At 35.8% G+C, this 67586-nt stretch overlaps 8 protein-coding genes and 2 non-coding genes across 14 annotated transcripts; 5 read left to right on the top strand and 5 right to left on the bottom strand.

Annotated features, from left to right (window-relative positions):
- The first annotated feature begins 1498 nt into the window (after window positions 1–1498).
- Window positions 1499–4639, top strand: LOC114753393 (heparan-alpha-glucosaminide N-acetyltransferase-like). The gene is made up of 13 exons (XM_028942081.1): window positions 1499–1832; window positions 1977–2114; window positions 2318–2399; window positions 2502–2578; window positions 2669–2784; window positions 2875–2983; window positions 3079–3195; window positions 3330–3421; window positions 3545–3611; window positions 3703–3784; window positions 3881–3972; window positions 4069–4212; window positions 4313–4639. The coding sequence occupies exons 1-13, from the start codon at window positions 1611–1613 to the stop codon at window positions 4457–4459; spliced, it is 1485 nt and encodes a 494-aa protein (XP_028797914.1). The 5' UTR covers window positions 1499–1610; the 3' UTR covers window positions 4460–4639.
- A 1727-nt stretch (window positions 4640–6366) lies between these two features.
- LOC114753392 (ACT domain-containing protein ACR10-like) lies at window positions 6367–9494 on the bottom strand. Its single transcript, XM_028942080.1, has 6 exons — window positions 9029–9494; window positions 8539–8757; window positions 8098–8203; window positions 7297–7633; window positions 6920–7204; window positions 6367–6836 (listed from the first exon to the last, which is right to left on the bottom strand). The coding sequence occupies exons 1-6, from the start codon at window positions 9180–9182 to the stop codon at window positions 6699–6701; spliced, it is 1239 nt and encodes a 412-aa protein (XP_028797913.1). The 5' UTR covers window positions 9183–9494; the 3' UTR covers window positions 6367–6698.
- Window positions 9495–17427: 7933 nt separating this feature from the next.
- LOC114753398 (uncharacterized) lies at window positions 17428–20401 on the bottom strand. The gene is made up of 4 exons (XM_028942087.1): window positions 20283–20401; window positions 20098–20175; window positions 19692–19787; window positions 17428–17827 (listed from the first exon to the last, which is right to left on the bottom strand). The coding sequence occupies exons 1-4, from the start codon at window positions 20283–20285 to the stop codon at window positions 17756–17758; spliced, it is 249 nt and encodes an 82-aa protein (XP_028797920.1). The 5' UTR covers window positions 20286–20401; the 3' UTR covers window positions 17428–17755.
- Window positions 20402–20418: 17 nt separating this feature from the next.
- TRNAI-AAU (transfer RNA isoleucine (anticodon AAU)) lies at window positions 20419–20492 on the bottom strand. Its single transcript has one exon. It is a non-coding gene; the product is annotated as a tRNA-Ile (tRNA).
- Window positions 20493–22981: 2489 nt separating this feature from the next.
- On the top strand, window positions 22982–27872 carry LOC114753394 (E3 ubiquitin-protein ligase RFWD3-like). Of its 2 annotated transcripts, none has more exons than XM_028942083.1 (14): window positions 22982–23432; window positions 23607–23682; window positions 23768–23857; window positions 23942–23986; window positions 24287–24367; window positions 24755–24833; window positions 25109–25167; window positions 25409–25519; window positions 25628–25767; window positions 25861–25900; window positions 26037–26099; window positions 26171–26361; window positions 26893–27384; window positions 27779–27872. In XM_028942083.1, the coding sequence occupies exons 1-13, from the start codon at window positions 23023–23025 to the stop codon at window positions 27377–27379; spliced, it is 1872 nt and encodes a 623-aa protein (XP_028797916.1). In that variant the 5' UTR covers window positions 22982–23022; the 3' UTR covers window positions 27380–27384; window positions 27779–27872. The 2 variants fall into 2 exon arrangements, with proteins under 2 accessions (XP_028797916.1, XP_028797915.1); XM_028942082.1 differs by having other exon boundaries at window positions 24734–24833.
- Window positions 27873–28504: 632 nt separating this feature from the next.
- Window positions 28505–28592, bottom strand: TRNAY-GUA (transfer RNA tyrosine (anticodon GUA)). Its single transcript is given in 2 exon segments — window positions 28505–28540; window positions 28556–28592. It is a non-coding gene; the product is annotated as a tRNA-Tyr (tRNA).
- Window positions 28593–30466: 1874 nt separating this feature from the next.
- LOC114753399 (probable xyloglucan endotransglucosylase/hydrolase protein 32) lies at window positions 30467–32734 on the bottom strand. The gene is made up of 4 exons (XM_028942088.1): window positions 32455–32734; window positions 32262–32362; window positions 31956–32173; window positions 30467–31387 (listed from the first exon to the last, which is right to left on the bottom strand). The coding sequence occupies exons 1-4, from the start codon at window positions 32648–32650 to the stop codon at window positions 31015–31017; spliced, it is 888 nt and encodes a 295-aa protein (XP_028797921.1). The 5' UTR covers window positions 32651–32734; the 3' UTR covers window positions 30467–31014.
- A 6354-nt stretch (window positions 32735–39088) lies between these two features.
- LOC114753400 (FAD synthase) lies at window positions 39089–44968 on the top strand. Of its 3 annotated transcripts, XM_028942091.1 has the most exons (17): window positions 39089–39164; window positions 39342–39447; window positions 40040–40085; window positions 40168–40325; window positions 40496–40613; window positions 40770–40852; window positions 41790–41849; window positions 42123–42365; window positions 42648–42744; window positions 42921–42971; window positions 43066–43146; window positions 43385–43456; window positions 43568–43630; window positions 43815–43967; window positions 44285–44342; window positions 44433–44485; window positions 44576–44968. In XM_028942091.1, the coding sequence occupies exons 2-17, from the start codon at window positions 39347–39349 to the stop codon at window positions 44651–44653; spliced, it is 1515 nt and encodes a 504-aa protein (XP_028797924.1). In that variant the 5' UTR covers window positions 39089–39164; window positions 39342–39346; the 3' UTR covers window positions 44654–44968. The 3 variants fall into 3 exon arrangements, with proteins under 3 accessions (XP_028797924.1, XP_028797922.1, XP_028797925.1); XM_028942089.1 differs by having other exon boundaries at window positions 44285–44485; XM_028942092.1 differs by lacking the exons at window positions 40040–40085; window positions 40168–40325 and having other exon boundaries at window positions 44285–44485.
- Window positions 44969–53203: 8235 nt separating this feature from the next.
- LOC114753396 (transcription factor RAX2-like) lies at window positions 53204–54801 on the top strand. 2 transcript variants are annotated; one of them, XM_028942086.1, is made up of 4 exons: window positions 53204–53380; window positions 53453–53588; window positions 53745–53874; window positions 54008–54801. In XM_028942086.1, the coding sequence occupies exons 2-4, from the start codon at window positions 53453–53455 to the stop codon at window positions 54747–54749; spliced, it is 1008 nt and encodes a 335-aa protein (XP_028797919.1). In that variant the 5' UTR covers window positions 53204–53380; the 3' UTR covers window positions 54750–54801. The 2 variants fall into 2 exon arrangements, with proteins under 2 accessions (XP_028797919.1, XP_028797918.1); XM_028942085.1 differs by having other exon boundaries at window positions 53204–53588.
- An 11487-nt stretch (window positions 54802–66288) lies between these two features.
- LOC114753395 (ABC transporter B family member 1-like) lies at window positions 66289–67204 on the top strand. The gene is made up of 3 exons (XM_028942084.1): window positions 66289–66929; window positions 67015–67069; window positions 67158–67204. Exons 1-3 carry the CDS (start codon window positions 66531–66533, stop codon window positions 67202–67204), a joined length of 501 nt encoding a protein of 166 aa, XP_028797917.1. The 5' UTR covers window positions 66289–66530.
- The last annotated feature ends 382 nt before the right edge of the window (window positions 67205–67586 follow it).

Raw genomic sequence — 67586 nt, 5'->3', positions numbered from 1 at the left:
TGCCACCTTCCCATCTCCATTAGTTATGTTCCCCCCAGTTTCTTTCACCAGCCACGCCAACGATGAGGAGATCTCAAGCATCCTGCTACTTGAGGAATTAACACGAAAAACAGAGACATACTGGATCAAGTGGCGCTTTTAAGAAAAACTTAAATTCACTGCCTATCATGCGAACTAAGATAAAATTGAGGACTAAAATATTAATTCCTGTTAAATCACGGTAGGAACATGAATTAAATGTTAGCACTCACGTGACCTTGACAACACGTCAAAGTTTAGACCCTGCTCTGATATTAGTAATATCATATAATGTAAATTGACATAATTAAGATTAAGATATGTGGTGGAATCGCCGGCCACAGCATGAACAAGGAAGAATGCAGGAATCGACGGATTCCGTTCTGTTCCCGTCTGGGTAAATAAAAAGGCATCAATTAATGTATATGTTATATACTGATGATTGATATGTACTTTCAAGCATTATTCTTTTTTTCCCCCTATACATAGGCAATCCTTTAAATGTGAGCACCTCTTTGCTGTGCGATCTAACTATATAATTTATTTTCCAACCCAAAATTAAAATAAATTATAGGTTACGAAATGAGACCCACACTTGGACTATTAATTATTAGAAAACAGAGTCTGCGAAACTAGCCAGCGACAAGAAGAAACAACCCACGGGCTGGATTAGGCCTAGGGTGTGTTTGGGTGACGTCCCAAACCATGGTTTGGGGAATAATCTACCCAAACACCCTCTTCAAAAACCAAAACTATGGTTTTGGAAAAAGCAAAATTTTTTTGCTTTTGGAGAAAAAAGCGAGTATGAGGGCCTATATGATATGTATCTTGTTATTTTTTTTATAAACATATTTTTTATAAATATATTTAATCTTATATTTTATAAATATATATACACATTAATTATTTATTAATTATATTATTTTATGTATTATTAATTATGTTGGTAAAAAACATATTATTAACAATTTTATTCCTTCAAATTAAAATATATCATAAAATCTATTTTTTCTGTAATTATCATATTAACTGTGTCTTTTTTTTAGTAATTTGTATATATAAAAATGCTTCTGATAACAACTATCCAAACACTCTCACTTCTCAAAATCACTTTTTACAAAATCTATTCTTCACAGAATCTATTTTCCGCGGAATCTATTCTCCAGAATCACTTTTCCAAATCACGTTTTGGTTTCATCCAAACACACCCTTGTACGAAAAGTAAAACCCCACCAGCCTCTTATCTGTTTGTTTCTTTGCTTCTTTAACTTCAGAGCCTGAACCATGCTACTGCTGATCTCACGGTTTCACTTTATTCAATTCGATCATGGAGACCATGTTCCGGCTTTTAGTGTTCACGAGAGAAGCCTTTAATCTGCCTCTTTTCAATACGTGAGCACCGAAGTTTCTTTATAATTTTATACACACACATATATATATGGCCCACCTCATCTTTGCGAGCGCAAGCTAACTCGGCCGGCGTTGTCCTCTGTCTCTCTCTGTAATTCTCCGCAATTATTTATTGCCCCTGCACTCTCGACACCTTTTCGTTCTACCGAGAGAAGGGCTTCGACGCTGATATTGAAGAAGCCATGGATGTTGAAGCTAGGAGAATGGAGGAAGGGCGCCGGAATTCAGATCGGAACCATGATTTGAAGGACTCCATTGAAGATGAGCTTGAGCATCAGAAAGAAACAAGAGCACCACTGGTGGAGAGTGACACCGTTCAGCAAATAGAGCAGGAGCAGCCGCTTGCGAAGCAGAAACCCAAGAGGATTGCAACCTTGGACGCATTTAGAGGCCTCACCGTAGTGGTTAGTCTACATCCTGTCTAAATACATACACGCAGTCACGCACAGAGAAAACTTCATGGTGTATATTACTCCACTGCTGGCTTTAAAGTAAAACATGTGGGTTTTGATAATCCTGTTTGAGTGTGTGTGAATGTTTCGGTGCAGTTGATGATACTGGTGGACGATGCTGGTGGAGCTTATCCTCGAATCGATCACTCCCCATGGAATGGGTGTACATTGGCTGATTTTGTCATGCCTTTCTTTCTTTTCATTGTTGGGGTTGCCATAGCCCTTGCTCTCAAGGTACGCTCTCGTTTTCATTCCAACTTTCACAACTGTGCTCTTTCTTCTTTAAACCGTGTCAGCCTAAAATTATTTGCTTGAATCATAACTTGGCAATATAAGCAAGGCTAGTTGCCACTGCTCGATCATACATATACTGAGAACGAATAAATTCGTCCAGACATATATCAGTGATAAACACTGTGCTCTCACAATGATTGCAGAGAGTTCCCAAGATGAGGGATGCCGTAAAGAAGATAATACTTAGGACCTTGAAGCTTCTATTTTGGGGTATTCTTCTGCAAGGTAGTCAAAAGTCCTCAAATGTGATAAGCGCTAGCTATGATAAAAGAATATGCTCCATATATATTAAATACTACACTGATGTGTGTGTCTAAAATACTACAGGTGGATACTCTCATGCTCCCGATGATCTCTCCTACGGAGTCGACATGAAATTCATCCGGTGGTGCGGCATTCTCCAGGTTTGGAGATTATAAATTAAAAAAGAACAATATAATTCAGAGCCGTTCTAGTTTATAGTTTGTTGTATGGCCACTTTAATATGAGTGCAGAGAATAGCTCTCGTATACTGTGTCGTGGCCCTGATAGAGACATTCACCACCAAGCTTAGGCCAACCACCTTGAGCCCGGGACACCTCTCCATTTTTACCGCCTATCGATGGCAATGGTAAGAATTAAGATAGCAACATCACGATTCCATATTCACACCTTGTAGCTCTGAAATATACCCCGAATTTGACGGAAATGCATGGCATAGGATTGGGGGCTTTGTGGCATTCACCATTTACATGGTTACAACCTTCGCTCTCTATGTTCCAGATTGGAGTTTCGTCGATCATAGTCAAGACGAACCCAAGAAATATACGGTACACTTCCTCTCTCAGCAACACTCAATGCATGTATTTGCTTTGTTTTGTTTTGGCTATTGTTTTATTCTGTGATTATTTTCACAATTTATTAGGTGATTTGCGGGATGAGAGGACACTTGGGGCCTGCATGCAACGCCGTGGGATACGTGGATCGACAAGTTTGGGGGGTTAACCATCTCTATTCTCAGCCTGTTTGGACTCGGTTGAAGGTTAGATATGCCCAGAACCAACCCTGCCTTTTCCTATTCATCGACACTTGCATACCTAAACACACCTTTGTTTAATAAGCTCAGACTAGTGCTCTTTCAAGTCCTCTCCTAATTCTCTATTTTTATGTATCTAGGCGTGCACATTGAGCTCTCCTGCTCAAGGTCCTCTTCGTAAAGATGCTCCGGCTTGGTGTCATGCTCCCTTTGAACCCGAAGGATTGTTGAGGTTCTTTTATTTCTTTTGCCTTTCATTCCACAATCCAGAATGAGCTCTTATACGAAATTAGTCACGTTAGATGTTGTTAACCAATTAAACATGGATTGAATAATTGTTTTCCTTGTTATCTAGTTCTATATCAGCTATCCTCTCTGGTGCCATCGGGATCCATTATGGGCACGTCTTGATCCACTTTAAGGTTACAGACTTCTCCCCACTCACAGATAAATTATATCTTTTATTTACATGCAAGTTATTGAAGATACAAACGTGAACATTTATTTGGGCAGCGTCATTCGGAGAGGCTCAAGCAATGGGTCTCCTTGGCAATCGTGTTACTGGTGGTTGCCATAATACTTCATTTCACAGATGGTGAGTTTCTGAGACAATGACGTCTTAAAATAAACTACTGTATATGCCATTTCCCTCAAGATGAACCTTACAAACTTTGCCATGCATTGAATGCAGCTATCCCACTGAACAAGCAACTCTACAGCTTCAGCTACGTTTGCTTCACAGCTGGGGCAGCTGGAATTGTCTTCTCTGGCTTTTACCTGCTGGTAACTACCAAAAGCATCAGTTTTAATTTCTTTCTTCAAAAATTAACAAAACTTTGGACCTTATTATCACTCTGCTTCACTTTCCCTGATATACAGATCGATGTGTGGGGATTTCGGACACCATTCTTGTTCTTGGAATGGATAGGAATGAACGCAATGCTAGTATATGTGATGGCAGCTCAGGGAATCTTCGCCGCATTTGTGAATGGGTGGTATTATACAGATCCAAAACACTCGCTGGTAAGAGGCACAATCAGTATCCCTTGATTCATCGTAAAAGTTTCAATAACTTCCTAGTTGGAATGGAAGCTAATTAACCAGATTTGACGTGATGAAATAGGTACACTGGATTCAAAAGCACGTATTCGTGGATGTGTGGCGCTCAGAGAGGGTGGGAACCCTCTTGTATGTCATATTTGCAGAGATCACTTTCTGGGCTGTGGTCGCTGGAATCTGCCACAGATTAGGAATCTATTGGAAGCTGTAAGTCTAACACAGGATAGAATGCCTAGAACGTCTTCGATTTGTCCCAGGGAAATTTGTCCTTGCTTGTTATTGTACCATATTTCCATGTTATTCTAGCTTGGAGTTTCTGTCTCCATATCATGTAAATGTTTCCTTATGTTATAATATGAAAGAAAGCGAATCTAGATGGATCCCTGAAGTAGTCTTTCGGTGAAGAAGCTCCATACGCGGTGTGTTTTTGTGAAACATGTGAGGTGTTGGCATTATTTTTACAAATCAAGAAAAATAAATAAAAGAAATGTTCATTTGATACGCTTAAGAAAACTCCTCCAGGTATGAGCTTTAGGGATCCTCATTCAAAAGAATCACCCAATTCCTCAACACGTTTGCTTTCTTTTTTTTTGATAACAAACACGTTTGCTTTCTCAATGCATCAATAATATCTGTGTCAAATTGGTATAAAAATAATCAAAGAGTTGACTATTATTTCGACCTTTTAATTTATCCATTGTATTTTAATTAAGGTCGATGAATTTTTTTATTTTTGTTATATTACTCTTTAGTTTTATTTAACATTCTAAAATAGTTTCTTAAACCCTTTTCAACATTTCAAAGCTATTCTTTAACTTTTTTTTTCATATTCAAAAAATATATTGGACGAATATGATGAGAATAACAAAGACGAAACAAATTAAAAACGAAGAACCTAATTAGAAAAAAAAAAGATAAAATATAAGTTTTCTCATAAAATATATAATTCACAAGTCATATATAACGCTTCTTTTAGATTTCGTGTCTTGCTTATGGGATCACCAAGTTGAATTAAAAATCTAAAATAAATAAGGCAAGATTAAAAATGACAGATATTTCCCGTTTGGTTAAGTGTGAACCGAACCTACGAGGATTCAAAGCGAAGCTCATTTTTAAGTTTACATTTGTCACAAAAGGAAACAGCGCGGCAGAAAAATCCCAATTTGCTAACTGTAGATGGCTAACAGGAAAATGATTATTTATTCACTTGTAGTTTTCTAGTGACAGGTGGCAGGGTCCGCTTAAATCCAGACGTAAAAAATTACTCGACAATGTTTAAAATAAAATTGATTCCGGGTATAAAAAGACGAGGGAGGGAGAGAGAGAAAGAGCAAAAACGTTGTATCAACGGCACTATGTAAAATAAAACAACACTGTTTTTCGTCAAAAACACCCAGGAATCTTGTCCATGTCAAGCTTCATTGTTGATGCTGACAAACGGCCAGGAAAGACAGGCAAAATCTTTAAAAACGAGATCCTGACGGCAACGGCAGGAATTTTTGAGGTCACACCACCTAATGAGAGGCTTTTCCTTATTCTCAACAAATTCAACCCAAAACAAAAGAAACCTACAACGTGTAAATAGGAATTGCGCCCGGGAAAAGATCAGACAGCGAGTAAGACATCTATGTTTGGCGTTTTCCGAGCAGTTGATAACTCAACACGGGACGACTAGAAACTCACAATATCTGCAATCACAATCCATGACCAGTGAAGCGCGTCTCAAAAAAATATCTAAAGGCAAACACCTGGGGAGGATTATCGCAAGCAGGACATGTCACAACTATTCACAGAATTTAATTATAAGCCCAATCTCCTATTAAAATCTGATAATGAAAGCTTTGGAATCTTCTTGATTTTATATCCTCAACCCTAGTTTATGACACTGTTTCAATGAAACCAAGGACCACACGACAGCGGAGCTACCGAATCGTGGACAAATCTCTGAGTCAGTGGACAATGGATCTCTCTTCTCAATCACATGCAGGGGACGTCAGGAACAGCCGCAAATAAAGACCCAGTCCACGCAATGTAAATGCCATTAATGAAGATGCTGTAATAAGTGCCACTGGTTGCTCACAAATTAAGGCCCAGCTACCTAGTGCTTAGCAATTCCCATTCAACGAACGTGTCAATATGTAAGTAAATCATATTATAGACTAGAGGGAGAAAGAGATGAATACACATGTTATACCACATTACAATATTTCACTTCTCATTCATAATAAGCTTCTCGTACTCTGCCCTTTTTAACTGCTTCTGCCTACTCATCTCTGTACATTAGGTTAGAACTACAGCAGCTCTGAAAAAACTATCGAATACTAAAAATCATTTTCACCACATATACATGCCCAATTACATCTAACAATAGCTATGATAACAGTAACAGACCAAATTGCACTGTACATATAGAGGTCCCTCCGAAAGGGACAGTGTCGGCAACCATGGGTTCATTCCCAACCCATCAACATTTTCCAGACTCCTTCTTCAATCTTGTTCCTTGCAACACTCAATCCTTCACCTTCATCAAGCAAAACCTTATACACTTCCCACTCGCGGTCCCTAATCTCGTGTCTTCCAATTTCAGCCTGTTCAACATTAATCAATGTCATTCATTCTATGGAACCAATATGAACAATACAAAAAGGAGGCGCAATTTTTGAGTAAGTACCGAAAAGATGCAGATGCCCAGCTTCTTGAGAGCATGAGTAATGTCATAAAAAACAAGAGGTCTTCCTTTGCCGGACAACTCCACAGGGTTTGCCACCATCAGCTCCACATCAGGACCCCTACTTATTACTGCTACTCTGAGTGGACGAATCAGTTCCATCCTCAGGCGAGAGGATAACCACCTCTGCTTGTTAGGATCCACTATCTTTTTGCCATCTGCTTGCATTATGAACAAGTCTATGTCACATTTCCCTCTTGATTTTATTGAGAACCTCCCATAAGAAATCTGCCCCGCAATCACACCATTAGGTTTATTAATACATGCAAATGCAGAGAAGGCTAACATCATGTCTTCAGACTTGAGTTTAGTATGTTTACCTGAATGTTGTAGTCCTTGAGAGTTCTCATGATATCATAAAGAAGGCCTTTGTGATCTTGGCAAATGATTTGAACAAGCGTGTGAGAAGGGCTCAGCAGGTTGTCCATCGTGATAGAAACACTCTCGGATGTGAGAGTTGCACTTCGAACTGAATCAGACAATTCCTTGTCAAAATCATATTCTGTGATTTCAGTTGGAAGGAATGAAGATGTTTGAGAGCAAGTAGTGACTTCTGGGCCGACCAATTCAATGTCAATACTCACTACAACATCCTCCATAATAGCTTTCAACTGTTGAATTGTGTCTTCCCTCCTCGTTTTTGTATGCAAGAGCTCTCTGATATAGTAATAAGGCCACGTATACAACGTTAAAAAGCTATAGGAGATGGAGTTTTCAACCAATAAACATTTTGTACAGCAGCTAACTAGCTTCAAATTCTCCTAAATCGTATTCTATATCTTTCGAGGAAAACCATCAAATATTTAAAAGATGCCAGAAAAGTCTTAGTGCATTTCCTTGAACTGACACACAATTTTTCTACAGGCGTTAGAATGGGATCACTATGAGGACGACACAAGTCTGAAAAAAATCTGCACAAGATTGTTTCCATTTGAGTGTCTAAACTCAGCTAACACATCGGTCGTACTCAAGCTTCACTTTTTAATGCTATTTTCAAAACACTTCAATCCAGTATCAGTAAATCCACAATACAGAATCAGGCCGCCGAATCTAAACGACACTTTAATTATAATGAAGAAGCAACTGAAGGATAGCAAATGACAACATAAGGAGCTTCCAACCTGGTGTCAGTGATGTAAAACAGATCCATCACTTTTCCATCGGGTGTAGTAGATACCTTCACTTTCTTTATGGTAAGCTCTAGCTCGCATAGAACTTCTGTCACATCTGTCACAGTAATAAGGAAATTCAATCATTTGAGTGTAACAACCGTGTGACCAGACAATAATGATATGATGGAAATCGAATAATTCATCATCAACATATCTTGGACAGTTCTGCAGATTTAGGCTACACACACACACACACACATCCCTATCCCCTGAACAATACACAGTGAGGAGATAGGAAAACGTTCAGATTTGTCAAGAAGTAGGAAGAAAAGGAATGTTGTAATATCAAGACTGCTAAGAAGTAAGTCGTCTTGGACAGGTCAATAATAGTCACAATCAGCAGTATTGATAGTTAAGACTCGGATTCACAGAGAAAGTTTCTAAATTTACCATGTAAAAGCCCTTTACGATCAAAGCAGCAGAACTTTAATAGGAAGACGTCTGGAGGCTTGGGAGGTTGCAATTCAGAGCGGTAGTAAGAAATTCCAGAAGCAGAAGAACAGGATGGGCACGCAGCAATTAACCTGTTTAATAACAAATTCCACCTCGTTTCCGGCTTACCAGCCACCCAGAATACTATGTAGCACCATCTCCCATCGGTTGATACGTCTTCATTGCATCAAAATAAACAAAAGAGAATTAGTGAAGCTTCACAGAGTCAAAGCTCAAAAGAAACTGATTCTCTAATATACGTCAGTTTCATCAAGCAGGCCATAACCGTATGTCTCAAGTCTCAGATCCAGAGCAACAACCAAACAAAGAAGAAAAACTAGGGTACTTTTCAATTGTATTTTGAATGGAAGCGAAATCCATTATTTGCAGTAACTTGGTCGAGGAAAACAAAGTGTAAGGATCGATGAGAATATGAAAATTGGGTTACCTCCCCTGACAATGTTTAGTCCGAAGAAGAGTATGATGCGACACAAATCACAGCCCAAGCCAGTCTTGTCAGGACAATTCACAGTGATAACGGTCGGGTCACCTTCTTTCTCAGGTTCCGTGATAATCACTACGTCGTCATGCAATATGCCCATGGTATTGTTGGCCTGCAGCCACTTCTTCTTCTTCTTCTTCTGGGTAGGGTTGTAATGATATGGGAGGCGTATAAAATCTGGGAGGAATATCAGGTATTGGGCAAACGCGTGTTTTTTTTTTTCCTTCACTGTGTGACCACAGATAGAGGATGAGGGTAGAGACAGGGGAGAGGCAGAAGTTTATGTCTCGGTCGCTTAAGTTTGAGTGGTTGGTGACGGCGCCTTTGAATCCCCTGTCGATACTTTCGTCCTTCGCCCACTTGGATTTCCCATTTTATCAATCTCGTGTGCTTTTGACTGTTTCGGCACTTGATAGCTGCCCAGACGCGACCGCCTAATTCTGTACAATATAATATGATTTCCGCCCTTCCGAGCCGGTGCGTTTATATCATTATTTTATTGATGATGACAGTTTTTATTGTTCACAAATTATTATAATGACCATGATAATTACTTTTATACTCCTTTGTTTTGAGAAAGAAATCATTAAAACTCACAACAGTCGTTCACATGTAAGGAATGTATGTACGACCGTTGGTTGAAAGGGCGAGAAAAAGAGAATTTGCGACCCCGATTATTCAAGAGTTTTTTTTCCTTATCAGGCGATCACAGGTTTCACATAAAAGCTTGTTAATCTGATGGATTGCCACATCAGATTGGTGATTAAATAACGGGGAAATTATTAGATTTTAAGGAAGAGATTTAATAACCCAAAATTCGTTAAGAAACTGAAAATTTTGTGATGACAACATATTTAAAATGCTTATTTATTATTAAATTTTTTTAATAATTAAATCCTTCTTGTAAGACCTTATAATAATTCTCCCTTTAATAAACCAACAAAACATAGATTAGAGTGTTGATGTTGATTATGAAGAAAATGGAGAATCAGCAGAAATAATGATGGGGACGAGTAGGGTCTGGGCGGGGCATGAGTGGATGTCCCGTCGTTGTGCATCGCGTGCCTTGCTTCCTGCTAGTGCGATGACATTGACATCCCATCTCTGTTTTTTCCAATGTGAATTATTTTCCTTTTTTCCGAGAAAAAAAAGAGAAAATTATGGATAAATTCTTCGTTAAAAATTTAACTGACAAATAAGACCTAAAAATTTTATGCAACTTCACTTCTTTTGTGAGCAACTTATCTTTCCTTGTGTATAATGTATCTTCACTTATATGCAATGATCTTTCTTTATGTGATGTGCAATTTAATTTTTCTTTGTGCAAATAAAATTCTCTTATGTACAAGTCATCTTTCGTATATGCAAATTAATTTCTTATATTCAAATGATATTTTGTGTAAACTATCTTCCCTTTGTGTAACTTATCATCTTTTGTGCGTAACTAATCTTTTCTTATACAATCAATCATTATTGATTTCATTTACCAATTAAATTTTTAATAAGGGATTTATCCCTAATTTTCTCAATACAAAAAACTACTACTATTAACGATAATCAATATCAATAATGTTGTTATATTATGTCGGTGGTGCTGCCTGGAAGTTTCATTAACTCGTGTACGGATACCTAGGAACAACCCAACCAGTGTCTCGCATCTCACGTCTCCTGATAACCCGCCCGCTTCATTCAACTCGTGGCGATATATCCCAAAAACATCCCCATCTTTCGCGCTGTCGTCCACGGCATTCCTCTCCGCATCAACTTATAATGGTTCTTCCATATATGCAGAGCAAATAAACATTTTCTTTCGTGGAAGTCAATTGCTAAATGCGTTATTTCAATTATTGTAATTGAAGAATTATGGGAGTTTCCTGCTGTGGGACAAATCATATGTAGATTCGTTGTATTTTAATAGCAGAATTAATTTAGTTGTAGAAATACTACTACTCGCAATTTTATTCCCCGGAAAAAATGGATCCAATAATTATCCGTAGAGGTAGAATATGAGATTTTAGAAATTAAGTGCGGGAACAGTATCAGGATGGCGTCCTTACCAAGAGTTAGATTCTTTGGATAGTAAAAGAATCCGATGATGGTATATACCAATTCACAAATGTTAGGCCAGATGCACCGCCGAGGGCTTCCATGACGTTTTTTTTTTAAAATTAAAAAAATGATCAGGTGTTTTTAATCACAGTTCTTAAACTTACGAGTTGACTCTTCAAGTTTAATGTTTTTACGTTTTCAGCTGACAAAATCGTGTTGATTCACTCGTAACCTCGTGATAATTGTAAACTCGGTTAAACTTACGAATGTATTTACCAAGTTTATCATTTTATCTTTTTAACTTATAAAATTGTGTTAACTCATTCTTAAACTCGTGCTAAATTTTTTGATTTGATTATATTTAGTGACTTTACATATGAGTTATATAAAAATTCCTTTATTGAATATGATAAATTATGAACATTGATTAATATAATTTTAATTATTTAAATTTAAAATATATTTAAATAAAATTGTTCTCATTTTTTTATATTAATTATTTGATTATATACTTTTAATACCATTCTATTAATAAAAGTAAACTCTTACGAGTTTGTGATTCGAGTTTATATTATTATCACGAGTTTATTTAAACTCGTCAGTTTGACAACTTTATTTTTAATAATGGTTTTTTTTGTGTAAATTAAAAGTCTTTTATAAATCAATTTAGATTTAAGACTAATTTTTGTCAGATTAAAGTGTTATCAATAAATATATTTCCCAAATTTGAACTTCTAATACTAGTTTCAGTTCTCAATATAATATTTTGTTTGATTTTTATTTTAATTCTAAATATAAGATCTTAATTTATTTTGTATTTCATATTTATTTATTTATTTCATGATAATCTTTCTAATAATGATAATCTTTATCAATAGATTTAATTAGTAAAAATATTTTAAAAAGATAACTTATATTTATTATAAATAACTAATTTAATTTATTTATTTAAATTAATTAACTAATTTTTATATTTAAGATAAGAGGTAGTATCTTTCTTACGAACTGATGATGGTTTTAATTGTGCTTGGAATAATAAGTAGCTACGGACTGGAGGAACAGGGCAGGAAAGTGAGGGCGGGCGGGCGGCATTTACACGTGTGTCTCTCCCCAAAGTGGAAAACGCCAACTCCACCCCCGGGTTTCTGCCTCCTTTTCCGTCATGCTCACATCATTCAATGACGTCATATTTCCCCATCCTTTTTTTAAAAATTCTCATTCGAATTAAAATTAAAACACTCAAGATTTAACGAATCTAATACCTCTGATCCTTAATATAAGATCCCGTTTAACTTTTTATTTGGTCTTAATTATAAAATCCCAATCCATTTTGTCTCTTATATTTATGCATTTTTTTCAAGATAGTCCTTCTAATAATAATAGTTCTTGTCGATATACTTAGTTAGCAAGGATATTTTAGGAATGACAACACTTATTTATTACAGATAACTAACATAACTTACTTCTTTAATCTCTTTAAATAAGTCAACTGGGTTTTATAATTAGGATAGAAGGTAGTATTATAACTCAATCGCAACTCAAAATGACAACATCCCACATAAATATGAGCGCTACTCTCAAGATTCACATCTCTGAACATATTTATTTATGGGGAAATCACAAATAAAGACCCTCGAATTAGCAAAATCACTCTATAGTCACCTGAATAGGCTAAATTACCATGAGGGATCCGGTCTCAAATTGTAATTATGAAATCATGGCCAAATTACCAAAATACCCCTCTTTAATTTTTTTTAAAAAGGAAGCCACTGCCTCACCGGAATCCGGCCACCGGCGCCGGAGCTCCGGCGGCCGGACGCCGGGGTCCGGCCACCGGCGGCCTTCCTTTGTTTTTTATTTTTTGCAACTTTTTTTTTTTCAATAGTGGGGGAAGTGAGGTTGGGGGGATTTGATCCCCCAACCTAATGCTTCCCAAAATAAGGAATGATCATTGAGCCAACAAATTTTTGTTAACATTATAATGCAAAAAAAAATATAAGTTAACTCATTTACTCTTGTTCTAGGTGATAACAACAATACATTTGGAAATAACAAGTTCTGATTGTAAAATAACACGTCTAGAATAAAAATTTAACAATATGTTTTTTTTATAACAATAAATTTTGTTGCAGGCAATAACAACAATACATTTAAATATAACAAGTTCTGATTATAAAATAACAAGTTTGGGATTAAAATTTAACAACACGTTTTTTTTTATAACAACACACTTTGTTTCAAGTGATAACAACAATACATTTAAAAATAACAAGTTCTGATTATAAGATAATAAGTCTGGGATTAAAATTTAACAACACGTTTTTTATAACAATTAATTATTTTATACTTTTAAAAAATAAATTATTTATAACTATAAAAAATATTTTTAATATATTTATTTCTCTAAAAAATACTTTTTAATCTGTATATCTATACAACTTATTATAAATCAAACTACTTCTTATAAATTATAAAGTATTTATAATAAGGCATTTTTAATCTATTAATCATAGTATAAATTTTATATTATTTCATTCTTTAAATATTAAAAATAGTTTTTATATTTAAAGAATAAAATAGTATTTTTAATTATAAATTAGAGATAAATTTCATTTATAAATTTAAGCAGTCAAAAAGTATTTTTAATCCACAATAAATTGTACTATTTATAATTTATAAGAAGTAGTTTGATTTATAATAAGTTGTATAGATATATAGATTAAAAAAAATTTAAAAAAAATTTAAAAAGTGTGTTGCCATTTTCCCTAAATTTTATTTATAAATTTGAACAATAAAAAAGTATTTTTAATCTATAAAAAATTATACTTCAAGTTCTGATTATAAATTGGAGATAAAAATTATTTTTTTAGCAAATTAAATAGATTACAAGTACTTTTTATAAGTTATAAATAATTTATTTTCCAAAAGTATAAAATAATTAATTGTTATAAAAAAAAAGGTGCTGTTGAATTTTAATTCTAGACTTGTTATTTTATAATCAGAACTTGTTATTTCCAAATGTATTGTTGTTATCACCTGAAACAAAGTGTGTTGCTATAAAAAAACGTGTTGTTAAATTTTAATCTCAGACTTATTATTTTATAATCAGAACTTGTTATTTTTAAATGTATTGTTGTTATCACTTGAAACAAAGTGTGTTGTTATAAAAAAAAAACGTGTTGTTAAATTTTAATCCCAAACTTGTTATTTTATAATCAGAACTTGTTATTTTTAAATGTATTGTTGTTATTGCCTGCAACAAAATTTATTGTTATAAAAAAAACATATCGTTAAATTTTTATTTTAGACGTGTTATTTTACAATCAGAACTTGTTATTTCCAAATGTATTGTTGTTATCACCTGGAACAAAAGTAAATGAGTTAACTTTTTTTTTTTTTTGCATTATAATGTTAACAAAAATTTGTTGGCTCAATGGTCATTCCTTATTTTGGGAAGCATTAGGTTGGGGGATCAAATCCCCCCAACCTCACTTCCCCCACTATTTAAAAAAAAAAGTTGCAAAAAAAAAAAACAAAGGAAGGCCGCCGGAAGCGGCCGCCGGTGCCGGAGTTCCGGTGGCTGGACCCCGGCGTCCGGTCGCCGACAGTGGCCTGAAGCGGCTGCCGGAGGTGGCCGGATTCCGGTGAGGCAGTGGCTTCCTTTTTTAAAAAAAATTAAAGAGGAGTATTTTGGTAATTTGGCCATGATTTCATAATTACAATTTGAGACCGGATCCCTCATGGTAATTTGACATATTCAGATGACCATAGAGTGATTTTACTAATTTGAGGGTCTTTATTTGTGATTTCCCCTTTATTTTTTTAATTATTTATTGATTAGCCTGACATTTTCCATAACCCAGAGCACTGCTTTTTGAAAAAGCAGGATATATCCTTTTCACGTTTCATCTCCTGGGATGCTTTATTGTGCTATGGAGCTTCCACATTTTACACGTGCAGCGTGCACAGGATGTGAGTTGACAAAAATGAAGATTCTGACGGACGTGTCCTTTTTCACCCAGGATTACATGCTTCCTAATAATAACCCCCACAATTAAAAAAGTTTATTCTTTCTTTGAAATTTTGAAAATTGGTCACCGGCTGAAAGAAAGTTGTCACTATAGTTACAACACCATAATTCATATCAATTTCGCAACTTTTTTTATATATAGTTGTTGTTGAATTTAAAATAATTATAAATTGCTTGCCTTGTTGTGGTTGATTTTGGATCCACAGATGTGATGGATTTATGGTTGAATGGAGTAATAAAAAAGAAAGGCACACTGCTATAGCGGAGGATGGCAAACAAAACTGGGAGAAAAAAGCCACTGACTTTTCTGTTCAATTTCCATGTTCCTGAGTGTGATTGCTTCGTGTCTATCCATTAAAATAGTTGACATCCAACACTCTTTTTCATCTGCCAATCCGAGCAACGATCTGATCCTATGTGGCCTCTCAATTTAAAATCAAGTGGACACGATAAATTAATACTTTAGATTGAACACACACACACATGCGTACACAAAAGCATATATATATAATGTGTGTGTATATAGACACGCATTTCATATACATTTCCATAGTGCTAAATCTGGGAAGTGGGTGGCCCTACACGGCTCCATCTCACTTTCCACAGGGACGCAAAATCCTGTGAAAAATCATACAGGGATAACAGTTTAGTTCTTCTTTCTTTCTTTTTTTCCCGACCTTTAAATATCAAATCCATGTTTCGCACGTGTCAGATAATTTTCATGCGACTGGTCTTATTCCCTGGGGTTAGTGGTGCCTAAGCGCCATTTTCCTTTTCCCACCTGAGCCTTCTTCTTACAAGTGAAGTCACTGCTAATTTTAGTCAAGGCCGGGTTTGATTGGCCTTCACTCTTACAGTCTCACGGACCAAGACATATAAATATGACCATTCTTTCTAGGATTATTCAATTTTTTTAATCCTCTCAAGTATTGTCAAATTTAAATATATGTTTAAGTTCCTTTCGCTTGTCTCAACTAATTAACGATAACTCTGAACATGAATTTTTCGTATTATTCTATTGTTGCTACTCACTTCTACGTACAAGTCACCTGCTGGCTGCCGCGACATGGGAACATGGGGATGAAATATCAGCGGGGTTTTGAGAAACATGTCTGAAACGTGTCAACTACATATTGGGCAGTAATAGGTATATGATATATGTAACGCTAAGTCAATACGTGCAAATCGAATGGGTCATAATTATGTCATAAAATCACTTGCAGGCCAAGTATAGTAGTATTAAATTTAGAGAGAGACGCATGAAATTACATCAAAATACTCCTGATATAGTATGATGAGTTGGGTGCCTGCATTCCTACATCCTAATTGGACCCCAAAACAACCGTCTCGTCAGCTCTTCCTTGTGAGTAGGTCCCAATATACCAAAAATAAATGCTAAAATGGGAAGAGGATGACGAGACGTGAAGAAGAATCACAAGTAAAGCAGAATAGGGCCCCAAGGGATCGGGACCATGGATTCGTCGGTTCTCTGAAAGGGAACCAAATGGCTTTGTTTACTCTGTAAAGTTGAAAACAACTCCACCATATGGGAGACTCCGCCGCCTGCAAGTCCACGTCCCCCATCCCCACTTATAATCGTACTTCTGCTTTATTCTATTTCTTTTTTCTTTTTTTTTATGACCCAATAATTAATTCCATACCATCCGTCCGTTAACTTTTCGTCCACCCCCATCTAATCTTGTATGGCGGCGTACCAAACACCAGCTGTTCATAGCAGCCGTGTTTTGTCTCTGTTTTGTTCTCTTTTTGGGTTGAAAGTAGGAAGGCCCAAGCCTCAACAGTATCATGTGACTTTTTAAGGCAAAAGAAATTACGCAAACGACTTCATCTCTTACAAATGCCATTATCGCTTGCGTGATCGTTGAATTGTTTTCTTTTCTTTTTTTTCTTTTGGGTGAACTGATTGTTGAATTGTTTTGACAAATGAAGTGAACAACATTAGTTGGAGCAAGCAGAGAAATACTATTTTCGCGCACGCACGGAAGCTATTAACGCTTATATTAACCTCCGTGCCGTTGCTCCACAGTCAACATACGGTTTTTATCCACAATTTTCTGAACTTTAACCTTCCTTACCCGATATCTCATTTAATCTTGCAAGAAAACAACCTCTCCGCTTTTCTTATGCTCTTCTTCCTTATCTTCACTGTTAGCTTAACTTCAAAAATAACACACTATAAAAAATTTAAATTATTAAAATTGAACGTAACGATGAGGACAAAGAAGTGGAGGAAGTGCGAAAAAAGAAGTACAAAGGCTCTTTTCCTCAGCCTTACACGTTTGATTCTCTTCTCTCCCCAACGAACGAAGCAACAAAATAAACGAATAATATTCGATCACTTAAATATCGAGCTGAAGAATTATAACTAACCGGTCTGAAAAGATGGGAACAATCTTTACACACTCACCATTATACCAAGTTATATCATTAACGACCTTAGCTCCCATCTAAATTCATTTGTCTTTTTTTTCCCCCCCAATAACATAAGAGCTACGAACACAGTCCCAAACCATGTAAATGGGGTCATAACTGTTTACGTCCGATCAACCTGGCGGCCGAGAAACTACCCCGGTTTAATCCTGCTTCTTATCTATTCGTCCGGGTTCAACAGGCTCTACCGGAGCCGGTCCAGCATCAGCATCAACCTGCAAAAGCAATGAAGGTGTAATTTAGTTTACGAGCAAGGTAGCCGTGAAATCAAACATATCCTCTTTCCTCACAAGCGGTCTTTAAAATATTCTGAATCTACATAGTTTAAACTCAGAGATGTATGCCATAAGCATGGCAAACATCCAAAACAGAATCCATTATGAAGTTCAGGCGACGGTCCCATAATATACATGACTTTCGTAAATAAAAGGCAACAAAGAAAAAAAATATTACCGTAAGCCAAATATCTACACAGATCAAGAGATATAAAAAGCTGAATAGTACATTTTCTTTCTCTCTAGGGAGAAGATTTGCATGAGCTCCAGTAAAACATGGCGCAGAAGGGGTAAAACCAATTTCCAGCTATCCCTTCGTAACACACTTTCCTCTTAAAATTGTGAGCTGGGATCAAAGACAAGGACACAAACCGGACAACAAATGGAAATGCAACTTGCAGCACAAAATTCATTATCAACAAAGTCAAATGAAGGTACATAAAGGGCAAACACTCATGGTCAGAAAATTTCAAATTATTTTTTATACATTAAACCCAAAGTCCTAATTTAGATAACCACAAACCCATAAACTCAATCCTTGTCCTTAACGAAAAAAGCTCAAGCAAAAATATCTGAAGTTCCTAAACACACAGGCTTGGCTACAAAATCTCTGCCTAACAATGTAGGGATGTTCACATCAATATACTACCTCCGGTCCTTAATAAGAGCTACATAACTAATTTAAGGATATTAAAAAAATTAGTTAAGTTGGTTATTTGTCAAAAATGTATGTTGATCCCTCTAAACTATCCTCTTTAATCATGTACATTAGAATACCTTTGATAGGAATCTCATACAATCAATAGGAATATTTTGAGAAAAATGAGAGACAGAACAGACTGAAGTCTTATATTTAGGACCAAATCCAATCTTCCAACTAGCTCTTACATTAAAAACCGGAGGTAATGTTACTTATGAGGTTTCTCACTTCCCCTAAGAACCTTGATCTGCATTGCGAGGCCTCAAATTAGTAGCTCATTCGCAATCCAATAGCAGCCCCAAATCATTCATATCTTGGTCACCACTAGTCATGTAAAAGAGATAAAGGAGATTCAGTGCCTCTACTGCTATATACGAGTGTTTGGCCATCTAAACTTGTTTGCATTACACCTTCATCTTCATTTGTCAGGAAGAGGTGATTGAGAAAGGAAATTCATGTGTCCATTTTATACATGCAAGTTCTATAGATCAGCTGAGCAATTGAGAACCCAGCTTCAAGTTTTATTCGATGGTCACAGAGTATGTGCCAGTTAAACAAAAAAAAAAAATTGCGAGACAACTCTTCACACATATTTCCCTTGTGCGGTGCAAAATCAATTTTCCATAGCTAATCCAAGTGTGTAATGCATATATAGGACACCAAAGCTGTGAGTCAACTGTGATGATGGTTGGTTTTAAAAATTGGATGATTGTTCTGCTTGTGGCATAAGATAACATCTCTTTAAATATATCAGGATACGCAGGTATATGTTTACGTATGTTTCAAACCCGTTATGCTCCCAATGATCCATAACTATGACACAATTACAACCTATCTTGATCTACGCATGAAATACTTACTTTCACGGTCAGGGATAATATCATTGGCCACTTCCGATTACCAGAAAACAACAAAAATTTCGCTCCAAACCACAAAATGACCAATCCGGTCTTCTTTTTTAATAGAATGGCTTCTTAAATTTAATAGGAAAGGCGATGCTCTTGGTTGGTTTATTAATACAGAAACTACCAATCAGAGATGGATGCAGATTCAGTTTAATAATAACCCATTGTATCACCTAAACAAAATAAGGTATTCACTCACTTGGCTATCCCCTTTCGCTGCAGGCTTGTACGGGCATGCTGGAGGAGCCCTCTCCGGTTTCCTGTACTCCCACCCGAAAAGAGCATAGATTTTTCCCTAAAATTTACGAACAAACCAAAAGGGAAAAAAAAGGATTGTAAGTCAAAGATGTATGCATATCAAGAACCAATAATTTGACGAAGAAACAAAGAATGCAGAATGACAAAATTTCCTGCTGCTGTTTTCAGTTTTAGCCCTTAAAGAATTTATCATACACAACTGTAACTGCTAATACTCCAGAGTACTAAAAACACAAACGGGCCCTAAGGTGTTGGCTACGTGAATGAGATCATGGACGCAGTGAATAGATCGGAAATGGGAGAACCCAAGCGCAAGATAGGATGACGACTGCCGAATGCAAAAATACCATGATGTAATCGAAGAGGACGGGCAGGATGTTGACAATTGGAACGAGAAACAGGGGCAACAAACATGCCAGGCAAACCTAGAGCAAATCCAAATTCACGGTGTCAGGTAATTAAACTACGAACTGGAAATCGGAAAAAGTGAGAAGCCAAATTGCATGAACGGGAAGAAGAGAATAACAATTACCATTTTCCAATATGTGTTGTTGGAGACGATCTTCCGATTTGTTGTTAGGGGTGATTTTTCCTTCGAGGTATCGATATAGGGACCAAGGGTCGGGGTCAAAATGAAGAGGGTATAAAATAACAAAACATATCAGACTTGGCCCATACAGGTCTCGAACCTATGACCTTCGCGTTATTAGCACGACGTTCTAACCAACTGAGCTAATAGGCCAGTTGCTCCTAGGCTGTCAAATTTATATTTTGTAATATCCATTCGGATGCCACTATTACCATAACCGGCTCCCCTCACCTCCTTTGAGGCCAATGGTGTAATTAACCAAACTATCTTGTTCCATGCTGTGACGCAATTTCAACCCTTTTCAAAGAGCTGATATATTTTAACTGCACTTCTCTTAACTCTCCGCTTCATATATTTTATTGATTGTGCATTTGTGTTGGAACCAGAGGGACGGTTAAAGTTAATGAAATCTTACAATTAAACTAATATGTTTCTTCTATTTGTCTTCGCAGGATTTGATGATGTGAAATTCTAGAAACGAAGTTGGCAGGTTCCTAGCATTGTCATGGAGCTCTTGGATGTTTTGGAAGGTTGTGTATGAATAAGTTGGGACAGTAAATGTAGAGAAGTTAATGTCGACAGTGTCTCTTTGAAGGCTTTTTTTTTAAAAAATAAAATAAAATAAAACAAGGGCATCCCCAAATTACATTAGACTTGAGACTAATTTTTTTCGGGCCTAAAACAATTAAGAAATAATTCTCCCAACAAGTACACTTTTCGAGATTCAAATTTGTATTCTCCTTTTTACGGAGTAAGATTACTACCACCTCAACCAATAGCTTATTGATTTTTTTAAGACTTTTAATTCGATTCAAGATGACTCCTCCACTAACCACCCCATTTGACTACTTGTAAAGTTTACCAAGAATATAATTTCTTTTATTAAATTAATTAATCTTTTATCTTTTTGTGAAACCACGGGATGTCTTAAATTATTAAATGCATCCACACATCATTCACCCCAGCGCAGCCATTGTTTACCAGGTAGATTGCCCTGCATCTCATTTTCCCTCACTTCCTCAGCAGAGTAATCATGTTGGCAGTTGTTTTCGATTTTTTTTTTTAGGCTAACAATAATTTCTTTGAAAAAGAGTAATGCTATTTTAGTCATAAATCGTGTGGCCCACAGGCAAACTATTTTTCATATTGATCTTAATACTCGATGTCGATGGACGCGTACATAATCATAGCACGCTTTAAAACGATTCCATTGGCAGTAACTATTTCGACGTATTGAAAAGAAGAAGAAGGAGGATATAACAACTAATATTAATATCATATTAACACGGGAACAAATAAAAATATTTTTCGTTATTAAGCATCTAATGAAGACTGAAGTAAACTGTAAATTATTTTTACCAAATTTAATTAAAAACATGTTTATATTCTTTTGTTGCATAACAAATTTTCCAGTATCATTTGATATTTCTGGGACTCTTTGCTCGCCACGGGATCAACAAGACTGGCTTTTAACCTGGAATTTAACTCAGAGCATTGGATGCTGTACAATGGTTTTGTGTTGAATGAAGGTTTCAGTTTCAAATTGTTAAAAAAAAGGAGTATTGAATGTTCTTATTTTTCGCCAACGTTTTGAACGTCGGATGCATTTCAATCAATGTAATACGTTTATTTATTCAATACCTTTCTCATCCTTTTTGTTTGGCTACGGTGAAGTGTAGTACCTGTTTTAATCAGTTTATTTATTATTATTCAAATAATTAATATAAGATCTTAAGAAAAAATGTAATTATTAAAAAATCTTTAAAACAGTTAAGCATTTATTATTTCTCATATTGAAACTTGGTTTTCCTAATTACATTTTTAACTTGCAACTTCACGACAGTTTCTTTTCTTTTTCTTTTTTTAAATGAATCATACCAATTCTGAGAAAATAGTTCCAAAAAATAATACTAACTCATGTCTTATTTATAAAACCTCATTTGTAAATTATAAACACAGTCCTATAAATATGGCAGGAAGTAGCAGTATGATACTTTTAAATTTTTTTTTGGCAAAATATCAGTTAGTATTACCTCCGATCCTAAATATAAGATCTAGTTGACTAATTTGAGTAGATTCAGAAAACAAATTAAGTTAGTATTTGTAATAAATAAGTGTTTTTTTTCCTGAAATATCCATACTAATTAAATTTATTAATTAGAACTATCATTATTAAAATGACTATCTCAGGAAAAAAATGAATAAATGTGAGAGATAAAATGGATTGAGATTTTATATTTAAAACTAAAATAAAAGTTAATCGATGTTTTACATTAAGGGTCGGATGTAGTATTTTTTAAAAGGTTAAGGTGCATCTAGCATCCTAAAATATTTTCTTGGATGTATCAATACCTTAAGTATTTTGTAATGCATTTAACATTTTAAAGTATTTTTTTAGATGCATCCAATATAGTAAAATATTTTTTTGATACATCTAACATCTTAAAATATTTATTTAGATATGTCTAGTGCTGTAGAATATTTTTTAGTATATCCAGCACCAAGATAAAAAAATATTTTAAAATATTAAACGTATCTTAAAATATTTTGAGAGAGAAAATAGGCCACGATGCTATGCATCTTAGCCTTTTTTAAAATTTTACGCGCACTCATTTCTTGACTTGAAAAGGCATTCCCGCCGGTTAGGGTAACTGAGTCTGAGTCTTCACTGTGTACCCCTGTCATGCCGGATCCTTACGACTTCTCCCTGTACGACGACGCCGAGGTTGTAGCGGCACAAATATCAGAAGGCGAAGAGGATTCTGCAGCCAGCGAAGAAGAAGACGAGGATGATGAGGAGTACGAGGACGAGGCCGAAGAGTACATTCCGCTCGTACAGTCTCGTAGGGCGTTACAGGGCGTTCCTTCTACGTCCGATCAACATGATACCATAATTCAGGAGGTTCCGGATGATCTTGTTGAAGAAGAAGGAAACAAACGGCGGAGGACTGAGGGAGGAGAAACGTGTTTGTCTCTGGGAATTGTGAACGCCGAAAGTAGTCAAGGGAATGAATGGAATTATGCTGACACCGATGGCTTGTATTGCCCCATTTGCCTGGATGCTTGGACCAATGACGGTGAACACCATATCTGGTGCCAAGCCCTTACCGCCTCTTTATAATTGATTTTTATTCAAAATTATTCTATTCTTTTTTCTGATATGTCACGCTAAAGCACATTTACATCTAAGTTTATTCCTGTGCGACGATGATCAGCATATCTTGGCTGCTTTTTATTTAGTACTTTTTAACTGTCGTGTGAATTCAGCTCTCTTCCGTGCGGGCACATATATGGTATGTCTTGCATCAAAAGGTGGCTTCAACAGAGAAAAAATTCCGGGAAGGTAATTGTCTGCTGTGGCTGGTAAACATTTTTTAAAAGCAGCATTTAAAAGCCATAACATTGTTTTGTTTGCACTGTTCCTTTAGTGTCCTCAATGCAACAGGAAATGTGCGTTAAGGGATGTAAGGAAACTCTATGCTTCACGTGTACTTGCTGCTGATGAAGCGTTACAGAAGGTTGTTTTAATTTTATGTGTGTATAACATTTCAAAGGAAACTTTGGAGAGTTTAATTTGTTTGATGAGTCTTCTTTTTCTGCAGAAAATTCGGTCGCTTGAGGCCAGATGTGCTATTCTCGAATGCAAGGTATGGAGCCAAAGAAAGTTTTGAATTTGATTGCTTAGAATATTTTCCTTTATTTACAAATTAAGGGATGTTTTTCTGGGTGGCTTATCAGTTCTTGAGGATCTCCTCAATATATACTAAAACCTCTTCCTCTCTTCCTCCTTCCCACCCCCCACCATGATGTTTTTTCTTTTAAAAAACCATTATGCTCTGTCATTGTTCCCCGGCATTAGGGGGCGTGGATTTTACTAGAATATGCTGCTATATTTCTTTTACTGTTGATCATCTTAGTGGATTGAATTGTGAGAATTATGTCCTTAGGGCTCTGACTGGTGCAAGAAAGAAGCATCATGGCAGAAAAAAGAAGCTCAATTGCATCTTGAAGTTGAGAAACTTACGGAGGTATCTTTTAATCATATATTCTATGCCAACCTTTTGACTACAGTCCATTCGTCATTTTCTGTTGTCTAGATACATGCCACTCCTGATATTTTATATCAGTTTTTTCACTGTCGTTTTTTTTCGGTCAAATTTTTTTCACTGTCGTTTGCTACACCTGGAAACAGTAATTTTGCATTCTTCAGTTCTTGTGCACTTTTTTATTCGTGTTGCTCTGACAACTCTTCTCATGGGGCCTAAGCCTTTGGCAATTGGATATGAATCCATGAACATATAAAGGATTGGTGCAGTTGATGTTGGTTTTTCTGTTGAGATCCTTCTGGATGTTTGTATTTAAATTTTTGTATTGATTAAACTCTGATCCTCCAGAGAAATACATATTTGGAGCAGCTAATACAAGACATGGAAAGGAGGCAAACTGGTGGTACCATGGGGGCAATTGGGAATTGTCGATGGAGATCTGAATCAAGTAATCATTCCTTCATATAAAGGATCTTCTCTGGGAGATCCTCAAGTCTTATTTTACTATCTCTCTCTCCCCCCCCCCCTCCTTTTTTTCTTTTTACCAAAAAACTCCAGAATAATAATTTCTTTTAGATTGACAAATCGGCAGCATTTGTCAAATTATTTGCCCAACATAAAGATCCCTTTAATTAATGCTATAGCTTGTGCAAAGTCTATTTTTGTTTCCAATTGATCTGGGGTTCTGAACTTATTGGCTCTTGCTCAAAAATTATTTTGTAGAATATGGCTTTGGGGCAAAGATGTATGGGAAAGGACGTTGTTGCAGTTTTGAATTGCAGGTAAGGCTGTCAGCCTTTACTCTCCTGGAGTCAGATGCACCCCGCCCCAACAAAGGACCTATATGTGTTTTAACACGCCTTGACATATAAGAAGTGTCTTCATAGATTGTTGTGCTATACTATAGTTGTTGCTTGTCAGCAAATGTATGTTTGCTTTCTTGCATGAGTATGAGTTTACTCCATCTAGTCCATATTTTGGCAATTTGGAATTCATTGGCCTGGTTTTTTTCAACCTTTTCAGAAGGAGTTTCAGCTGGGCAGCGCTCTTGTGTTTGACATAAATGCTTCTAATCAAATATTATTAATAGCACAAAGGCCAAAAGGGATAGGTGGGCCTTACTTGCTAACTAAAGTAAGGTCTTTCAACTTTAAAACTTTGTCATGTGTTTTTTATATAGCTTTTGTAGCTCCTCATTGAATGGAATATCTCCTTTAAATTTCTGGAAACCTGGTTCTGCAGATGAGTTTGATACCTCCATATGAGATGGAAGATATCTTCCTGCCTCCTGCTTCGTGTGCGATTAAGGATCTCCATATTTCCCCTTTGAATAGTGACCTGGCCCTTTATGCTTCTTTGGGAAGGAAATTATCAGTACTCAGGTAGGATCACTTGAGTTGTTATTAATACATTATTTTTTTCTTACATGTGAAGAAAAGAAAATTCAATCATTGTTGTAATTCTTTTTGTTAAAGCATGCAGAGCAACAATGTGGCTGTCAATTATGATCTACAGGTAGAAGTTTAACCCTCTTATTTCTACCTAGTGCTCACGAAAGATGTTGTTACTAGTTTAGCATTCCTCAGGCTTTGTGGTTGTTTAACATTTCTGTGCATGTATTGTGTTCATCTTTCTGTTATTCTGTTTTTAGGTTCCTGCTTGGTCATGTTCATGGGATCTCAGCAGTTCCCATTATGCATACGCTGGACTACAGGTCAGCACCTTGGTGCTGTATTTATTGGGAATAAGAATTTCACATACTGATTTCTTTCTTTCATTTTGCAGAATGGTTCTGTCTTGGTATTTGATTTGCGCCAAACTTCTGGGCCCTTAAAATCCCTAAATGGGTTAACTAGCAATCCCGTTCATACTGTACAGTCTCTTGTACAAGATCCCAGTCTTTCTTCCGGTTTTGGAGCAATTCTATCTGCTTCTGCCATTGGGCTGTGTCAGTGGAACATAGGTGCTGAAGAGGGGTAGGCTATTAACATGTTATGTATATTAGCTTGATGTCGATTGTTTTATTACCAATGCCTTATAAATATTCTGCTCAACTTCCCTCCTGCAGATTCTATTCAGCAATTTTTTTTTTTTTTGTTTAACTTTGATGGGGACAAAATCTGTTTTTTATGAAGGTTTTTTTAGCGGCTTTAGGGAATTGGCAGTTTTTGTTTTGGTCCATCTTCACATATTCCCTTTCTTTTTGTTACCCTGTTTGGTTTTGACCGTGTTAAAGCGAAGAGATTCCTTTTACGTTTCGTTTTCATTTTGTTTTTGGAAAAAGTTATTGCTGCTCTATTTGCATTTTGGAAACACGCATTAGGTTCATTATTAATCAGAGTAGTGCGGAACCTCGCTGAACTTTTCAAATTTTACCATGCATGAGTTTATTTTTGGTTCCTTGTGGCCAGTGACGATTTTGACAGTGCTAATGTGGAATCTTCGTCATGTTCTCTTTCGTTATTACAGTCATTAGCTCTACTGATGGATTCATTTATTTTGTGAAGGCCATCTATGATTCCTGAAACTGGTAATCAAGGGGTTTGTATATCTCTTGCCTATTGCCCAAGCAGTGATGATATTGTCATATCATACCGTCCCAAATTTGACATGTCCATTGATGGGTCTCTCTCCCAGCCATCTCTCACTCCTTCCCAAGTTATAGGACAAGGAGTCCAGGGTTCTCATGTTTTGTTGAAGAGGCTTGACGGAAGCCATTTGCAACAGCTGGGTTCCTCATGTGCCAATGTAAGTAACATTCGACTTCCAAAATGTGTAATAATGGACGTAGAGAGTGAGAGCCGATTGTTAGCATCTGAAGATGAAGTTGCATGTGAATTGGTCTTGCAAGAGTTGCCATCTTTTGGGTTTGTTCAGCGATTGAAATTACCAGAGCATGCGCGGGATCTGAAGTATTCACCTACTCTGAATCATGGATTACTGGGTTGTTTAACTGGAAAGTCGTTGCAACTTTTCTGTACAAAACTCTCGTGAGAAAGGTAATTCTATATTGTGATGCTTGTCCCCTTTTCATTATTTTGGGCCTAGGCAGCTGCTTTGTGCTTGTGTCAGTATGCCTGCGATACATAGTGAGGGAAGGAGTTTTTTTCCTTCCTTTTTTTGGGGGGGGGGGGGTGTGGGGTTTTGCCACTCGTGTTCAGCTACTTTTGGCTTGGGAATTTCAGCTATTACCACTAACTTAAACCTTAACTATGATAGCATGGGATCGCAAGTTTGGGGAAAGGTGTACTGTACAAATGGTCATGATCTAGATTTAATTGCCACAATTTAATGCTCAAACGTCATTGCTTCAGTTTTTTTAGTGATTTGATGTGGTTGTCAGTTGTGATAGTGCATAAACAGCTTCTTATTTAACCCTTTTCCGTGTGGCAGGTTCCTTGTCATCAAAGAAACGAAAGAAACGCTTCGAAATTTAATTCTTGCTACATATTTCCGCCGATTCTTGGTTCGTCAAGCCATATTTATCCACTTTGCCGGCATTCCTCTTCCCCATCACGTGTAATAGCTTGTTCATTCCTTTCGATCTTGTGACACCCCCACCGGGGCTAAAAAAAAACAAAACCCAAAAAATGTCCCATAGTAGGTCTTGGTGAGCCTGAGGATGAAATGTAATTAAGTCGCCAGGTTGTGTATATACATCTCTATAAATGGTTCACCGACTTTATTCTTTTGTAATAAAAATTTCACCACTTTCCTAATCCTAGCTGTTTTGAACGGCTTAGAACAAAACTATGAAACAGAAGGTCGTAAGGCCTGGAGAATGGGTTTAACATGTCCTCACCCTGTTGAAGCTTCATCTAGTATCTGGGTTGTGTGCGTTACAGAATGGATAGCCTTGTATAACTCATGTTTATGCACATGTATCAGCCACCTACATTTTGTTGAGTACGAGCTCAGAGGAATTTGAACGTCGCCTGTTGGCCGTAAAATAAAATGGTTTGCTAACAAATGACGTTTTTGATCTGCGTTTTGTTTGAAGAGAATAATCTTTTAGTAAATTGGCTATGGAGAAGACAGTCCCGATGTGCTCGCCGCATTTAAAGCTGCGGTTAGATCTCATCTATGAGATTTTTAAGAATGGGTGGGAAAAAGATTGATTCCGACCTGCCGGATTCGAACCAGCGACCTAAGGATTATCTGTTGAAACAACTACAGTCCTCCGCTCTACCAACTGAGCTAAGGTCGGTTGTTGGTCCTGTCTAACGCTAATAAATATCAAAATCGTAATTACTTACATATCGTTGTCTAGCAAAGAAACAGCAGGTGTCTTTTCCTACAAACGAAAAACCTTTTGACATCCATTTAATAAAAATTTGATTCTAATGTGCTTAATTTGTAAAGATGTTTAATTTCCTTAATTTGTTAATAATTTTGTAAAAATATTAAATTCCTTCTTCTTTTTTTTCTCTGAAGGGATGAAAATACTATTTGAAAAGAAAAGTATAACCGGAAAGCATGGATTTTTTTTTATTTTTTATTCTTATAACACGGATGGCATAATTTCCGATGGTTGCCAGTTAAACACAACTCCTGAACCCACTGTTGCATTGCATTCGCGATGAACAACTTTTTTTTTTTGGCCATGTACGAAACGCGGCATTATGGTGGGTTGAGACTTTAAGAGGATAAGCCACGTGGCTTGTTGATGCCTCTCTGATTACTAGGTCGACTATTTTTCCTTTTTTCCTTTTGTTTTGCTTGCAATCCAGTGCACTCTTTTTGCACCCTTTCTTCTCGCTAAATCGCCAAATGACTAGTGGCAGAACACAAGCGAACACAAACAATTTTTCGAGAAACGATCAATCTGGTTCCACCTTATTAAGGTGGAACCAGATTTATCGCCTCTGGCAAAATTAGAGAGAGTATTTTCTTTCGATAAGATTCTTCATAACAACGCCATTTGGTCCTTTAAAGAATGCCACTCTACAGTGGCCGAGGACAGGACCAAGGAAGGCCCAACGCATTGGATTTTTCTACCACTACGGATTCTGTGTAGTTGATTTGCTCCTCTAAAATTACAAGATAGTGTGGGATGGTGAGATACAGATCAAAACGAACCGTGGAGATGTTTCTGAATTTTAATCCATTTTCCGTTGCTCAGCCATTTCTCTGTCCCTACCTAAAGCTTTTGGGAGGAAGGAATCTTTTTGGGAAATGTTTGAATTTTATTTGGAGAGAGACCAATGTTTTGTTTTGGGGCCATGGGCCCACATCATTATTGTGATTAATCAAACAAAATAGTGTCATCATCAAAACTGCTAAAAGAATGTCAAATGCAAGGAAGGCTCAATTATATGATGATGTGTGTGTGTGGAGTTTGGACAAACATTCCATCTTTTTAACTCCAATAATATTAACAGCTCCCCACCAACATCCCCGTTTTGTTTGGTTTGGCCATCATCATCATCGGCCCCATTCCCAAAAGCATCTTCAACCAGCAATCATACTCATTTAATTATAGAAAGAATGACGTTTCCCTAATCCAGTTCATACATTTATGCCTTCTCCTGCTTGTCCTGTCACATTCTTCATATTCATATTAGTTTGCATACGTATCCTTAACACTGTCGTTGCTCAAAAATTAAAGGTTCATATTTTATCTTTAAAATTGGCTGTCCAAGTTCTCGAGAGAGAACCATACTTCAAAAGTTAGCTGTTGGGGTTAAAAAACCCAACGTCTTATAAAATTCCCCTTTTAAAATAATCTTTTTCAACGTGAGGCTTATGATAGTATGAAATTTTGTTATTCTCATATGTATTTGGGAATTTCATTGTCGATTTCTTCTCTTATCTGCTGAATTTTGTATGCATAACTCTGATGCAGTTGAGTTAAAATTCATGCTACTGCTGTAGTGTTTTTTTTTTTTTTTGGCCTTTAATTGACTCCTCCTATACTTTCTGGTTTAAGGTGAATGCAAGAATCAGTTACACAACAGGGCGTTTGCTTCAGCAGGTTCTATTAACCTTTATTATCGCAGGGTTTTTTTTTTTTTGGCAATATAAAACCCTTGGGAGCATTACCGTTTGTTTCTTTTTGATCAAGAGAAACAAAAGTTTAGGTGAAACATCAAAAGAATAACAATACTAGGGTGTTGAAAAGGGTAGTTCCACATGCATAGGACAATGAAAAATGAGACTCATTTTAATGACTGAAGATTCACTGCATGAGTCTTGGATTGGAGCAGAACGTTGTCCAACACAAAAATCTCGTATTCAACATTTAAATAACAGTAACATCATAGAATGAAGAGCGTGCATATAATATTTCACACACTCACCAATGCCACGATCCACCCAATACCATAAGGCTTCCTTGCTTGTTATTACTTGACATTGATCTTATTCGTCTCTCCCATTTTCTTTTTCTCCAGCATCAACAAATGTTAAACAAAAACGAAACAGTGACAATCTTCCAAATTTGGTCTTCTCAGCAACTTTCGAATGCTCCACTCCAGATACTTGCGTCAATGTCGTCGTCAAGAAGGGGCCCAATATAAGACACCACACAAGAAAGAAAAAGAGGAACTTTGTGAAAGATAAAAATAGAAGAACTGACAGTCTCACGGATGAACAACGTTTGGGGATAACATTAATAAAACATTTCGATTTCAGTGGGAACGCCCGCATTCTGGGGTTAGTCTGTGGTCTCTTTTGGGATCCTTGCAATAATTGTAAACCATGTGGTATCTCTGTACCCATCTCATGGCCTTATATTGCTGTCTTGTAAGGCCACCGGAGCGATACGGCGAGGCGGAGGCAGGGTGGCACCTGGCTGGGGCATGGGCTGAGCAACCACTGGCCTTCAAGTTGGTGTACCTTGCAACAAAAGGCTGATATCTGTAATCAGCTTTGTACTTGCCATCTTCTGTCGCCCATGATGAAGCGTCCCATATTGAACCATAAAGCCACATTGGCCTCACTGGAAAAGTTGCTGCACTCTTCCTCGGGTACCTCCTTATGGGTACGTCATCTACAAAGAATCTGAGTGGGAAAATAAAAAATAAAAAATAAAATTTTTTGTTCCCGGGGGTTGGGGGGAGGGGTTCTGTAATTGCCTGCACATTTTATGTAATAATTAATGCCCTGAGTGGCCAACAAAGAGCACATCATATCATTAAATTACTGTTACTTTTGACTTTTCACTGGGTTAAAAGTGTTGTAAGATTTTGTTTGCCCCACAGTCACACTTCTTTGTTTATGCCATCCTTGTGATCTTGGTCATTTCTGTTTAAGACCTTTCAGATCCCTTTCGCTTTCTTTCTTCCTTAATTTCAGAGAAAATGAAAACCTTTCCTTTTCATTCAAAGTATCAGTTATTGGTGCCTAGACTGTGATACCAATTCCTAAGCACCACTAAAATTCGGGCGACATACACGAAGTCCAAACTTACACTGTTGATTCTGCTTATTTTAATCCTATCTCTTCATAAGATCATGAATGCTCCGTGCCCCCCCACCCCCACCCAAAGACAGGGAATTTATGCATTTGATAATCAGACATACGCAAATTAAGCTTTGCACAGATACAGTGAAGTTGTACAGTGACTTACATTATTTCCTTAGGACTCCACAGTATAGCAAAGTGATGAAAATCTTCGGTCGGATCAAACCAGAGATGGAATTTCATCTCTCTGCCTATAATGTTACGATCCCCACTTCCTCTTATATAAACATTGGTCTGCAAAGTGTAAGGCTTCCCGAATGTTGTCCCCAGAAACTCAATGTCCACCTCGTCATGGAAGCCTGGATGTGCTTGATTGTTTGAAAGCTGCCATTGGTCAAGACGCAAGTGATTGGTTAAGCTCCCAACTTATGAATATGCTATTCTTGTGTTAAGTATTTTGATCATATCTTACATAGAGGGATGTTATAACGCCTGCAGTATAGCCAGGTTGCAGCTTCATGGAAGCACCAAAGTAACCAGAGCGGAATGGACGAACAGACTTGAAGCCACTCCCTGTTTGCAGGGAAAAGATGTAAAAGAAGTGGATTCCATTTTCAAATAAAAGATGAAGATTCAAATATAAAATGATAAGAAACTAATCAAACCTGAGGTTTTATCAAGCCATATTGTTAATTCATTTTTGTGTAGTCTTTGGTGCTGAGGACCCCAGAGGTTTCTAAAGCCTTTGTGAAAGCTCATAGACCTGAATTTGGAGCTTGGCCAGTAGCCAGGTGAAGGTGGCCCGTAGGCATTGCTTGAAGGTATCATAAAGATTACAATAATGAAGAGAAGGAGAGCCATAAAGATAGAAGAAAGGGTGAATAACCTGCAGTGTAAACGGAAAGCAGACTGAATCTTCTGTGCATAAATGTAGGGTGTGATGGTAAAAAGGGCAGAGGCTGCTCAGGCCTGGTGTCTAAGGAAGAAGAGTGTGGCAGTACGGTTTGATATAAATAAGGAAATTTGTGGGTCCCTCCAAGAGGATTAATGGTGAAATTTAGGATGGCTTAAAGAATTAAACAAACAAGGGGAAGCTAATAAATTCATTTTATAATTTTCTCTTGCACATTGCAACTGCTTTCCTTCAAATTATTATGACAGAAATCCCGTTAGCTTAGTTGGCAAGCTAGAAAAGGATGTTGGGATGCAGAAGGAGTTGATGGGGTGTTTTAAATGTGCCTCTGTATGTCGTTTGGCATGACTTTAAATTCCCACAAGAACTGTAGATTTGTTTCTGCGACCTCTCTACCCTCATTGAAGGCACTTGGATCTGGGCCTTGAAAGTAATAGCTGGATTAGCCGCTTCTGTTTTGTACTTTTCACCATTCCACATCTCCCTTTCACGGTGTCAGCTACATTTACCATGCAGTGAGTAGGTAAATGCCAATTTCAATAAATGAATATGTCAAAGAAGTGATTTAGAAATGTGGGTCAAGTTCTGATTGAAACAATTCTCATGAATCCAAGCGAGTATTGATGTTTTGAACTTGTGAACTTCATGGATGGAGTGGGGCAGGAGCTATCCATGTTGGACCCAATGCATGTTTGGGTTACAGCTGCACTGGTATGATTAATTGCCACGTAGAATAACCCATTAGGAATCATAGCAAATATTAGAAATTCTGAGGAAATTCATCCACATGACTGAATACATACGACCACAAAAACACACTTGTTTAGTTGTTATGTAGGTTCTGAGCAGGATGTTAATTTGACACAACAATAAATGTTTGATTAATGCTAAAGAGTGCATATTGATAGCAACCAATCACGTCAAATATCCTATATTATGAGTTATGGGCACTGCACATCCAAAACATAGACAAAAGAAAGTGAAATTCTCTGTCTAGGCCTGTGGAAAACAGAAAATGAAAGATGTCCAGAAAATTTATATCCTGGAGAATGGTAGGTTCCGTAAGTCTTGCACTCTTATTAATGTCTTGCTCCTCATCTTCTCACTCAACTATAGACATTGCGATACTGATAGTCTAAGGGCCTGTTTGCATTCACGTTTGGACACCAAAACGTGCGATTCAAATGGCAAACGGTGCTTTTTCAGAAAATGTAGTGTTTGGCACAGCGTTTATATAATCTGACTTTTAGATCTCAAATGGACTTATGGAAGAAGCTCTTCAATCCTGCTTTTACCGGTGGAAAGTAACAGTGCCGTGGAAAGGTAGCATTTTTTAATTTCTTTCTAATAATAAATTAATTTTTTATTTTAAATGATTTTATTTTGATTTTTTTTTTACAATTGTCACATTATATACATTTAATAGTAAATATGTACTACCTCCAATTCTTAATATAAGAGCTAGTTAATTAATTTGGAGAGACTAGAAAAGTTAGTTAAATTAGTTATTTATAATAAATAGTTATTGTTTTATATTTAGAATCAAATTTAAAATCAAAACTAACTCTTATACTAAGGACTGGAAGTAGTATTACTTAATAAAATTCATATCCTTTTTGTTCATTTTACATATAAACTAACTTTTTTATTAGTCATCCAAACAAGTTTACATTTCTCAAACTGACTTTTTTACAAAATCCAATCCAAACATAAATCACATTATCCTATCTGACTTTTACCCAATCTGACTTTTGTAAAAGTCAGATTGAAAAAAAGTTACTTCTCCCACCGCTAATCCAAACACACCCTAAGTCACTAATCATTGTCGTTTATGGGATACTTTCTAATCATATTTTCAACTAAACTGTAAATCTGTTTAATGCACAGTGATTAGTGAGCAGACACAATTCTTCTGAGACCAAAAGTATAGCACTGGGCCATTAATGGAGAATCTGATCCTTAATATATTTCTCGTCTAATTTTCTCGCTACTTGATATAGTTATTACCTTCCGTACAAAAAGCTGTTTGGCATTTAGAGGAGCAATGGAAATTGAGGACGATCATTAATTAATTAACCTTGAGTGAGCACTCTCAATTATGCTCTTTGGAGACAAACGCTAAAAACAAAATGCTATTATAAGGCGCACAAGATTCTCTAACAAAAGTTTCATCAACAGTGGGGAAGATCGCAAACAATTTTGGAGAATTTATGCACATCCAAGTGCAGCCAATTATGTGGCCTGCATGTTTAGGGAGTTTCAGCCACAACTATCAGACGGGCACATTGTAGAAAAATGACCCGACAAAGAAAGAGTCACTAGTAATATGCAAACAACTTAAAATGAATGGAAACAATGAATAAATATGGCAGGAGAAATATGCTTAACAGGGACTTGTGTTCCCCGCATTTCAAAATACAATACGCAATGGCTTCTTTCGTTGAACTAATAATTAATATATGGATCGGGATGTGAACTATTTTGTCGGTCACTCAGAAGAAGACTGTGGGAGGGATGGGATTGGTGGGCAGGGTCAATAGCAATGGGACCACCTTAGCCGACAAATCAAAATGCTCACAGGTGCCTTGAATTGCTTGCATTTGCTTCTGATGATGACGATGATGGTGAGTGGTTACTTCTTTTTTCCTGTAAAATCACCCGTAAAAGCTACAACTATATAGGCCAAGCCAAATGATAGCATAATCCTAGCCCCATGAGTGACTTGAAAGAATCAAGTTATGATTTCTCTTCATTTGCAGATTTGATCCTTTCTGATTATAGCAGTTTGAAAGCGAAGCAACCCGCCCAAATTTGGATGCGGATCAATTATTGAGTGAACTGTAATGAAGATGAATATTCACCTCTGAAGTCCTCGCAAGTTAATATTATAAGACCCCATGAATATGAAAGCTGTTTGGTTGTTTTCCCAAGTACTTGGTCTGCACTATATATATATATATGGATGTCACGTGAAGGCTTGGCTTTATATGCTTCCCCAAGTGCCCAGCCACTCAGACTCGCGGGTACTCTATCTTCTGCACAGTATTATTAAAAATTCATGTAATGTAATGCTTAAGGGAGAAATTATGTTTCACATTATGGGCTTAATGCTTGTTTATTGGCTAAAAAGAAGATTTTAGAAAATGAAGAGAGAAAAGTAGCCAAGTGATATCTGGCTCAAAAAACATATAGTTTTTCTTACAAAAACGGGGGATGAAATGAAACAATAATTGTGGTGTTTTATAAATACAACTGCTTACAAATGGATCATTTTATATATTTACGTTTGATGTTTTTTTTTTTTCTGAGCTAATAATTTCCAGTCAATTTTGATTGCAGAAGTTGAAATTAGTGAAGAATTCATTAATCAGCACAGACCTGTGGGATTCGCTGAAAAGTTGGGGCATGGTATGGGTCAATCGGTGCATGGAACTTAGGGAGTGTTTGGATAAAAACCAAACCATGGTTTCAGAAGTGCTTTTACGGATTACGAAATAAATATGTGGAGGAGGTTACCTCGTTTTGCGGAAAAGTCCTTCTGAAACCACGGTTTTAGAGCATCCAAACAGGCCCTTAATTGGGGGATAATCTATTTAGGTAATCCTATGAGTATGATAGGTTTTGTCGGCCGAATGAAAGTCAGACTATCAGTTCTGAGGAATAAAATAATTATAAGAGCAATCACAGCTCACAAGGACCACTTTGTGGAGAATTGGGCTAATTGTATTGTAGGCTTTGATTATTGGGCCAATATTGAATTGCTCCTTGGGCCCAATTGGGCTTTGTATTTTCACACCGTATATGGGAGATCCAGTTGTAGATTGCAAAGGACATATATACGACAAAGACACCCGACGGATATTAAAAAGAGAGAGAAGGAATCAAGGAAGTGCACGTGATCAACCAAAACAGTAAGGGGAATATGTATTACGTTAGTAAATTATACTTGCGCCAAAACATTGTACTCTTCTGATCTAAATATAAGATTTTAATTTATTTTATCTTTTATATTTATTATTATTTTTCACTACAAAAATATTTTAGAGAAATTGGGTCACATTTGTTTTAATTAATTGATTTATATAAATTTCTTAATTAATTTAAATTAATTAAGCAGTTCTTACGTTAAGAACTAAATAAGCATATTAGGACTTTATGAGAGAGGAATTCAAGATCAGGCTTGACTATAAAATGAAAGCAAATTCATGGATGCAACTAGGGGTGTTCATCAAGCCCGCTAGCCCGGTATGCCCGCCCGAGCCCGCAAGAAAATGGCCCTGCCCAGCCCGAAAAAAAAATAGCCCAAAGAAAAATGGGCATTTTTGGGCTGGGCATATTATGGGCAGGGCAGGGCTGCGGGCATGGTATGCTGCCCTGCCCATTTGGCCCTGCCCGTGATATATATATTTATAATTCTTTTTTTTGCCAAAAATACTTATAATAATATATAATATATAATAATATATATTATTCTCCCCTCTTTTATTTGCCATAAATACATTTAGTGGTATACGTAATTCTTCCTTCTTAGTATCTTTTTAATTTGGTTTAGTATCTTTTAGTTTGTTTTTATTGTTGGTTGTCTTACAAAGATGCAAAAGCAAGCTCACTTTAGTGTTATATTAAAAGATATATCAATTTAAGACAAAGCAAAGTTATTGATTTGTTGAATTTATTGTTTATTCAAGTATTTATTTCTTTATAATTGTTATAAGATACCTTTACTTTAACTAAAAAAATTTTCACCAAGGTATCACTATTTGGGCTTGGAAGCCCGCCCTGCCCAGCCCGTTATTGCCCAGCCCGAAAATGGTTAGGGCTTCTATGGGCAGGGCAGGGCAGCGGGCCGCAAAATGCAGCCCGCTCATTTTTCGGGCCGGGCATCGGGCAGGGGGCATGCCCTGCCCAGCCCTGCCCATGAACACCCCTAGATGCAACGTAGGCAAACTAATTAAAAGGCAACCACATGCCTAACTTAGCCAAACAAGGTTTCCACTTTATTGAAAACTTTCCCAAATAACTTGCTCAGATTCACCATTTGCATTATAGGCAGCTGGAAACATGCATGCTGGCCATGTAAGACTGGTTCTCTTCGGACCGATTGGATTATGAACAATCCCGGCGATTATTAATTAGTTATGGTTACCAACAACGCTAAATTCAAAGGAAACATAAGAAGAAACCCTCACTTTAAACCAAGATTTAATGGATTTTTCTTTTTGCAGGCTTAAAAGTAGTAGATTCTATGCTTCATGCCCTGCACAAATGTAGCTGGCGCACCAATTCTGCAGTCAATTTTGACGTTTTTTTTTCCCCCCCTATAAAGCATCAAAGTAATGATAAGGTGGTAGGATATGAGGCCAAAATTATTCCTTTTTAATTTTCTGGTTTGTTTGGCAGCATTTTTTTGGTGTTTCATGACACTTACATCGTTCATATTAGTTCATGTCTGACATAAAAACCTAGATATTTATTGAAACGTGAAAAAATCGTGCAAGTAATTGCATCGAAATGAAAACGTAATACGGGCATACGGCAGTCCGAACATAGATACACATATTATTTTCATTGTAATATATAAGATGGTGGCAAACTCTTAAATGGCGCTCTTTTGTTTTTTGTCAGCAGAATGATGCGAATGTGTATTAAATTTTTTTTTTTATCATCACTCATTTATTTTTATTTTTATTTTCCAAAAACTATGTGCTATTCCTGGTTTTATATATAAGAAAATTCTTTTGGAAACAACCCACTTCTATTTATAAGAGATCCTAATAGCCTATATCAAATTTTTAGTATTATCTTCTATTTTTACTCTTATTAATTATTAATATGTCAGCATGCATTAATTATCTTACTCACATTCTTTTCATAAATAAAGATCTTTTTTAAAAAAAATAAGTTCTATTCTTTTACATGCTTATTATTTTTTAATTAATTTCAAGTAATTTTTTAATTTAGGTAGTGGGTTTATTAGTATGTTGTAAAAAAGGAGGAGGGAGTATTATTATTATTATTATTATTTGATATTTGATTTGATGTGATTTTGTTTCCCGTCATTTTTCACACGAATCTTTCGTGTTTATAAAAGTTTGGTTCGTTAAGAATGCGTCATCCGCTGATCCACATCCCATACGGATCCGACCCGTTAAGTTTGGTCCTCAACAACAGAACGAGACACCAAAACAAGGCGAAGCATTAAATTTAAAAGTGTCATTTTCATCCTCTATATTTCATTCAGTTTCTGTGTTATATGGAGATAACTAACCTGCACCATTCATATTTATTACATGCCCATTCCTCACCTTCCCAGTATCTCTTCACCATTCCCTTGATTTGAGGAAAGAAGAAAAGGGAACAACAGCGCAGCCATTCCCAGTATCTCGGTCATCTCTATTACTTGACATTGAAGCTGTCCACTTTACAAGTTCACTGCGATTCCCAGCTTGCCCATAATTCAAGGTCATTCTCACTTCTTCATCATTTGTTGGCTGGGAAAAGGAGATTTTTATTTTTTATTCAAACGAAAACCCAGGTTTGCTTTACACGAAAATGAAACAGCCACAGTAAGCCACCTTTGCATTCCTATTTGCTTTAGCTCCCCACCAAAACCAATCTGTTCACATTTATGTTTACCAGGGTAAATGGAGATCGATAAGGCAATCAGGGAGTGTGACGATGGAAGGCTTCGCACCAAGTACAATAACTCCATCTACGTTATTCAGAGAGCCTTGTCCTTATACTCGTAAGCTTTTCTTTATCTCCTTTGATGGGATTATTCTACTATGTAGGATTTACATTAGATTGGTTGTTATCTTCCTTTCTTGTTTGCCTGGGTTGTGAATTATTGTTTTTGCTCGTTTTCGTTGCTTAACATTGCTTGAAAGATGTTATGGTTGTTCCAAAACTAGTCAAATAAGTAGGCCTCCAATGTTGATGGATATCTATTCATGTCAAAACTTTTCAACCCAACAATTCGTATAGTTTATGTTGGGCAGCCGCTTATTGACTGATTAAAACTGACCGCAAGAGTAGAACAGAGAGGTCCTCCCCCTTCCCCTCTTTTGCTGTATTTGGCAGGTTCATTTGCCATTCATTCCTGCCTACGGTAAAGCATAAATGCAAATGTTTCATTTTGACTACATTTTAGCAATTTATGAATGCTGATGGTCATCAATCTTATCACAACTGACTGCCCCTGTTTTAACGATAGAGAGAAAGAGGAAGAGAAGGGGAGGGGTGAGGAGGGAAAGGGAAATATGATAAGCAAGAATTCATAACGTACTGAAATATGCAAGCTTGCTGATGTTGGCTTGCACTAAATGAATTTCTTACAGAATAGAGGAGGTCGCCTTTAGCTTCAATGGTGGAAAGGATTCAACAGTAAGTTTAAATTTGTGTAATCTTTAAGCGTATGTTTGCATCCTTGATCTCATTGACAGTGAAATTGAGCCTTGATGTGTAGGTTTTGTTGCACCTACTCAGAGCTGGATATTTCTTGCATGATGGGGGACAAAATAGTCGTAATGGAAGTCTAAAAGATTTTCCAATTCGAACAATTTATTTTGAGAGTCCTTGTGCATTTCCAGAGATCAACTCGTTTACCCATGACACAGCAGCCATGTGAGCAGAGTTTCTTGTAACTTTGTAGTATTGAATTTAAACTGCAATCATATTTGCATCACATTGGGCTCGCTTCTTTCTTTTATTTTTAAAATTATTCTTGTATTAAAGTTTGGGGTTTGGTCTCTGCTGAAGATTGTAGCACTAACCAGTAACTATTGTTTGAGCAGCTACGGTTTGCAAATTGACAATATTTGCTTAGATTTTAAGTCTGGTTTGGAGGCCTTGTTAAAAAATAAGCCAATTCGAGCTATTTTTCTTGGAGTCCGTATCGGCGATCCTACTGCGGTATCTTTTTCCCCCCTTCTCAATCCCAAAATAACTCTTTCCTTTTTAGCTTAATATCACATCATCTAACTTGATATTTTCCCAATACTTAATCATTTCTATATAAAATTGAAATTTTAGTTGTCATATTAATGGATGATTGTCCCCGCCTTGCAGATAGGTCAAGAACAATTCTCACCTAGTTCACCTGGGTGGCCGCCTTTTATGAGAGTGAATCCCATTTTAGATTGGTCATACAGGTAGTGGATTTTGTTATATGCTGTTTCTCTTAAGTACTTTCTACCAATAAAGTCATAAGTTGTGTTTTTATCTAATGGTACTTTCTTTCTATTTTAACTTCTATCTGGATAACTAAACAGTAATAGCAGCCTTAAGAGATCCCAAGAAACATGATTTTCTTTTAACTGATTTATATTAATATTAAATTTCGATGAAGGGGCTGTCATAGAAAATTTCTTGAGCAAGATGCTTAGTGACCCTAAAATTGCAGCAGTGAAAGAAAAAAAAAAAGCTTTGCGGTCATTTGTCATGTCAGTTGTGAGCACCATTAATAGGCAGACCTCCTTACGCACAATATTTAATAGGCTTTTAAGCAATCCTTTACCCACTTCTTACATTTAGAAGAAAGACGCAGCAATATATTGGTTAACATTGTTCTTGGTACAAATTAATGTATAATGTTATGGCATATGGCACAATGAGAAGGTCACAAATTTGGTTATGCTCTTTCTTATGCTAACCGGAAAAATTCAGGTCACAGATGAAGGGTGGGTTGATGTTATAACAAATCTGATAGAGATGCTTTCTCCCCCTCACTCACACTCACATACTCACAAAAGAAAATCTCTTATAATTAACTCTGTGCTTCTTTCTGTAAAACATTTTGAAGGTTAAGTTGCTGTTGATGTTGAATCTTTTTCTTTTGTGTTTTTTTAAACTCAATGTTCCCTTAAATATCTAACAACTATTCACAACTTACAATCTAACTAAATAAACAGGCAATGTATGTTTTGTTACTATAATTTTCTGCTTAATTTGACTCTGCTCTTTCTCAGATTTTTCTCTTCATCAGTATGCTAATGCTTTTGGTCTTGGAATGTGATGGTGTAAGTTGCTTCATTCAGTTCATTTTAGGACAGATTTAATGGTCTTAACCTTCTTATATTTCTACGGCAGAGATGTGTGGGCCTTCCTTCTAACTTGCAAAGTGCAATATTGCAGTCTTTATGATCAAGGGTAATACTCCTTATATGATAGACCTTACGGTTGGCTTCAATGCATTGACATGCTTTTGCTTTCATATTTTTATTTCAAGCCACATGTAATTTATTCCTCTTCTTTAAGGAAAAGCTAAAAAGAAAAAACTTGCTTCTTCCCAGGTTATGATTCTGAGTCTATAGATCTTTGATTCAAAATTTAATAACTAGACCATCATAGTTCTCATTTCGCATTAGTTATTTATGAGTGTTTTGGGATTTTTATTGAGCGACCATTTCTTTACTTGTACAGTTATACTTCAATAGGGAGCACACATGACACTGTTCCCAATGCATTATTAAGCATCGGCAATTCTTCCAATGAATTCAAACCAGCATATATGCTCTCTGATGGAAGACTAGAGAGGGCCGGGAGGGCTAAAAAGTCATCTATTTGGAGACAAATTCCAGCTAATAGCAATGGCTTGAATAGCTTGGACTTGCATAAAACTAGATTACTCACAGCATCAGTAATTGTTGTGGGGGCTGAGATTCTGTAAGTACCTTGTCTGTATTACATGGATTATATATCAGATAAGATACTGTATCTTTTAGGAACTTGTAAGCATTCTTTTGGAATTGGATAGTGTTAATACTACTAATTATATCACCTATGGCGTAAACCTATAATAAAATGATGAAAGCAATGATAAGACAAAATCTGTATTCAAAATTTTCCGCTATGTGTACTTGCAGTGCACAATTTATTTTTTTTATTATCCTTCATAGCAAGTGTTTTAATAAATTCGCTGTTTTCTTTTCTCTGCTCATAGCTCAGGTTTGGTACTGTTGAGGATCAGTTGGGACCTTCTTTGTGTAGGAAGTTGCATTCTGTTGGTTGGTCTGTGTCACAAGTTTCTGTTGTTCACAATAATGTGAGTTATATCTGCTCAGTTCTCACCTGTGTGTATGTTAAGCAGTCTGATTTGCAGATATCTGCACTTTGAAAGTATTGCAATCAACATGGAGATAACTAGTCATTTATTTACTGGGCTTAGGCCAGATAATTAAACTCTGATATAAACATTGTTGATTTCTTTTCTTGCCTCAGATAGATTCTCTTGCTGAAGAAGTTGAACGGCAGAAATCTACTTGTGATATGGTAGAAATTTACGAATTATGTGTTCTTTTCATGGAATTTAATGATGAAATGTGGTTTGGCCTGTACCGCTGTACATCTGACTTGCTTATTGTAGGTTACTATATGTGGAGGTGTAGGTCCACTGCATTCAGATGTCACATTAGCAGGCATAGCCAAGGCTTTTGGTGTTCGTCTGGTGCGTAACTTCATTAAACTGTTACATTCTTCACTCAAGGAAATTATAGCGGTTCCCTAAATATGCTTGCATCCAGCCCCTCGTGATAGTGGTTCTTTAAGGAGCCTGACATCCCTGAATGATGTTCAAGCTTCTTCTGCTGGCTTGGCTAAGCAGTGCATATGGCCTTCTATGGTTACTCCTTCCTATAATGTATAACATTATCATTGAAATGGTTGGCCATTTGCTTTTAATGTAGGCTCCTGATGAAAATTTCGAAGAATATCTTAGGCATACTATCGGTGATCAGTGCAATGGGGACTGGAATAAGGTAATTTAATGCAGAAAAGTTGGTTATCTCATGTCTATCTAACGTATCCTTTTTTAAAGTTAAATTGACAATGAGCTTCTGCATTCATCTCTATTGTTCTTCACCTTTCAGATGGCTCAATTGCCTGAAGGCATTACCGAATTGTTGCATCATGACAAGTTATCTATGCCTTTGGTACGCCCTTGGAACTCAAATAACAGAAAATCCAAAAATATCATAATAACTAGAAGATTGGTTACCTATGGGAAGAAACTGGCAAATTTTGGTTTTATTTTCATTAAAACAAATTTCTATGCACCAACATCTGTATTTATATCATGTGGTTGAAGGATTGATAGTTTTAACGTGTTTCCTGCAGATAAAGTGTCAAAATGTAGTAGTTCTTTGTGCAACTGATGCTTTGGAGCTGGAAGAGGAATGGGACTGTTTGATTGAGTTGACAAAATCTTCTGACCTGTTCGCATTGCTGAAAGCCTATGTGTCAAAGAACGTGACAACAAACCTTTCAGATGTATGTGTTAGCCACCTTCGTTATTTAACTTCTATAATCATAAATCTGGCATGATTTCACACACCCACCCTCACATACCAACAGTTGGTCTTAAAAATAAGATTGACGGTTTTCAGTACCTGCACACAATAAGAGAATATCCCCAGAAGTACGCGATAGGTTTCATTTTTGCCAAATGTTTGAATTCAAATATTATCATGCAAGTTATTTTTATAATTATTGTGACATTGACATACTATTTGTTATTTTCCTTTGAGTTTTTTTTCTTCAACAATTTGGGCTGATCTCAATTAATCGTTGGGCTATGTAAACTTCAGGCGGAAATTGCTCAACCTCTAACAAAGCTTTGTCTTGAGTGTCCTGATCTCTACATTGGTACGAAATCTGTGAACTATGGTGAATTTGAGCAGCACAGAGCTCTGCTTTTATTTCTTTCCCGTTATATTTCATCTTTTCAACGTACAGGGTGTTACCGCAAATCCAGATATGGACCTCTGGTTATAAGTTTCACAGGAAAGGTATGTTAAAACCTCCATACACCGAATCCTGCTTCAGAAATAGAAGTAACCTTTCTTGATATGATGCTAGCTTTTGTAATGTTCTTGCAGGAGCAAGCAGGCATTGAGTCAGCTGTAAAAGCATTACATGAGAAGTTTGGGTCGGATGCTTTCATGGATATAGACTAAGATTATGAAGATTTTGGCATTCTTGTAAGAACCATGGAGAGGGAGTCAAAGCTGCTGCCTCGGTAGAACAACAAAAATAGCAGAAACTGATGACATAAAACTCTGACTTGGGATTTGGACAACCAAACCCTTCTTGTTGAATTATCAGATGAGCTTAAATCATAGCACTTATCCATATAGGCTTTAATTTTTCATAGGAAGTCCTCCGTCTGCACCATTTAGTTAATGAAGCTAACTACATCCTCTGCAATAGCTGCTTCTGTCCAGATTACAACATAAATATATCTCCCAGCTTTGTTTGCTGTATCTATGTTTGATCCTTTGTTTTGTTAAATTTTTAGAGTCGTATTACCCCCAAAAGAAACACAAGAATTCCTTGTCTTGATATCAAGCGTTTAGCGCTGAGGTGAATGAGTTTGGGTGCTCATTAAGATGGATGAGAACTTCAAACTTCTCGGATCGATCTAAATTTAGTTTTATTTTTATTTTTTTAAATAATTATTTTAATAGGTATAAAATATAAAATAAAAATAATCTCTTAATTATCATTTTTTTAAAAATAATTTTTTTATTTTAAAATAATTATTTAAAAATATTAAATTTGAACCCTCCAGAATAAATCTGGACAATTCAGATTACTTGGTCAAGTGATGAGTGTTGGGCGGGCACCACAACCGCACCCCATTGTCAGGTTACCCTCCATTATTTTTTTCTCTCCTCAGCCTACTTCGTTTCAACCAAATGGGTCAGTTTCTGAGGATAAGAAAGGACTTTGTTATCATCGTCTTCGATGTAAACTTTGACGTTCGAATTTCTCTTGAGACTTGACACCCCACCTAATTCTCCTGTTGTCCGCTTGTACGATAGTTTAGTCAGAGTTTATATTAAATTTAGAAGCCAAGTCAAACTTGGATGAGCAAAATAAAAGTGGTCTTGATGTTTTATAATTTGTTGTCTCTGCTTCCTACTTTCTTAGCACCCTAGTTCAACACTTGTAGCCTTGGAATTTTTCGAGGAAAATGAAGAGTTAAAAAAAAAAAGTAATGATATGTCAGTATATCGATACACATGTACTTAAATATACACACATGCATGCATGTTTATTTCCTTCGGTTTTGATTGTTGTAAAGAACATTAACATCCGAATGAGTCTTGGTACACATCCTAAACTCATCAGATTTGGATAGTTCAGTTTTAGTTTTATTTTTATTTTTTGAAATAATTATTTTAATGGGTATAGAATAAAAAATAAAAATAATTTTTTAACTATCATTTTTTTAAAAAAAAATTATTTTAAAATAATTATTTAAAAATATTAAATATGTATTATCGAAATTAGATCTGGACGGTTCAGACTCATTACTTGATGAGCACTATAATCGGATCCTTAACAATGTGGCTAAGACACAAGTAACCTAATTTGGCTAGTGGGCACAGTGCCGTAAACAATTGGAGCGGCTAACCATACAAGTACCACGACATCTTCCATCCTACAGAGATTTTAGCTCGTTGGGCCACGTGAGGCCCAGATAAAGATCCACATGTGGATTTGGGCCATCTGGCCCATTGTATTCATAGGCGAATGCTTCACCTGATAATCGCATTGCTTATCGTGTTTGGTGCCATGTCAAAATCACAGATCATTTAAACGAATATTATGAATGACATGATTTAAAATCAGGTCCCTCAAATTTAAATGCAGAAAATGTAACGAGGTTTGAGGTAGATGCACAATACATGCACAGACAACTTGCTGTGATACATCATTTTCTTTGCCAACTGATACATCATTATTAATTAACAATAAAATGCAAATAATAAACACCTTCGTGAATATAAGTCTAAAAAATAAAAAAGAAAAGTAATTACATGTTTTGTGTTCAGCAGAAAAATTGAAAATTAGCAAATATGTAGGAGGTAAGATTGGGAAAAAGTTTAGTTTAGGAGAATTTTAAAAAAAAAATAATGCAAAGAATAATGGAGAATTGGAGAAAAAGTCTCTCATTAAAAATTTTATTCATGATAATAACCTAAATTTGTTCGATTCCTGTGGCTCATAAAATTTTCCCGAATACGAGGAAGAGGGAGTGGGCTGGGGCAGCTGTGACACGTGAATCATATTGCATCTGCGAAATTAAATGCGCAATGGTACGTACCACAAAAATACAACTATATGTATAAACCCACCAGTCGCTTCGCCATGTATTTGCTCATATACGGACAACACATCTCACACCAGTTTAAGTGTCTCGTCTCTTTTCTTTGACTTGGCATTTAATTATTCCATGGGCTGCTTGCATCAATTGCTCCCCCCCCCCCCCCCCCAAATAGACTGAGCGAGCATTCATAGTATATATTAACTAGGATCATGTTGGTTTATAAGTCATAAATTTCATTTTTTATTTAGATTAAAACTAAATATATATTTTTTGTGCCTGTAATTTCAGAGTTTTTTCAAGTCACTTTGAACTTGAGACTTTAATCTCTATGGGACTGAGAATGTTAAAATTAGAGCCCTTTCAACAAATGCATTTCTCAAAATTTGAACTTTGCTCTCTTCTTTACAAAAAAAAGATTACTTATCATCTTAACTTATAGCTTGTTGATAAAACAGAATGTGTATTGTTTCTCATAGTTATGAGTTTTAATATTTTATTAATTCAAGCAGATAATCAATATTGTCGAAGAAAAGATAATGAAATTATTTTTTCTTATATTTTATTAAAATATTCAAGTGAAATAGAGAATTTAAAAATAAAATAATTCACCTTTAAACTATAAATAATAAATAATGAAATTTTAATTAGAATAAACCTGAACTAGAAAATAAAAGATAATGAATCCGTGAATGTTAATTATAAATTAATATAGATAAAAAGTGAAATACACCTCAAATTAAAAATTGACATGAATTTGATGTCGTTCAATTAGAAACAGCTGGTATTAATAATAAATAATACTAATAATAATAATAAAGAGATTATAAGGAGGAAAAAAAATGAAAACCTGCTTGAAAATTAAATAAAACCATAAGAATTGTCAATTAAGTTTTTTGAATTAATAAACGAAATGAATAGTGAGGATAACAAGTATTTAAATAACCATTTTAGTGTTTATATAAGTTTGTCTTCATCCTAATTTTCTGCCAAGGCACACTACCTGTCGGCCAATTACTGGCGGGTTTTGCTAACGGTCAATTCAATTGGGAAATCTAATTTTCTTTGAGCAGTATATGCTCCTGCATGCATCCCTCGCGGCAGCGCAATAAATTACAAGTGATTGTCTCCATCCAATTTATACATATGCATGCGCGCGCGCGCACATATATGTATATATATATCCTATGATGAAAGCTTTGAATTACATATATATAAGAAAAAGGCTCTAAAAATTCAAGTGAAATAGATAAAATAATAATAATCAAATTTAATTTGAACAACATTATTACTTGTCTTCAGTTTTTTTTTTCTTTGGGCAACCTCACCGAAAAATTTAGATGAGCTAATTATTGAAAGCTTGGGAAGATCTGAACAAGCTTTGTAATTCAAGGAGTGCTTACAAAGACAAAACATGCAAATGCTCTACAAATAAAACGCTTACACGGACATGACAGCTAGGTTTTAAACCCAAATTCTTATATATGGATTTTACGCAAAAACCTTATTAAAAATTACACAATACTATAAAGATCAATTTTATTAATAACTGCTACATTTACTATTATCATATAATAAGCGCTCTTAAAACAAAAGTGAGTTAATCGTAAATATGTGTCCCGTCGTTTTCATGTCAAGAAAGTGTATCCATTATGATATGTGATTGTATTTGGTTATCTATATTTATTTTGGTTGCCTAACGTACCTAACTCTTTATTCTATATCTATATCTGTCTACTATATATATAAGCCCCTATTATGCTCCGACCATGATAATAAGGGTCAGAGGCAATCCAACTACTCCTCCGGTCCTAATTATAAGACCCAATTGACTTTTTATTTGGTCCTAATTATAAGACCCAATCCATTTTCTCTCTTATATTTATGCATTTTTTTCCAAAATAATCCTTCTAATAATGATAGTTTTAGCCAATATACTTAATTAGTAAGGATATTTTAGGAATGACAACACTTATTTTTATAAATAACCAACTTAACTTACTCCTTAATCTCCTCAAATAAGTCAATTGGGTCTTATAATTAGGACCGAGGAGTATTATCTTAAGTCTTTAATATAAGAGCCAATTTTATTTTATTTTGGTTTTAAATATAAAACCCCAGTTCATTTTATCTCTCATATTTATTTACTATTTTTTAGGGTAATTCTTGTAGTAATGATAGTTGTAACTAATACATTTAATTAGTAAGGATATTTTAGAAAAAACAACACATATTTATTACAAATAACTAACTTAACTAATTTTCTTAACCTACTCAAATTTATATCAAAGGCCGGGTATAGTATAATATTCCCCATGATTGTTTTGCAAGCATCTTATCAATTGCATTCAATCTCATTAGCCTACCATCTGGATGCTCATGAAAGTCATAAGTTTATACATCTGATAAATAATATCTTAGTGGAAGTAATTACCACTTTAGGATTTTAATCAAACATTCATTATTTTATTATAAATTTATTATAAATTTACTTTCAACTATACAGGAAAAGAGAATATGTAAACAAATTGAAGTGCTTACTGCTAATTGAGCAAACTGCTCATAAAACAATACAATTATCAAGAGGATGGATGGTGGCTAAGCACAATAATTTTGCGGAGGCATCAACATCGATATATAAATAATAATCAAGATTATATATATTGTTAACCTCTGGGCCCCACTAGCCAGCCGTTCCCGCCACAACAGTGAGGAAAAAGAATATTTCAAGAATATTATGGACCCTCGCACGGCATTATTAAATGAAGAATCTGACCTAAGACTATAGCGAGAAACACTCGGACTTTGTTTCACGATGGAACCTCACTTCGGGAAATATTTCATGTTAAATTTATTAACTTTTTTTTGCCAGCTTTCTTTGTTCAGGTTATATCTTCCCACTTCCAAGCTTAACCGGTGGTTTTTAGTATCAAGAATATTTGAATAAAAACTAAACCATAATTTTAAAAATTATTTTACAATATACAAAATAAATATATGAAAAAAATTTTGTCTTGACATATATAAAATGCTTTTAGGAAGAGAGAGCGAATAAAATGTACTTTTTTTTAAAAAAAAGAGATTTGACACAGTGGTTTAAATTTTAGTTAACAATATTTTGATCATAATTTCACAACAGAATGATCTATTTCTCCTAACAAAAAAGACAATAATACGAATTATAAACAAATAAATAATGTGCGGGAATCCATGTGGCATCGTCACCGCATATTCTCTCAGCTGCTAATTAAAAATAGTGGAATTGTACGCTTGCAAGCTCCGCATCGCAAATTAGAAAGTTCTGTTCCAATTCTCCAAACCCGGAGAGGGGAAAAAAAAAAAACAAAAACAAAAACAGCCGAGACAAGAAGAAAAGAAAGACTCGGAGACTCTCTTTACAGTTATAAATTTATAAAATATTTTTTAGAATAAAAGTAACATAAAAAATAATTAAAAATTTTCGCATGCCTTTGTATTCTATCATCCTTTCTTTCGTCTCAGAAATATTCTCTGCTTCATGATTTAATATTGCTTGCGTATATTTCGTTTTCCCCTTTAATTCTCTCTGGGCTTTTTTTGTTGGATTCAAAGTTATTTGGTTTGAAAAACCAATTTGTATTTGTTTACCGGGAAAAAAAAGAAGCCAGTTTATATTCGGAGCCTGGACAGCAATCAATACATGCATACGTGTGCTTCCCCCTTTTCCTTTTATCTGTCACTTCTTTGTTAAAATACTTCCTCCTCTCAATTATTTATAGTATAAAAATAAAATCTTATAATTAGAACTGAAATAATATTTTTATATTTCATTTAAAAAGTTAAAAAAGTATTTTCACAAAAAATGCTATCTACAATACTTAATATAAGAACTAGTTTAACTTTTAATTTTGTCTTAAATATAAGGCTCTAATTTACTTTATCTCTCATATTTATCTATTTCTCTCAAAGTAATTATTGTATTAGTTGCACATAGTAGTCTTAACTAATACATTTGATTAATAAGGGTATTTTAGGAAAGACAACATCTAATTATTACAAATAACTAACTTAATTAATTTTTTTAATCTACTCAAATTAGTTAACTAGCTCTTAGGTAGTAATATAATATTAATTATTATTTTTTCAATCATCATATTTATCTTTACTAAAAGGTGAGGCAAATAATTACGAAGACAGTGCATACAATAAATTAAGGATATAATAAAAAAAAAAGGAAATCCGGTGTATTAATTATATTCCTTAATTTTAATTTGTTCATCCAACTTCTAACGATAAATAATGAGGGAGTAACAATTACGTAAACATGAAAGCGTATTTTGCGGGACAGGTAGAAAATTGGAAAATCTGCAATTTATAGTACTGTAAATTTCTCGTATAATTTATGGAGGTGTTCCCTTTTTCAAAATAAATAATTTAAAAAGATGTATACAACCTAATCAAATGATTATATATGAATACTATTCCTGATCCTTAATATAAGAGCCAAGTAATTAATTTATATATATTAAAAAAATTAGTTAAATTAGTTATTTATAAGAGTATTGTTTTTTTGAAACACTCTTATTAATTATCGAAGCCAGTGAGTTGGACTATAATTAAGTAAATTTAGGGTAATTCAAGAAAATATTATATCAATATTTTTTAATGTGACAATTATTTTAAAATAAAATAAAAATCCCAAAGTATTTGAAAATGGTCGGAGCATTAATAAAATGTTGTGAGCATATATAAATTAAGTAAAAAATTTTAATAAAGAAGCTAATTAACATCATAAATTTAACATATCAATAATTCTAAATTCCAAATTAAAAAATCCAACATTACCGATTTAATTAAATTGTTGTGCAAAACAGTGTTCACGAAATCTGCTTGGCAGTAATTGGATGAATCTGTATAATAAGCCTGGCACCCGGCTGAAATGCAGAGAATATTCTTTTTCTCTGACTACTCCTACAAATGTATGAATTATGATTGGGATATAACCATTCTTGCTTAGTCTCGGGGAAAAAAACCAAAACAAAACAAAAGATATGACCATTTTTGCTGCCTTGCACATTTCTTTAATGTCGAATTTTGAAATAACAAATGTCACAATTAAATCTTTTTAATGTCTTTGATAGAAAACATGTGAAAAATAACTTTTTTGCGTAAAATAATTATCTTGGAGATTAAAAGACTAGAAAAAAAATGAAATAATAATAATAAGGAAAATTTCGAACTATTAGAAAATAACTTATCATCGCGATGTGATGGAGCGACTGAAAAATATCTTAGATGTTTTTTCCTAGCACCTAATTTTCTCATGAACAAAGGGAATCCTAAATTCCTAATTCAAGACACAGTAAAAGAGTATAACAAGAGTCGGTGACTCACTGCTGATTCTTTTTTTTTTTTTTTTTTGAGAAGACTCATTCATCCCTGGCAAAGTAAACTAATACACTCCATCCTCGGCATACATGCTGAAGTCTTCAGCCCGTCTACTGTCTAGTCATATTTTGTACTTTATAATTTTAATGAATTTGAAATTATTTTTAATTAATCTAATTAATCAGAGAGAGTCATCTGGAGGGTGACAGAAAATAAAAGCAAAATAAATAATAATTTCTCTATATCCCACCCTGCCTTTGTTATTTGAGCTAGACTTAACAAACGAGAATATTTTAGTCAAAAGCCAGTAGATTTTACTAGTATATAGGCTTTTCAATAATATTTTAGGCCTGTTTAAAATAATTTATATAAATAAATTTTTAATTATGATTTACAAAATATGATATGTGAGAGAAATTTTATTTCAATTCATATGATAATGAATCCAAACAAATCCTTAATTAAATAACATCGAGCTATTTAGAGGCGCCATATGGAGAACGCCGACAGGGGAGAGGCAGCACATAATTGGACCTCCAATTTGACAAGCGTAGGCCCATGGCTTGAAAATACGTACTTAATGAATGGACCATTCCTCCAAATTTCAATGATAACTTTAATTATGGAGTAAAATTCGAATTCTTTAAAGGGTCACTGGAGGCAGTAACAACTGCCATTATATTATATGGAAAACCAGTTTTCCGTGCCAATTACAGTGATAAATATTATCATACTCATTGCTATGATAAAATTTATACCATTTAAATATTATTTTAATGGTCTAGATTTATAACTTTCAATTAATGGTTTTTAAATAAAAAAATATTTTTTAAAGAACTTGCGTTTAAAAAGATTACGTTTATTTTGAATTGTCTATCTATTAAATAAAAGTATTTAAAAAACAAAAATATAAAAAAAATTAAATTTTTGATATTTGATGAATATGATCGTGAACCAAAACTTGGCTGCCGTTGTGCAAGAGCTATATATACATGAATGGTAGTCGAAACTTCTTCAAGTTTCTGGGCGTCAAACGATTGCAGTCGTAAGAGGCCGTGTGGCCTTTGACTTGTGCTATTTCTTCCCCTCTCTCTCGATTGAAAAGCTTCTTATGTGGATAACTCAGCTTGGTCTGGTTCTCTTCCTGCAAAATACAAGCCTATTTGTGGACGCATCTCTCTTTCACAATTCTTAAGCAGCCTTGGTAAAGAGTAACTTCCTCGGTTTTCAATTATCATCCATCAGACCCAATTACAAGAACCTACCACTTTCACAGATGGGTAGAGCTCCTTGCTGTGACAAGGCCAATGTAAAGAAGGGACCATGGTCTCCTGAAGAAGATGCACAGCTAAAGGAGTACATAGAGAAACATGGAACTGGAGGCAACTGGATTGCTCTCCCACAAAAAGCTGGTGAGATTTTTTTTTTTTTCCATCTCTTGTTCAAATTTGTATGGAGATGATGAGACTCTAGCTTCTGACACAGCAGAGAAGATAGTGATGTTCCAGGATCTTTGCTTTTTTCCCCCCCTCTGTTTTGTGTTACTGATTGGATTTCTCGTGGGTAAGGTCTCAAAAGATGTGGTAAAAGCTGTAGACTAAGATGGCTCAACTATCTCCGTCCCAACATCAAACACGGCGAGTTCTCCGATCATGAAGACAGGATCATCTGCAGCCTCTTTGCCAGCATCGGAAGCAGGTAGGCTCTCCAATTCAACAAAGAGTCAGGGCAGTATCCGGAGATAAGCAGCCAAAGAGTTTGTTTTCACGAAAATTCAGATCTGATGATTTGAGCATTAACATATATATTGCTTCATTATGACAAAGTGCAGGTGGTCAGTAATAGCATCTCAGTTGCCTGGAAGGACTGATAACGATATTAAGAACTACTGGAACACCAAGCTTAAGAAGAAGTTGATGTGCATGAACCCTTCCGATCATCATCACCAAGCCACCCTTTTACCAGTTCTCCCGAATTCAACTCCATCTTCATCCTCATCATCGGCATCTTCACCATTATCATTCACAGACACCACCAACTCTTACTGCCACGCCCCTTATGCTTCTTCATTCTCAGGAGTTGATCAGTCCATTTACTTCTCGTCGGCAAGTTTTTTGAACGGCCATTCCTCTTGTGCTTCTGCAGCTGGCTCTTTTTATCAACCCCAAGAAAGCTTGATGAGTCCCATTGAGCTAGTCGCAGCTAGTTGTAGCCCTTCGCACGGAAGCTATAATAATAGCAGCCAGCTGAGTCATGTGATGAAAGAAGCTGAAGCTGCTGGATATGGAGTAGATCAAGAAACTATGGTCCAACAGATGATAGCTGCCAATAGTAACTATGATGATCTGCACAATATTGGGATGGAAATGGAAGAAACCCAGAAGGTGATGGCGTGTGATGGGGACTACGTGAATGGTTGGACGGGAAAACAAAATGGACTTTGGGAAGAGAATCCGCCATTAGATCACGGAATAGAAGAAATTAAGCAGTTAATAAGTTCTAGCAGCTGCAACAACTTTCTGTTCGATGAAAACATGACGCAGAAAAGGGCCTTGTACTACTACTACTACTGATTGATTTGGCCCGTGTTATTAGGAACAGCTTCTACTTGGAAGCGTTTAATTAGTAATACAGCTTCGATTTTAATCTTTTTATGAGTACCCGTAATGTTAGTCTTAAATCCTGCCATACTTTCTGGGTAATAGGCAATAAAATCTGCTCTGAGTAACTTCGCCGTTTAAAATTAAACGAAGAAGACTACTGATTACCCCTTATCCACCACATTTATTAGAAAAATTTGCCCTCATTTTTTAATCAGTTCCATGCGCTTTCGACGCGAACAACAAATTTTTTATAGTTATGTCTCGAATATTTTCATACCTTTAAATATTTGTTGTCTCAACCCCAACATCACTTAAGATTTAGTATAATAACCGGAGGGTTATTATGACTTGCGTGTTGCGTACGGTTTGAATCACTCATTATTAGTTCTTATTATTATTTGATGAATAAAACAAAGTTGTGCTGGACCGTCCTTAGAACAAGTTGGATTAACTCGCATAACATAATAGCATGGTTGCTTGAAATTTTCAAACAAAAACACACCCCACAAGAAAGTCATATGCTATCACATTGATTGAGGGCCGTGGTGGATAGAATAGAGTTTCTCTTCTTTCCTCAGTTGAAACTCCACATATAAACCTTTACTATTTAAATGTTTGTGCGAGATACTTTGAATCAATCAGAGGTACATGGCTGAATCGACAAGGGGAGAAATGACGGAATGCGACACGATCTGAATATAAAATTATTGCCTTCAAATGATAAGAGTGATGAGATGAGTGGGAATAATACGGATGATCCAAATCCTCCTGTTACAATAAAAATCATTGACACATGAAAGGCAATAACTAAACAAAATCAGAAGAAGCTGAACTTGCCTATAAAATGATGGTGATACACACACACATGTACGTATGTATGTATAGGGGATCCCCATAATTGAGGCATGCCCAATCTAGAACCATCAATTATGGCATCCTACAAGAGAAAACATGTTTTATAACTATTATCCTCGAGTCTCTCGTTTTTAAAATTTTTACATGTTTCATTTAATATCAATGAGACACACTGTATGTTTTCTTATTGCGCTTTTGATTGGGACTTGCAGATCAATGGGGGGCATGAAAATTGATCTGAAAACGAGTTAACAATAAACAAATCCAACATGGGGAAACAGAGATTTGAAACATACATATAATTAAAGCCTGCATCATATAATGCAGCTTATAAAAGAATCCTCACGGAGGATCAGTCCAAAACAACTTTAGAAATGTATTATCTTAAAGATAATGATGCCTTGGATTCTACTCATTAGTTTAGCAAAAGTAGGAGATATGTATGTGCATTGGCCTCTTTCCCATTTTGTTTGCTTCCCTCAGAGTGATAAGACCCAACAGGATTTGCCAGCTATAGGCATTATGTAATGCAGAATAAAATATTGGGACAAATTGTCTTAAAAGTTTATGGAAAGGGTTTTGCTGTGAAGTGTATTCTAGTGTCAAAAAAGTTCTGCCTTCTATATTTGCCCCCATTAAATTTCCAATCACTGTCTTTTACCTCTTTGTGCAGATTTTTCCAATTGCTTTCTGGGATTTCACACTTCTGTCCACACAAGGAGGGTGAAGAATTCAAAGGGGTTGGACTTTGGATTAGTCAATCAGCGAAAGCTGGCACTGTCAATTGATTTGTTCAACAACGCCACAACGACTTGATGTTTCCATTAGTTCCCATGCAGCGTAGGTCACCAATAATATAGATGGCCAAAGATGAACAGGATAAGAAGAAATTATGAGCCAGTGAAAAATGAAGCCAAACAGTGTCACTAATCATCGATATAAAATATACAAAAAATCTACTCCTCCGGTCCTTAATATAGGACCTAATTGTTGAGTTGATTTTGGTCCTCAATATAAGACCTATTTATCATATTTATCATTTTTCTCTAAATTGTTCATATGGATACTTCGTCAACCATAATCAAGTAGGAGAGGGAGAGGGGGCATTAAGAAAGATGATTATGATGTTTTAAGAAAAATGTGTCACATTTCTTATAATTAACTAACTTTTTTAATCTAATCAAATTAGTTAAATAGATATTATATTAAGGACCGGCGGAGTATTAAAGAAATCCTAATACAATCCATTTATCAGATTTTTTTGTAATTGTATGGGATCCACTGATAGTTATAGATAAAGTAATTTTTTGTATCAAAAGGCAAAAAATGAAAACTATATAAAGGGTTTTCCCCTCTTTTTTGGGGCCAAGCTGACTTTTTTTGCAGTTTCAATAAACTAAACTCCGCACGGCGACTATTCATCAATTCTTTGGCGTAAGCGGAAGACTCCAAATCCCATAGCGTAGACTTCGTTTTTACAAAAACGTTGTAATATCAAGGAGAATTTGAATTTGAAGACCATAAACGTACAGATTTTATAATAAAAAGATATGTTCCAGTCAAAACAGTTTATCTTCGAAGGAAAAAAAACTCGAACCAGATCTTTTTCAAAATTAATTTTATAAGGTTAATACGTCAAATACTTGCCCCCACAATCCATATCGTCGATTGACTTTTGTGGCGGTCGAATCCAAGAAGTCAAAAACTAACCACACTAGGCACTGTGACACGTTGTTCAAGAGGAATACAGCTTTAATACAAGGGTTAATTGATTAATTTAAGTTAATTAAATAAGTTCGTTAAATTAGTTATTTATAATAAATAAGTATTATCTTTTTTATAGTATACCCACTAGTTATATGTACTAGTTAAAATTACCATTTAATGAAATATTTAATATGTACAACTATTACGCGAATTATTTTAAAAAAATAGATAAATATGAGAGACAGAGTGAATTGAACTCTCATATTTAGGATCAAATTGAAAGTCAAATTATTTTTTATATTGAGGATCGGACATAGTATTACAGTAATAACAGAATTAAAAATGATTAAAATAAGAAGAAGACTTTGTAACAAGTGATTTAAATAGGTGCATGATGTGCAGCTCGATGATTTTAATAAGAGAAGAGTTAGCAAAGAAATTATGTTATTTTTGTTACAGCGAATGGAAAAGAAGAGAGTATTTTACATTTTTGCCCCACTCATGGGTTCCCACTGAAGTTTACCTCTATTTTATCCAGTTCCTTTCCAAGTTTCCATAAAGGCTTCCTTCACGCTGGGGCACCATTTGATTATTAAAGGCTGGGCATTGGGCCTTCAAGCCCAATGAACGTCTCATCCTGCTTCTTGCCATTGGGTCTGCCAATCAGATTTTAAGCTTCATGGTGTTTCCTTCGTGTTTCTTCACATCCTGCTTCTCAAGGAACAGATGGGACTTCTTCAGTCCCAATCTATGTAATTTTCTCACCTTTGTGTACTGTTTGGGCTTAGGCCCTCTCTTTAATTTTCCTTTTTTTTAAAAAAATTCAGGTTTATTATGCAGGAGACCTCTAACAAACAAGTATACCTGGCCTCTACATTTAATATAATATTATAAACAAAAAATTTATACAAAACCACGGTTTTTAAAAGTCACAAACAGAACGGGTTATTTCTCGAGTTAAATAAATGGTTCAACATAGTTCCTGACAGAAAAAGCCAGGTCTCCAGTGAACCCACATGTGATCTTGTGTGTATCGTGGCTGAGACTTTTGGTTTTAAACCCTTAATGGACAGGAAGAGGGGGCCTCATAGGCCCTTTAAAATAGGAGATTGGGCCGAAGAAATCAAATGAATGAGATCGTTGAACTTTGAAGCATTGGATGTGACCAATGTGTGATGACCGTATGAACCTTAGCAGATAGCAACCCTGCTCCGCATGCGACCAGAAACTGAAATAATATGATTGTGATGCAGGGAATGCAGTGGTTTTATGCGCTGGTTCCATGATAAGAAAGGCATCCATATTCCTTCCCTCTGGTCTGGTCACAAGAGTGAGAGTCACCAACATTAAAAAAGCTGCCATATTTGTGGGACATATCCTCTTTAAATTGAAAGGCCAGAGAGAATGATATAACAGAAACATATACATATACATACATATATACACACACACTCGGTGACTTCTTTACCATGCACGCCATCATACATATCCTCTGACACTCCGCCACAACCTCAACATTGTCTCCCCCCACATACGCCCTTACATCTATATATGTGTCTCTCATTCAGATGTGAATATTCATCTCACAACAGCTTCTTTCTTGTCTTCTTCTTGTCTGTCTCAGACATATCGCTGTATCTGCCTTTTCTTTTTGTGGATACCCTTGAACATGAGCATATTGTGCAGCCCCAAAAAAACCGATAGCAGAAGGATTGCTTTGATGGGTCACATTATTACATTACCAGTTGTTGGCCAGAGATAAAATGGCAGTGAGGTCCCAAGTAGTGCTGCAAAATTATTATTAACAACACTTCTCCCCACTTATTTCCTGATTTTGACATCAGATCAGATGCTATAAATTTGCTACGTCCCTGTGGTTTCGGTCTCAATAATTCAGCTTATCACATGCATCTTCATCTTCTTTTTCCACCTCTTTAATTTGTTTGTTTCCCCTTCTTTTTCTTGTGTTTACTAGAGCAGGTTAGAAAACTCGGTCCATTTGCCCCTCACCCAACCTTCTCAGCTTTTCAACCATTTGGCCCCGCCAATTAATTAATTCCCAATCAAATTCTGCAACCAACTTCTTGTGTCTTCGATCGGTTCTATTTCGACTAGATTGATTTGTTTTCTCCACCTACGTATATGCCTCCAAATGTAGCACCTTCCCCATTTATATTTTGGAGATCCCACTCTTTTGGCCTTTTTATTAGTCCCTTTGACACTGAAATCAACTTGTTAGTTGGTATCTTGTCGAGTTTTGGAACACTAAAAATACCAGACCTTTTTCCAAAATTAATTAATGAGAAAAAGACCTAGTTTTCAACCTTAGGATCATAAAATTCAAAGTGATTGAATTCTATTTTGGTGAAAATAGTACGTCCGGGGAGGAGTCCATTGTCAGAGTAGTTAATATGGTATCTCCCATCTTGAACGTGGAAGGCCTTTTCAAGGAACAGGAAAAGCTAAACAACACGTTCCCCAACTCAACTTTTATAATTTTCCCCATGGTTCATAACTTTTACGCTTAAATCTTTGCCTCTCACTTCGGTTTCTGTCAGAAAGCGACTTGCAAAATCCAAATGCGGAGACAAGCTCTTCTATTATAATACTCCTCCGGTCTTTATTATAAAACCCAATTTAACTTTTTATTTGGTCCTAATTATAAGACCCCGATCCATTTTATCTCTTATATTTATATTTTTTTTCAAGATAATCCTTCTAATAATGATAGTTTTAACCAATATACTTAATTAGCAAGGATATTTTAGGAATGACAACACTTATTTATTATAAATAACCAACTTAACTTACTTCTTTAATCTCCTCAAATAAGTCAATTGGGTCTTATAATTAGGACCGGAGGAGTATATATATGAGGATACATATCGCCCAACCTTATCAAAATTTTCTGGTGATAACGAATACGAAAGAACTAGACTTGTCCGCTTCTGCTACACATCAACTGTACAGGTTTTGCTGTTCTTATCAAACTCCATTTTCATATGATCAAGATCCTGTATGCATGACAAAAATATATCATTTAATTACCTAATATTTGTTCTAAGCTGGATCGCGGAGGTTTGACATGAATCTTCACCCAATCATATGGATAGTAATTAAGTAACTGAAGCATATTGAAAGGCAGCCTGGGTGTAGTTATGAATGGATGTTTGGGATTATCACTTTCAAAAATTACTTTTCAATTTATAAAATTCTTTTTTTATATTTATTTTATGTAGCGTAAAATCACTTAAAGCAAGTTAACTCATCATATTTTTGCGTACAACTGATGGCCGTACACACATGGGGAAGGCACCAAATAATCAATCATGATTAAAACACAAGCACAGTAGACTATTTTGTGATTATGGTCCCTTAATGTCAAACCTTTTACACGGGCCCATTCATACCATCCACCACCACACTTTAACTCCTGGATGACACCCTCTTTACCCTACATTGTGTCATGTTCCAATTATTTTGTCCCTTTGCCCCTCTCCCTTCCTTCACCACACATATTGCACTACATGGACCTCCCTATCCTACAGGTTCAATTTTACCCCTTCCCTTTCATTTCATTACTTCTAAATTAAGCCTGCTTCCAGTTCCCTCCCACATTGATTCATTAATAAATAACAGGGGAAGCTATAGTGAATGCAATCGAATATCTATTCTTTTCGAGCTAGCTAGCTATATTACACTGAATATATATATATATATATAGTTTTTAGGAAATAGAGAATTTTTTCCCATCAAAGCTAATTTCCTTTCTCACAAAATATCATCATTTTGTGCCACTCACTCATCATGCGTCCTCCATCCAGATGAGCGTAGGACCTGCCATTCATATATATTAAACTAGGCTGTGCGTTATATGAAAGTTAGAATCTTCCAAATGTTTGTATATATGGTATGGGTTAAACAGCGTGGCAGGGACAAGTGGAACTAATTCCGTAAGAATTTATTATGGAAGTTCAAAGTTCAAATAACTGTTGGGAGATTTGATTCCAGGCATTCAAATAATTAAGAAATCAATTACTAAAAGGCATAAATGCTTATTATAATTCCCAGAACTTTTTTATTTATTTTTAGAGTAGTGTGATCTCGAAGGCGCTGTTAAAGAGTACAAGGACAGGATAGCATTGCATGTCCAAAACTGGGAATGAGCTGAGCTAATGAGTTTAAACGAAATACTGCACTTAATTAGTCTTGAACAATTAAGATGTCTAAACCATGTGGCCTAATATTAAAATCCCAAACCCAGCTTACGAAAATGATGCACACATATGAAGATATATATATGTATAAGGTGGACACCACTTTGTGCGACGGAATATTTTTGTTTGTTCGCATTGAAATATAATTAATTAAATTTGATCGTGGCAGAGTAATGCTGCCACTGGCATTAAGGATTCCTGTCATACAAAACAAAGACCTTTCTTCGATTCTTCTCGTTAGGATTGTGCGATCCATTTTGGGAGTATTGATTCTGAAAGCAAACCAAAAAGCCTAATAACAAGGAATTGAAGTGCGCAATTAATTAAAAAAGAGTACGTAAAGAACATTTTGTGTACGATCAATATATTAGTATATGAACTGGGAATGCATGATTCGTGGTATAACACGAAGGACTTTCAAGTCCTGACAAATTAATGGATCTGATCGCCGGAGACGGATGATTTAATAATTAATAATAATATTAATGTGAGTCTTTTTTTTTTCCCCCAAAATCAAGTGGCAAAAAGGGGTCTCTTAAGGATATGTCTTGCTTTGTTACAATGAATAGAAGCTCGGATTTGGCACACTGTAGAAGCTAGCTTCAATATTTTTGTAATGCGATCATCAAGATCTTTGTATCCTTCCTTGAATCATTTTTTTGGGTTTTTTTTTTTCAATGCTTAACATTGTTGGATTAATAATGATATGTCGATGCAGCTCATCACAAGCTGGATTATTCCTCCACTTGTTTTTACTTGTTTTTTTTTTTTAGTGGCGAGGGTGAAATTTTTGCATCAAACGATATACGTTACTATGTATTGCATCGCGTATTTACTCACCTAGTTAGCTCGACCGGAGGATAACTAGGTTTGCAATGGATGTCTATTAGGATCAATGTGCTTATATATGTACGATGTATCCAAATACTGTGATGTGATTTGGCACATATATTTGGCCAGAAAAAGAATTGGCACATATATATAAATGGTGGGATTTGTATATCTAATTATTTGACATTATAAGAGGCTAGTACGCTTTTGTCAAAGGAAAGGTTGGGAGTGAATTATTAAAGCTAAAGGTAGGGTGTGAGATTTGAGGGATTAATGTCTGTAAACTACCAGTCCATATGAGCTTCGATATTCATGTGGGTTGGTAGGTGGGAACTTTATTGGGATTTTCAAACGGGGCAAATTAATTCGTCAAAGACTGTTTTGGAATTGGATATACAAACGCGTTGGCAAATGTTGAGGCTTGTGTGCCAAAATCATGAGCGTCGCACCCCAGAAATGATCGAGCTTCATAATCTGCTCTTCAATCCAAAGTCTCGTACACGATAAAGAAATTATTTTTGCTTTTCGATGCAAAACGTAATGCAGAACCGGCTGAGTCATATCAGATGATAAGCAAAACCATCATTTATAAATTTATCGAATTTGTTTAGAGTGAAGAAACTGCAAATTTTGTCAGCTTCATCCTTAAATAAAATTACCGGCCTGCATCAAGAATGGTACACATCTCATATTATGGATGAATATGAAGAGAGAAAAGGAATGACTCTTGAGATTTTTATTTTCGCCTGGCTCTTCGATGGTAAAAGTTAAACCTAAATTAAATCGGAGCAAAATCTGAATGTTTGCATTGTGGCAGTCATACTCGATAGCTAAGTCAAAAGCAGGCTAGCTTCGTGCCTAACTCTACTTCTAATTGCAAAAGCTAATCTTTAAGGCAACAATTACCTATAGTAATAATATTTATTAGTGTTATTATTATTTAACAATATATATATACCCACACGTTAATCTAATTTGAAGAGGAAATGAGCATCGTGATCACTTTAGTTGAACATGACAATCACAGAATAGGATGTCAACTGTTGAACGAAGTCATTTGCACTGCTCAAGAAATATAAAATAAAGAAAGAAAGAAGACTTTACAGAAAGTTGGCTTGCTCATTACTTTAGCTTGAGATGGTGCTTTCTCCTGCAATTCACTGAATCCATCGAGCTAAATTATATATAGAGAGAGAGATGTTCTAAAGCTCATAACCTGGACCACTCAATTGGGATCGATCTTTTCCCAGTTTTTATAATATATATTCCTCTTCAGTGCCCCGTAAACGAACTTATTGTCAAATGGACATTCCAAATACGTAGACCCGAGCAAGACTGATGTGTCTCCATCCCCACACCTTGCCCCACTCTTTTTGAGCTGATGATGATAATTATATGTGGTGGGCCCGTCATCGCTTTTGTCACACTCAGCTCTCGATCCCTTCCATCGTCTTGTGGAAGAAGCTTGCGTGCCATTTTGAAAAAATGGTGACAGAAATGAAAACAAATGTTTAATTCAGCTAATTACAAGAGAGACAATATAATGGCATGATTGGCGCCCTTGTGAAATATATATAGTGTTGGGTTAGAGTTTAATTTAATGTTATGGCAGTGGTACTAATTGACTATTCAGATTGGAACGGAAAACCCATAATAATTACTCTTGATGACAAATACTATAGTGTATTATTATTAAACGAGCAGCCATGATTAATGTTATTAATGAAAGGTCCCTCGTGATGGACGCTGGGGTTTCTCTTTTTGACTTGTTCAACGCTCTCTCACAACCTTATATGAACGAATAAGATATCTGTGTGCCCCCAGAATCTTCAATTAGATTTCTATTTCTCTCCGGGCGAGTTCGATCACCGACTCTTTTATTTCTTTCTTTTATCTGCAACATCCAAATTTCAACAAACTGAATCAGTGTTCATTTGACTTTCTCCCCCTCTTATTTCATTTCACTTCCATTGGCCGTCATATATTGGACACCATTTCGATTACGACTGACTGACAAGTCCATGCCCTTACCCTTTTATTTATTTGCTTATAAATTTTGTACGTTAGTTTTTATTTAATTAACAAATAATTATTTGACCTACGCATGCATTTTTGAAAGAGTTTTTATGAGAGGTAAAAACGAGGCCAAGTTATGCATAAGTGAGGAGTGAGGTTTCCTCCATGCATCCACCTGACCACCTGACCCATATGCTTTCAACAGTGAATACAACGCCACATGAAAAACACAGTAACGATCGAGATCGATACATCAGTTAGAAGATTTCTAATCAAAATGATGTGATTAATTAGAATTCACTGTTGATCAAAATTATTGTTACAGATAACATAATATGTGGATGATTTAACTTGTTGAACTATTGAAGCAAGTAGTGGTGGGTGGTAGGCTGGTAGGAATGAGACAGAGAGAGGCAGAGAGGTCCATTAATGACACAGTGCGTGCAATCAAACTGGTAAAATCCCCGAATGGAGGGAATCTGAAATCACTTTCTCCATTGCTATTTACTGTTTTAATCCTTCTTTTCCATTTCCAGAATTCCATATCTGATAACACTGTACCTACGTACGTATTCCTCACATCTTATGGCCACTGGTTGTTGGGTTCTTCAGTCCCCTCCATTAAAATCACGTCCGTGGTTTTGCTTTTCTCAGTTTTTCGACTCTCACACACTTCCTTCTCCCACCACATTTTCTACCTCTTTTGTCTCATTCCTATCATCACTACCTAATGCCTATATATTTACTCATCCCAAGTACGTACCCCAGGGGTTACCCTTCCCCAAATCATAAAACTTCTCATAATTTAGTACCTTTCAGTCCTTCAATCACAACTGTTTTGGCTCCAACACAAAACAAATAATTGGAATGCCCCATTATTGGATGCCAGTTCTTCCAGGGCAATGAACAGAGCGTGGCGTTAAGCAAAGAGTGTTTGGTAAACGTGAAATGTGATGTACGATTTTTTTTCTGATTTAAGTTTTATTAAGGGGTCGTTGACTCTGTTTAACATTATAGTTTATTAGATGACTGTATCATGATTCCGGGAAAAAATAAATTATAAGGCTGATGTCAGTTTCCTTCTAATTATTGACCTGATGCTACGGGGCGTATAAAAAAGAGCCCTTCTTGAGGGAATTTGCAGTGTCAGAATTACAGTCACATTGCTGTAATTAAACTAGAAAAGTAAAAGGAGCTAAATTGCTGATATTGAGTAAACCCAGAGCGTGATGTAAGAAGCTGCTTTACAGAAACTTTCGCACAATTAATTCAATGTTAAATTACCTTTTTTTTTTTACCTTTAAAAAATTACATATAAGTTATTTTCAATAAAGAATCAAATTTTGGAGGAATCACGGGACTGGTCCACAAGGACCTGAGACGTTGGTTTAGTAAGATTTTGATAATCATTTGAGTTGGTTTTCATAGTGCTCGATATTAAGGTTTTTCCTGAACTTTCAAAATAATTTTCTTAAAAGAGGAGAAATGCATAATTAGTTCCATTTCTTCGTATGTTACCCAACATATCTTGTCCCTTCCATGTATTTCAGAATGAACCGGCGGACATGGAGGAGACATGGAAAGCAAATTAACTTGAAGTAGAAGCCAAGCCTGAACACTGGATCTCGATGGTCGTCAAAAGGCTATTTACACATGAAAAAGTTAAAAAAAAAAAAAAGATTTTAAGTGTTTCTTTCTTCTTTATTTTTTATACTTGATTTGAATTCGTTCCGGTCAAAAACCCATATATTCCAGGTTTCACACAGTATCCTTTGTCGGGTGGAAAATCAAACTTTCTCTCTCCATGCCCCCGAAATTTCGGTGTCTCGCTTCTCACCATCTGTCTCTTTCCAAGTTCCTTTTTTACTGATGAAGCAATCCGAAAATTAACCTCTCCCACTCTTCCTAGATAAATATTCAACGCTCCACACCACGATCACTCCATTATGAACAACAATACTGGAGAATGATGAAGGAGTGAAATCACAGGACAGATAATATTTAAATATTCCCCGAGAGATTAGAAAAAGTAAGCATCAGAAACATGAGCTGAAAAGCCAGGTAAGGCGTGTGAGATAATAAAGAGGGAGTTGGAAGTCGTTGATAAAGCTAAGGATTCTTGCAAATGTCACAAGATTCTGAGGAGATAAAAACCACTGAGCACTGGAAATGGTCCGAAATGCAAGGCCTTGAGCTTGTGCCCCCTGCTCCTCTTTCCGACTCGACGGCAGAAAACAGAGACTCCCACGCAGAGGAAGCCACCAGAGGAGAACGCAGGGACATGGAAATCTCTGAGCCCAAGAAAGACGGCGGAGACAAGCCTGACACTGTTCCGCCCGTCGGATTCGGCGAGCTTTTCCGATTCGCCGATGGATTAGATTACATTCTAATGGGAATTGGAACGGTGGGGGCAATTGTGCATGGCTGTTCTCTGCCTCTGTTTCTTCGGTTTTTCGCTGATCTTGTGAATTCTTTCGGGTCCAATGCCAATGATGTGGACAAGATGACCCGAGAAGTCGTCAAGGTAACGCAGTCACAGCAAGAAGATACTTTATGATATGGAATGAATGCGTTGTGTATTGAAGCCTTGTATTTGTGGTATTTTGCAGTACGCATTTTACTTCTTGGTGGTGGGTGCTGCTATATGGGCATCCTCGTGGGCAGGTGAGTTCTCTGGACATGGTCTTTCGGGAGGGGGTTTTTTGGTTTATAGTGGCGTGAATGTTGCTAGAACAACTGGGTTTTGTCGCAGAGATATCGTGCTGGATGTGGACTGGAGAGAGGCAGCGACGAAAATGAGAAATAAAGTACCCGAAGCCGCCTTGAACCAGGATATTCAGTATTTTGACACCGAGGTTCGAACGTCCGACGTTGTTTATGCCATTAACACTGATGCTGTGATGTGATGGTCCAAGATGCCATTAGCGGAGAAGGTGAAGCGCCTGTCTTCTTAATTGACTGTTCATCTTGTTCATCTCTGTTTCTATTCATGATAATACTCGGTGCTTGCTTTATGCGCAGCTGGGTAATTTCATTCACTACATGGCTACATTCGTTGTCTGGGTTTGTGGTAGGTTTCACAGCCGTTTGGCAGTTAGCTTTAGTCACACTCGCCATAGTCCCAATGATAGCTGTGATCGGAGGCATTCACACAGCACGTTGGCCAAGCTCTCCGGCAAAA

Source organism: Neltuma alba, unplaced genomic scaffold (genome assembly GCF_004799145.2).
Source record: "Neltuma alba isolate B1F8T4 unplaced genomic scaffold, ASM479914v2 tig00007904_pilon, whole genome shotgun sequence".
Lineage (NCBI taxonomy): Eukaryota > Viridiplantae > Streptophyta > Magnoliopsida > Fabales > Fabaceae > Neltuma > Neltuma alba.
Note: the sequence above shows the minus strand (reverse complement) of the source record. Positions and strands in the feature narration are given on the sequence as shown.

Bases quoted from the DNA above. Each gene is read 5' to 3' on its own strand.
- LOC114753393 (XM_028942081.1), top strand. From the start codon at position 1,611: ATGGATGTTGAAGCTAGGAGAATGGAGGAAGGGCGCCGGAATTCAGAT. The intron at 2,400-2,501 runs GTAGTCAAAAGT...AAAATACTACAG, and splicing joins TTGGGGTATTCTTCTGCAAG to GTGGATACTCTCATGCTCCC. The intron at 3,612-3,702 runs GTTACAGACTTC...TTATTTGGGCAG, and splicing joins ACGTCTTGATCCACTTTAAG to CGTCATTCGGAGAGGCTCAA.
- LOC114753392 (XM_028942080.1), bottom strand. From the start codon at position 9,182: ATGGGCATATTGCATGACGACGTAGTGATTATCACGGAACCTGAGAAA. The intron at 7,205-7,296 runs GTAAACATACTA...ATTGCGGGGCAG, and splicing joins TCAAGGACTACAACATTCAG to ATTTCTTATGGGAGGTTCTC. The intron at 6,837-6,919 runs GTACTTACTCAA...AATGTTGAACAG, and splicing joins TGGGCATCTGCATCTTTTCG to GCTGAAATTGGAAGACACGA.
- LOC114753398 (XM_028942087.1), bottom strand. The intron at 19,788-20,097 runs GTATTTTTGCAT...CGTAAATTTTAG, and splicing joins TCCTCTTCGATTACATCATG to GGAAAAATCTATGCTCTTTT. The intron at 17,828-19,691 runs GTGAGTGAATAC...TTGCTTTTGCAG, and splicing joins CAGCGAAAGGGGATAGCCAA to GTTGATGCTGATGCTGGACC.
- LOC114753394 (XM_028942082.1), top strand. From the start codon at position 23,023: ATGCCGGATCCTTACGACTTCTCCCTGTACGACGACGCCGAGGTTGTA. The intron at 24,834-25,108 runs GTAATCATTCCT...ATTATTTTGTAG, and splicing joins TCGATGGAGATCTGAATCAA to AATATGGCTTTGGGGCAAAG. The intron at 25,520-25,627 runs GTAAGGTCTTTC...CTGGTTCTGCAG, and splicing joins GGCCTTACTTGCTAACTAAA to ATGAGTTTGATACCTCCATA.
- LOC114753399 (XM_028942088.1), bottom strand. From the start codon at position 32,650: ATGGCTCTCCTTCTCTTCATTATTGTAATCTTTATGATACCTTCAAGC. The intron at 32,363-32,454 runs GTTTGATTAGTT...CCCTGCAAACAG, and splicing joins ATGGCTTGATAAAACCTCAG to GGAGTGGCTTCAAGTCTGTT. The intron at 32,174-32,261 runs GTAAGATATGAT...GACCAATGGCAG, and splicing joins GCGTTATAACATCCCTCTAT to CTTTCAAACAATCAAGCACA.
- LOC114753400 (XM_028942089.1), top strand. From the start codon at position 39,347: ATGGAGATCGATAAGGCAATCAGGGAGTGTGACGATGGAAGGCTTCGC. The intron at 41,850-42,122 runs GTAATACTCCTT...TTACTTGTACAG, and splicing joins TGCAGTCTTTATGATCAAGG to TTATACTTCAATAGGGAGCA. The intron at 42,972-43,065 runs GTAGAAATTTAC...TGCTTATTGTAG, and splicing joins AGAAATCTACTTGTGATATG to GTTACTATATGTGGAGGTGT.
- LOC114753396 (XM_028942086.1), top strand. From the start codon at position 53,453: ATGGGTAGAGCTCCTTGCTGTGACAAGGCCAATGTAAAGAAGGGACCA. The intron at 53,589-53,744 runs GTGAGATTTTTT...CTCGTGGGTAAG, and splicing joins TGCTCTCCCACAAAAAGCTG to GTCTCAAAAGATGTGGTAAA. The intron at 53,875-54,007 runs GTAGGCTCTCCA...GACAAAGTGCAG, and splicing joins TTTGCCAGCATCGGAAGCAG to GTGGTCAGTAATAGCATCTC.
- LOC114753395 (XM_028942084.1), top strand. From the start codon at position 66,531: ATGTCACAAGATTCTGAGGAGATAAAAACCACTGAGCACTGGAAATGG. The intron at 66,930-67,014 runs GTAACGCAGTCA...GGTATTTTGCAG, and splicing joins TGACCCGAGAAGTCGTCAAG to TACGCATTTTACTTCTTGGT. The intron at 67,070-67,157 runs GTGAGTTCTCTG...GTTTTGTCGCAG, and splicing joins ATGGGCATCCTCGTGGGCAG to AGATATCGTGCTGGATGTGG.